The following is a 72,089-nucleotide window of genomic DNA, read 5'->3' on the forward strand; positions in this document are numbered from 1 at the left end:
TAGTCAGGAGTGGTCCTTTCACCACGATATGTCACCCATGTGCACTGTCTTCGAGTAGTGAACCAGTTTTCAATACAATGGTTAAAAAGGCTGTTACGATCCTCAGTCTAGGGTTGAGGACCGCCAGAAAGGTAAAGGGAAAGGAGAGGGGAAAACGAGACAACCAGGGTATGGGAAAAGGGAACATGGGACACAAAGGGATCTATTTTTGTATTTTTTTTATGTTTATTCACAAAGACTTTCACACACAATAGGGCAACAGACTTCGGGAGTGACACCGCCAAAACAATAAACAAAACACCACTAACGAACACGTCCCAAACTAAGCTAACTCTAAACGAAAAGAAAATGACACAGACTAATCCTAACTCCCTATCCAAAACACAGAATAAGCAACACGTACGCAAAACAAAACAGCAGTCACTCCCTACGTACTTAACAGAAACCAACATACAGAACACCAAAGCCGAAACACAGTATCCGAGGGGCGAAGCAAGAGAGGAGTCAGGAGGAAGGCAAGAGATCACAAACCAGAAAGCAGTCAAAACCAAAGGCAAAGGTACAGAGGGATAAGGCAAGAGACGAAAATCAGAAAACCAAAACTGTCATACACGATCAATCAAAAGAACACAAGCAAATCAATAACGCAACAACCAACTGTGAGCAGAGCTGCCGCTACTCTCCCGCCACGGCCTTTTAAATCATAAATGCGGAAGTAGCGTATAGCTCGGGGCGTGGCCAGGTCCGGGAGGCGGAGACGAAGGCAGCCGGACAACGATCAGGACAATCCCCCCCCAAACCTTACGGCACGTAACAAGGCTCAAACCTTCAGTGCCTCGTTGTGCCATCTCTACCAGTGTTTTTTTCAACAGGGAAAATACAACTTGTATGCTGGCCTTAGAAGCACAACTTAAAAGAATAGCTGCCATGCTTCTGCCTAGCATGGCAGAGGGAGTGAAATGGTATGGGACTGCATTGGTGCTGGTAAGGTGGGTGATTTACACAGAGTACAAGGTGCAATGAACCAGCAAGGTTACCGCTCTGTTTTACAACTCATGCCACCCCCTGTGGTCAGCACTTCTATCAAGCAGCAAGGCTGATTCAAAGCACACTGGTGAAAGATGAGGAATCCAGAGAACTGTCCTGCTTGACTGGCCTACAGAATCATCACATCTCCAGGTATCAAGCTCATGTGAGACCAGCTTCACCATGAGGTCAGAGAAAATACCAAGCCAGTCCCACCTCTGGGAATAGCAGGATTGAAATTTCCCCTAATATTGTCATAAACGGACAGCTCTAATGGCAAAGGACTGCAAAGCTGTAATTGCTGCAAATATAGTTTTCATACAGTTTGATTAATTGAAAATGAAGATGAAACTTATTGCAATATTTATTATATCACAAAGCAGAAGGCAGCAGGGAAAAGTAAAAAAAGAATCACCCCAGATGGGACTTAAAACCACGATATCCAGCTCAGAAAGTCAGGGCCGTGGGCGTTTGGCCAGTGGGGCAACCGGCAGACCTGAGCTTACGACCAGGACACTTGACTCACAATGGAAGCTCAGCAAATTATAAGCAAGCCTGCAAAAGTGACATGAATGGATCTGTGTAATCTATGGTAAAATGCATCTTGGGGCTGAGACATTAACACTCACAGTCCATGAGAAGATGACATCCATCACTGGATCTCAGTCAAATGCGCTCATCGAATTTCCGCTATGCCTTTGGCATTTAATGTTTGTACTTAGCTGAAGAGCTAACTGCAAACATTACTTGAATGGGATATAAAAAAAAAAAACATTTGCATTACAGCAATACGTCACACATGACTATGTAAGGGAATAGATGAAACCCTGAAATGCCGAACCTGAACAAGGTTTTCTGGATTACATTCATAATCCTTTGGATCATCGACGACTGTTCAGCAATAAAACCAATAGGTAATGGACACAATCCACTCACCTACAGTAGAGGGGAGCTTCTCCAACTGCAGTCGGCTATCACCTCAAGGCCGGCAGTTGCTCTTCCTCTGGAGTTTCGCCTGAGTAAAAGAGGTAGGTGAGGAGGTGTACGCTCCAAGCTGAGGAGGAGACCCTTCAGACCACCGCTACTGCCCATCATACTGGCCAATGTATGTTCACTCCAGAATAAAATGGACTTATTGCATGCCAATTGTCGGGTGGAGCGGTATCACCTATGTTATTGTCCTGACTGAAACCTGGCTTGATGACACCATCTCTGAGGTTAGTCTCTCTAATTTTATGATCTGGCGGACTGACAGGATGTCTCAGTCAGGTAATAAGTGGGGTGGTAGGGTCGGCATATTTGTCAATGAGCGGTGGTTACACGAATATTAAAGTACACCGCATTGTTTTGGACACCTGACATGGAGATGCTGATTCTATCTGTACGCCCCTTCTACCTTCCGTGGGAATTCCCTACTGTAGTAATTAGCTGTGTCTACATTCCACCAAGCGCTAACACCAAGGCAGCGGCGGAGCTAGTGTGTGAGGACGCCAGCTCCATGACGGCAAGATATCGCGACGCCCCGGAGTTTACTGCGAGTGATTTTAACAACTGTAATGTCAACGCTGTTTTGCCATCTTTTTATCAGTATGTGGATATTCCCACTAGGAAGCTTAATACTCTGGACTTATGTTACAGTAACATCTCTGACGCCTTCATCGCGTGTGTACATCCTCCACTTGGCCACTCTGACCACAATGTTGTCTTCCTGCTACCTCACTGCAAACCAGAACTGAAGCGCATTAAACCGCATGTGCACCTGGCCACCCTCTGGTCGGAGGAGGCAATTGAACGACTATAAGGTTTACTTGCATGTACAGATTGGGACATTTTCCAGGGTGATCAAAACCATAAAGTTTCTGTAATTACAGACTACATCAAGTTTTGTATTTATTCCACTATTCCCACCAGAACTGTCTGGGGATATCCTACCTACAGACCCAGTATCACTTCCCATGTTAAGCACAGCTTGAAGGAAAAACACAAAGCATTTCTATGCAAGGATTGGTCTTCTGTCCAGTCACTCAGTAGACAAGTAAAGAATGAGATAATCAATGCCAAACTCAAATATAAGAATAGACTGGAGCAAGAGTTCAGTACAATGAACACCAAACAGGCCTTTTGGTTACTCACTGGTCAAATACCCTACCATGACCTTCATCCCATAGGCACTGATCTTACAACTTTTGCTGACTCCTTAAACTCCTTCTATACAATGTTCGATAAGCAGGACTACTCTGCTATCTGTGAGGAGCTGCTCAATGGCTTTCCCTCTGACGATCCTACAAACCCTCCCTTTACTGTAGAGGACATGAGGCAGCAGCTAAGCAGATGCAAAGCTGGCCAGGCCGCCGGGCCTGATCGTGTACCAGCTAAAGTTTTGAAGCTATTCGCCACAGAACAAGCTCCCATCCTTCATTCCATCTTCTGAAACTCATATAGATTGGTGACCATTCCTACAATTTGGAAAACTTCTACCATCGTCCCGGGTGCTAAGAAACCTCGTCCCTCTGAGCTAAATCATTACTGGCCAGTAGCACTCACATCGATAATAATGAAATGCCTAAAGAAAATTATACTCCATATCATCCAGCCAGCTGTCAGACCGCAGCTGGACTCATACCAGTTTGCCTCCTGGGTGAAGAGCAGAACAGAGGATACTGTAGTATGTCTCCTCCACTCCCTTCTCCAACACCTTGAATCTCCAGGCACCTTCGCTACTGTCCTCTTCATTAACTCCAGTTAAGCTTTTAATATCATTCAACGGCACCAGATGATCAAGAAGCTTCTTCAATTGAACATATCCCCATCTCTCATCCGTTGGGTCCATAATTTCCTCAGCAATAGACCACATATTGTAAGGATAGGCACAGCCAAATCAGCAACTGTGATCAACAACACTGGACCCCCTCAAGGGTGTGTCCTCAGCCCCTTCCTCTTTACACTCTATACCAATGACTGCATTATTTTTCTAACTTTTTCAGTGTAAGATGAAGTTACTTCAGAAAATGTACATTTTTTCTAACCCTTTTCACAAATATTTACAAGGGCTGCCAATAATTGTGGAGGGCGCTGTAGCTTCTCTAGCTATATTTTTATCAGTGAGCTCCCTTGCCTGCAAGTTTTCTTTTACATATTCTGCAGCACCACCTCCCTTCCTGCTTATCTGCTCCCTACTATGTAAATGATTCTCACTGACTGAACAACATTGAAATAATTGTTGTAATCATGTTACAGTTTACTATGAAATGTTTCTGTGCAACAGGTCAGCAAAAGAAATGGGTGTGCAGAGGCCTAACAGTGAGGATACGTAAAGACCACCATCCTCAGCCTCAGCAAGTGGTCCATCAACGTCAAGCGGATGACAGTGAACAGCAAACCCCAGTTCTGCCAACCATAGTTACCCCATCAGCTTGGAGGGAATCAGTGGCTGAGGGGATGAGGAAATCCACGGGGTGGAAGGACACATTCTCTGTGCCTGAGTACGAGATCCACCACTGGTCCGGAGTGAGATACTGGTCACGAGAGGCAAAGAAGACATCTGTAAATGAAAAATCCATTCTGGACCTTTGTAATGCCCTGCAGTCGTTTACTCTCTCTTGAGGGGGAGCATTATAGATTTCTAAGGCTAACAGGATGTCCAACACCCAGAATTGTATTTAAACCTTTAAAATTATAAAATAAGTTCAGTCTGATATTGTGTCAGCCAAATAGTGTCATCAATGTGCATCATAAATAAAACACATAGCTTACGGTGGACCTAAATTTTCCAAACAAACCAGAAATCATATGAATCATGTCAGTGCACTTTGTACTGAATTGCTCAGGTATAGTGATGTATGCAGGGTTTCATCTATTCCCTTACATAGTCATGTGTGACGTATTGCTGTAATGCAAATGTTTTTTTTTTTTTAAACTCCCCATTCATTTGTGTTCCTGCCACTCTATAGCTAAGTACAAACATTAAATGCCAAAGGCATAGCGGAAACTCGATGAGCGCATTTGAGTGAGATCCAGTGATGGATGTCATCTTCTCATGGACTGTGAGTGTTAATGTCTCGGCCCCAAGATGCATTTTACCATAGATTACACAGATCCATTCATGTCACTTTTGCAGGCTTGCTTATAATTTGCTGAGCTTCCATTGTGAGTCAAGTGTCCCGGTCATAAGCTCAGGTCTGCCGGTTGCCCTACTGGCCAAACGCCCACGGCCCTGACTTTCTGAGCTGGATATCGTGGTTTTAAGTCCCATCTGGGGTGATTCTTTTTTTACTTTTCCCTGCTGCCTTCTGCTTTGTGATATAATAAATATTGCAATAAGTTTCATCTTCATTTTCAATTAATCAAACTGTATGAAAACTATATTTGCAGCAATTACAGCTTTGCGGTCCTTTGCCATTAGAGCTGTCCGTTTATGACAATATTAGGGGAAATTTCAATCCTGCTATTCCCAGAGGTGGGACTGGCTTGGTATTTTCTCTGACCTCACGGTGAAGCTGGTCTCACATGAGCTTGATAGGCTGGAGATGTGATGATTCTGTAGACCAGTCAAGCAGGACAGTTCTCTGGATTCCTCATCTTTCACCAGTGTGCTTTGAATCAGCCTTGCTGCTTGATAGAAGTGCTGACCACAGGGGGTGGCATGAGTTGTAAAACAGAGCGGTAACCTTGCTGGTTCATTGCACCTTGTACTCTGGTTCACTACTTGAAGACACAGTGCACATGGGTGACATATCGTGGTGAAAGTATCACTCCTGACTATATATATATACATTTATGAATGCATTTGACTGTGTGTGTGTGTGTGTGTGTGTGTGCAAAGTGACAGACTGAGAAAATGAATTCAGAAGTTTTGTCTTGCTAATAGTAAATTCATTTTTAGAGAAAATTAGTCACAAACGAAAACAAAAGAAACTGATGGATTTTTCTCTCTTTCCTATCAATAGAAACAATAATAAAAGCAGACTTAGTTATTGAATTTATATAAAGAATAACAAACTATCTGCCATTCTTTACAGTCCCCTTTGCCAAGTTTAATGCCCTATCTTGTCAATGACCATCATGAGCCTGCAAGTATATAAGAGTCTAACAGGTCGAGATGCTGTTCAGCCAAATGGCTGCTTCAATATTAGTTTAAATACTAGAACTCATGGCCATAGGTGGAAATTAATGGGAGAACATTTTAAACTGAACTTGAGAAAACACTTTTACACAGCGTGTAGTTAGAGTATGGAACAGTCTTCCTGTTCATGTAGTGCAAGCTAAACCCCTGGGTTCCTTTAAATCAGAGCTATAGATAAGATTTTAAAAATTCTGAACTATTAGTCAAGTTCTCCCCAAACGTGCTTGATGAGCTGAATGGCCTCCTCTCGTTTGTAAATTTCTTATGCTCTTATTATTTTTCAGTCCAAACTTGGTACCTATTTGGAATAATAGATATATTACCCACCGAAATCAGTCCCCGTACCATGAACGTTGGGTAGAGAAAAACATCTGGTCAGCTTTGCATCTATTGGACATCACAGGAAATGTTCTGTTTTTTGAAAACTTTTGTTTAAAACATAATAGTTTATTAAAAAAGAATTTGATATTGTTCTAAAAGCTATTCCAGCTGCACATTTAATGTTGGTCAGGAACCTTTTAAACAATTCTCCCCTTGACCTATTTCATAGGCTCCCTCCTCTCCAATACAATGGTATTATTTTTAAGGAGGGTAAATTCCTAAATAAAATTATTAGACATAATATTATTAGACATTACTTATGAACTATTTTGTCACCTTTCCAATAAAAGTTCAAATTAACCAGTAAACACATTTGCACTAAATATATTTATTATCCAATACCCCTCAAAGTCAGAGTTACACTTTAAAGTATTCAATGCTATATATCCCTGTAATGAATTTCTTCATGCTAAGTTTAACTTTGATAATAATATTTGCACCTTTTAAAATAATGACATAGAAACTTTGGACCACTTGTTCTTCTCTTGTTGCTTCTCAACAAGTACAAAATTTCATTTCTTGACTTCCTTTACTTGTAATGATATTATCTTTGGTGTTGTCCTAAATGATGATACGCTTTATCTTTTACTCAATAAAATTATATTGTTGGGAAAATCTATATTCATAAAACAAGATTCGTCATCATGGCTTATAAATGCTTATTATAGTTCATCATTGTTTGTTTCAGTAACGATAACATAAACAGGGGTAGGCACCAGGAGAACATCATTGGCTCTTGCATCGATTACTTTTCCTGTAACACCCTTTAGATTGTTTCCCTGAAGGGCAGCAAACCGACAATTTCGGTGTGATTGAGCTGATCACGTGTGCATAGGGAGGGAATGCGGACCACATGACCTTCCCGGCGAGCTCAGCGCATCCAGCATCACTTCGCAAATACAATCAAAATGTTTTATCTTTATTCACACTTTCTATCTTTATTCATTATCTCTACGATCTCACTGCTGGACGAATGCCTGGCATTCAGAGCATTCTTTATTAGCCATTTGCCTTTGGATGCAGTTTATTAGCATGCCCCAAAGCGTCCAGGCATCAGTAATTGCTTCCCACGTTACTCCGGTCCTGGGGTCTTCTGTAACTGCCCTTTGGGATTACATATATTCAGCATATGCTTTTGTCCGAAGTGAGGAGAGTTTGGGGTCAGAGCACTTGGGTCTAAGGGACTTGCTCAAGGGCTTAACAATGTTACGATTACTCTGCCATGGGAGTTGAACCAACAACCAAACTGGCAGAGATGGCCAACCTGCTGAGCTCCACACCCGCTGACGATCTCCTTTTCCTGTCTGCTGCAGTCTCCATGGACCTGAGTCCAGAGAAGCACTCTGAACTTGAGGAAAGGAGCCCTTCTGCTGGAGATCCAGAGGCTGCGGGAGGCGCTGAGAGAGGCCCTCATGGAAGTGGAGGGCCTTGAATCCAGCACCAAACGCAGCCAAATCTTAGAAAAGAATAGGCATGTCGCCATGGGAAGAAAGAAATTCAACATGGACCCTAAGAAGGGTATCCTGTTCATGGTACAAAACAATCTTCTCCGGCACACGTCTGAGGACATCGCCCAGCTCCTATACAAGGGAGAGGGGCTGAACAAAACAGCCATTGGGGATTACCTGGGTGAGAGAGACAACTTCAATATCCAAGTCCTCCAAACATTTCTTGGGCTTCATGAATTCGCAGGGTTCAACCTGGTACAGGCTCTCAGGCAGTTCCTCTGGAGTTTCCGTCTGCCAGGAGAAGCACAAAAGATTGACAGGATGATGGAGGCCTTTGCACAGAGGTACTGTCAATGTAATCCTGGAGTCTTCCAGAACATTGACACCTGCTATGTACTTTCATTTTCCATAATCATGCTAAACACTAGCCTTCATAATCCAAATGTGAGAGACAAGCCCAGTGTGGACAGGTTCATCTCCATGAATCGAGGAATCAATGATGGAGGCAACCTGCCAGATGAACTCCTCCGAAATCTTTATAAGAGCATAAAGAATGAGCCATTCAAGATTCCTGAAGACAATGGGAACAATGCCTTCTTCAACCCTGACAGAGAGGGTTGGTTCTTCAAACTGGGAGGAGGACGGGTGAAAACATGGAAAAGGCGGTGGTTCATCCTGATGGACAACTGACTTTACTACTTTAAACATACTACGGATAAGAAACCCAGGGTGATCATTCCGCTGGAGAATCTGAGCATCCGTGAGGTGAAGGATCTCAGGAAGCCTAACTGCTTTGAACTGTACATCCCTAACAACAGCAGACAGCTGATGAAAGCCTGCAAAACGGAGGCGGACGGCCGCCTGGTAGAGGGCAATCATGTGGTGTACCGCATCTCGGCGCCAACCCCTGAGGAGAAGGACAAGTGGATACAGAGCATCACTGCTGCTGTGAGCACTGACCCTTTTTATGAGATGCTGGCAGTAAGAAAAAAACGGCTGAATAAATAAATAACGATAAAGACTGTGTGAATATGGTTGGATGTGCTATTGCAGAAAGTATTTATTTCAGAACAAGGAACTTTGCACAAAGTAATGTTTAATCTTAAGGTAGCATGACCGAATTCCAGGTTTTGTTTTGATGCGACTTATTGTTCACTACAGATTTTATCATCGAAATGCCCTGTCCTTTTTTTGTATAAATGTGAAATTAAATGTTATTTGCACTGTATTGCTGATCTTTATGTCAGAGTACCTTTTTTTCTGAGAATCCACACTGCTGTAAATTTGCATTAACATGATTAGGATTGGGATGGAAAAATTATTTTCCATCTTAACCCATATTCTAAGCATATTGATTTCTGTTTTTTTTTTTATTTTACTTTTACAGCAGTATGATTTAAGACACTAACAGCAATTCATTTTTCAACCAGTAATTGTTAATGTGATAGGAATTGCATTCAACAGCAAATGCGTTCAGCTTAACCAAATGTATAAATCTTACATATTCTGATGATTCGACATTCCCCCGACGTCTGTGTGATGTATTTCAGCAACAACACGCAGTTAATGAGATCACTATGCGGAATTTAGCCGACTGTTATTTTACTGATTAGGATATATCACCCAAGATTGGGGTATACTATATATCAAGGGTCAGCAACCTTTTTGAAACTGAGAGCTACTTCACGGGTACTGAGCCATACAAAGGCTACCAGAACAGACTTTACCTAAACTTATCTAAACTTCATGTAGAATAAACACGTTTTAAATGCTTTTTTGGATATTGTCATTTTCAAATCTATATAAATACAAATGTGATTAAAGAAGAATAGCAACAAGATAAAATGAAATTTTAGTCGCTGCCCACTGGTGAGTTGTGGTATTTTTAGAACAGGTCCGTGGGTGACTCATGTGGTGCTTGGGGGCATCCTGGTGCCAGTGGGCACCATGTTGGTGACCCCTGTTCTAAATGGTATGTAGGATTTGCAAACTACACCAACGCTTCTGATGTAGCTACATTTAGGCTTATAGTGGAATAATATAGTGGAAGATTCCTTGGTGAGTGTCTGAGAGCGTGAAAGTCATGCCAGATGCATGGTAGTCGGCAGCCCTGCTTTCCGTCTGCATCTGTCTCTTACTTTAGGTGGCTAGAGATCCAGCATTACTCAGGATTCGGAGCCACTTGCACTGATAATAATTAGTTTCTTTTTCCCCTTGCAGTCTGCTGCTGTATAACATTATGAAATCAGCCCAAAAATCCGCAACCCATGACCTCCTAATATTTACCCGAAACTATGTTTTCAAAATAGCACAACTGGGCATGAACACCGCGGACCTGGAAACTCTGCTGAGCACTGACAATCAGCGTGCAAAGGCTCTTAATTTGGATATGTTTGTGAAACGTTCTGCTGCACAGCACAACAAAGAAAAACAACTGGTCAGTGATAATGAAAAGTACAATCAGCATTGTTTTAACCATGAGAGTCCAAATGCTTAGATAAATTGTCAGTTTTTCAGTGTAAGTATGCTCCTGAGCGCCACGATTCTGAATGATAGTCGGTTTCTCATTGAACCTCCATGCCACTCTGTTAAAATCTCTTGCCACCCCATGTAAAATTTTCTAGATCCACCACTGTGCCAGAGCTAAGACTTAAGAATCTTGAGTATTATTTCAACATAAACTTTGCTTGGGTGCTTCATACTTTAAATTAAATATGAATTATGGCAACGTGCAAAACTATTAAGGAAAATGCAACATATTTGTTTTTCATTTACATAATTATATATGTTGATTATGATTCTTTTTAGTTCCACAGTACATGCAGATACTAAAATTCAAGCATGCACTCTTAGGTTAATTGCTATCAGTTTATATAAAGATTTATAGAAATTTCAGTCAGAGACTAGCTTCTGATATAGAAAGAATGTTTACATTTTTTTGGCTGTGGAATAGTTTTTCAGTGCTGCATGTAGTTTCTCTTTATTGTTTGAATAGGGCACACTTACACATCAACAAGTGCAGTGGCAGTTGTGATGTTCTCGCATATGAGAAAATACAAGGACAACTTTTATTAAAGAAAACGAAAGGCTTTACTCTCCATACTCCAGTGAATTGCATGCATAGGCCTACTGCCACATCTCACTTTGCCAACTTCCGCTTCCGTGCGGCTCAGGAGGATCTGGCTGCAGAACACTGGAAAGGGGTCCACAGCTCAAGGGGACCACCAGAGGACAGATGGAGTGGAACCGGGAACCAAGGGATTTGCCAGTGACTGGCACTCACTGTTGTTTTCGACTACAATAAAAACAGCTGTACTGGCTAAATAATGAGCATACAAAAAGAAAAAAAGACATGGATAGGAATAAAAAAGTAATTAAAAATAGAAAAACAACTGAAGAGTCATTCACACTGAACACGCGTCTCTGCTCTCAGGACGATGATCCTGCCAACTGCGCCAGACTGTGACAGACCGAACTACAAAACTGTAGACTCAGTGGACAGCTGACTACGCCACCCTAGGAATTTCATCCAGCTTTCCATTGAGACTACAGTTTTGCAGTCTGTTCTGCCAAACAATGTATTAAAAAGTGCAGTGTTATACATGACACTGTAATTAGTTCAATTCAAGAGATGTACTATCAAGTAATAATAGTGTGATTATCATAATCACACAAATATATGAATTCCTCTGATACTGAATTAAACAACCCTTTATGCTGTCCCTTATGTGAATTAGTAAACATTTCCACACCTCTTTCACCATAGACAACCATTCTCTCCATAGTCATATGCAATTCCAATTCCCACTTTTATTTATTTTATGGCAGACAGACAGCAGTGTATTATTATATTATAATTATATTATATTTATTATAATTATATAATTATATTATATTATAATTATTATATATATCATTATATTAGGGTGCCCCTCGCAGAAGGTAAATTTAATCTTATTTAATTACATTTTCTATATAGCGTCAGATGACAGCAGACGTCATTTACTGTAAGGTTACCTTTACTATATAAGATATAACAGCTCCCAAAGTTCTTCATCTGGTACAGAAAACATACGCCTGACAGATGTTGAAGTTTATTCCGTCTTTATTCTTCTAGACACCGTGAAAAACTATAAAATAAACATATTATTAAATTCCTGCATTACATTTAATCTTACAAGACATTCTAAAAGATCCATGATATTACCGCTAAACAGCGGCTCATACATCACCGCAATTCCACTTTTCAATACAAGACAACAAGTAAATACAATAAATATAAATTACCGTGTGCGCCTTCTGACCAAATGCTTAGGAGTTATTACAGATCCTGCCGTGACAAGCCGACAAACCACAAGTTGACTCCATGAATCTCCCAGCATGCATTTACACCTAACCTATTCCGTCACCTGACCATGTATTCAAGGGTTAACACGGATCAATTAAATAGTCAGCAGAGGGCACTGGCATACATTTCACAGCATACATTCTATATTAAATCAAACCAGCAAAAGGTGATTATAAAATAACCGTCTTAGCGACAGTTACAGAGTGGCGTAGTCACCCTTTCGCTCCATAGCGCCCCCTACCCCTATTACGATTATAATTATATTAATTGCCTCATGTGCAGTTACGCTGGTTAAATTACCTGGAAATGTTATTAACTGCACATTCTCCTAGAAACTAACAACGGTGCTCACTCAGGTATATTTATAATGGTCAGAAAGCTGATGTAAAGTCTGATATAGTGCTGAATGTGTTATTTTGTAGACAGTAATAGGTTTGATTAATTTTATATTCCATTACTGTAGAAAGCTATACTTGCTTACTTAAGGTATTTTGCGTTATTAATGTGTGATTTAAATACAAATAGTTTTATTACAGTCAGCATTTATTCACAGTGAGTAGCTTGTCATCATGAAGAGGAAGTGTGACAATCGTGAGTTTTTGGGCAACCACAGAAAAGCAGGAAAGTAAGTACAGACAGTGAGATAATTAGTGCCAGTCAGATGATAGACGTATACAGTATGTGAGTCAAAGGTTCTTCATATATTAATCATTCCCATTCAGGTAACAAATCCTGAGAGATCCATTCCTGAGCATCATGCCAAGAAGCACCACTTGTTTACTGATAACTGCTTTCATGTAAACTCTGCTGTGCTGAGAGTAAAGATGAAGAGGGAGAGACAGCAAGAGGCTGCTGACGGCAGAGAATGCAGGCGACATGGAGGGGAGTGAGAAAAGGAGCAAATATTGATGTTTAAGAGTGAATAATGACGTCACAGCAGCCTGATCCTGATGTTAGTTTAATATGCTTCTTAGTTTGGCCTGTGGTGTGTATTTCAGATACAGCATTTAATCAGGGAGACTGAGTGTGAGTCAATGACAGAGAGAGAGAGAGAGAGAGAGAGCAGACAGGCAGGTGAAGATGAAGGTGTATTAGGGAGGAGGGGGGAGGAGCTTGGACCTTCACCAAATCAGCCAAATGTAAATGTCACGTCTATCAAACAGGAAACCCTGCTTTCAGGAGAAATGGTTTAAAGATCACACTGGGCTCCCTTTCAGCCCCCCCTCGTCTTAAGGGGGGTTCTTTGTTTCTACTGTGCAAAATAATTTGTAACACAAATGTCTAAACTGGCATGAAAGACACATTCAGCTCTTGTGAAGACTGGCATGTGAAACTGGAAAAGGCACTGGGGAAATTCAGTGCACATAAAGACAGGCAGTGCCACAGATTAGCACTGATGACATGGATTCAGAAGATCAATCCTGTTAATATTCAACCTTCAGATGAGCTGGAAAGAGCAGCAGCAAGTGAGGAAAAATCTTCTGAAGTTAAGTACTTGGCACGGCAAGGCCTGGCTTTTCGAGGTGTTGGTAAGGAGAGTGGGAATTTCAAGCAGCTTCTAATGCAAACAGCAGAGGGCGATGCAGAGCTGACCATGTGGCTGAAAGGTCACTTTGATTTCACCAGTGCTGTTTAACTGTAACACCTGTTCCTGGGTTGCCCTCAGTCCTTGTTATTGGTTATGATTCTCACTGTCCTGCATTGTGTCTTGTTAGCTGTGTATTTAAGTGCCTGTTCTGCTTCTGTTCTTTGATGGTTTATTATAGCTGTATGTTGTATGTATGTATATAGTTCTCTAGTTGTGTTTATTCCATAATTTAGTTCATTCCTGGTCATTTGCTGTTTATTTTGGATCCATCCTGATCCTTTTGGTTTTGATGTGTGTGTTGTAAAAAACCCTATTTTTCCAGCCGTGTCATGCACTGCCGCAACCAGAAGAGGGCAGAAGATATGGCACAAAAACAAAGGAAGAAGCCTAACTTTAAAAAGGACAAAAAACATCAAGACTCATCCAGCATTGGGTGGTGGGTTAACGAATAACACAAACAATCAAAGAATAAGCAAACAAATGAGAGAAAAGATGCAGAGATGACTGAGAAGCAGGGGATGACTGGAGAAGAGATGACAGGAGCAGAAGACAGGAGGGATACAGGAAGAGCGGAGAAGACAGTATAACTGAAGAATGGGAGAAGAGGAGAGACTGCAGAGGAAGGAGAACATAGATGACTGGAGGGGAGGGAATATAGGTGCAACAGAGAGAAGGAGGAAGGGCTGCGGAGGAGAAGACAGGATAAGAGGGGAAAATGTGAGCAGAGAAGGACAAACACCCCCACTGCCCAGCAAAGTGCACTTGTAAGTAAACCACAATTTTAGCCTTGGGCTCAATATCTGGACTTGTCTCTGTGTAGCAATGCATAGAATCCTTGACACTGGTTATGACTGTACTGTATTAGTCCTAAACCTGCCATTATAGTGTAAGAAGAAAAGATTTTTTTTTAAATAAATCATTTAAAAAAAAAAGGTAGAGCGATGTAGCCCCCGGAGAAGTCCCCCCCCCCCCCAAAGCCCTGTTTGTTCCCTTCTAGCTACCAGATGAAACTCACAATGCACCCCAACGCCACCTAACTTCTCTTCCACATGATGCACCTTATTTACCCTTTGAATCCTGTCCATTATTGAGCGTTTTTCTATCCATTTGATTATAAGTTTATTACACTGTATGTACATTAGTCAGCCATTTTCCGGACAGTATGGGCTACTCAGATATGTCATAATTCGATTTGTAAATGCTGACAGTCTTGATATTATCCTTCTTATCAGGAAAAACTACTTCTGCATATAGATATTTCTCAATTTTTAGTCTCATCTAATATAAAAATTGGCAGGTAGTACAAATATAACCTTATAAATGCTGAGATTAGGGTATCTGCGATGCAGGAATGCAGGGGTTTCATTGGGGACCTTTCTATGGCTTAGTACTGTGAAGGAATACATGGTTAGTGCCAGGCGCAAATGAATATCTTTGATTTTGCATCCATGTGGTAACTTGTTGAAGTTGTCTGATAGTCAGTAATACATGGTTTAATTATTATGATTGTTTATTTATTACTTTATAACATCTAAAAGAAACTGAAATAGGAAAGCTTATTTTAATTTATGGTCCACTGGATAAACACAGACATTACAGACGGTTTTAGAGTCTAATGCTGAATGTTTTTTGCGATCATTTTTCTGCCTGCATATGCTGTGATTGGTGCAGTGAAATTTGAGAATGTGTTTGTGGTCAGTATCATAGCCTCAGACAACAAACCAATGCTGTAGTGTGTCACTGTGTTTACATGTGAGAGGGGTTCCAGTTACATAATGAACTCGTTCTAATTGTTTTGACGGAGCTCAACAAACTTAAAAAATAAATGCTGGTTTTATCAAAAACTATGTCATATAGCTATATTCCAGATTTATTACAGCCAATCACATCTCGGAGCTCCGAGGAACCTCCTTCTCCCTACATTTCCCTCCTTCACACTCTTCCCTCAAATACTGTTACATTTGTCTTTTTTCCACACTCACACCCTATCTTGATCATACTCTGACTACATGGCATCCATATGCAGGGCAAACTATTTTACAGTCTTATCTAGTATAATAGGTCATAAACATTGAATTTGATAGTTATCTTTTATTTACACATTAGAACACAACGCATGAACATGAAGGGATCGTTTGCATTTGCAACCAACACCTCCGCAAACCCCCCTGCGGAATACTGGCCGCGGACAGGGGTGGGAATCCCCAAGCTGGAAGACTGTACTGCGTCATGTTAACATTAGCTAGCTAGTTAGCATGGATACAGAGTGCACCGGGCTAAAACTATAAAGGACGTAAGGTGTGTGATATAGTAAAACACTTACCAACTGGTAATGCACGTTAGCATTACGTTAAATGACAACTTTACCTGTTACTTACCAGAATAGCCTCCTACACATTCGCCGAATGACAGCAGGCAGAAGGCGGTGCGTTTTTCAGAAACACACCGGAGTTAAACTTACGCCGCGTTATTTACCAGCACTTGTAACACCAACATTTGCAGCCATTAACTTATATGTGGTAGTAACACTGAAATTACTTTCTCTGCGTCAAAATAAGGTAGCACTGTGATTTTGATACTTTATCATTTATACTTAACTGTACCTTCCTCCCATTCCTCCGTCTCTGCTTATTGACATTTAGGAGAGTGTCAGATATAAATTAACAATTCAAAATTATCAAACAAAGACAGACACAACACTGAAAAGATGACAAAGACACAGTTTGAAAAGTAAATATGTTTTATTGCAAATCTCTTATCTTAACATAGCCTACCTTATCATATGTTAACTTAACCCATCTTATATTTTAACTTAGCCTATCATCATATTTTAACTTAGCCTATCTTATCATATGTTAACTTAGCCTATCATATTTTATCTTAGCCTATCTTGTCATATCTTAACTTAACCTATCTTATTATATTTTAACTTAGCCTATCTTATCATATAACTTAACCTATCTTATCTTATTATATTTCAACTTAGCTTATATTAATATATTTCGTCTTAGCCTATCTTATATTTTAACTCAGCATATCTTATCCTATCGTATCTTATAGCTACATTAACACTTAAACAGTATCTCTTTCCGTTGGGTCCCGCGGGATCCCAGTCCCAATGCAGGGCTCTAACACGGGTATTCTAAGAAAAAGAAAATAAACACTTTACTTAACTTTACTTAAAGCAGTCATATAACTGCATTATACATACCCAATTAATGCCTTATAAATCATTTATAAAAGTATAAAAAACACGGCTGTAAATACTTATACAAAGGCATAACACATTATAGCTATCTTGATAATGCATTATGAATGCTCTGATCTATATATACACAATAAATATCTTCATAATACATTATATCGGCCATTAATCCATAATAAACATGGCTATAATGTGTTATGCTTTTTTTTCTTCAATATTTATACCCATGTCTATAATATATTTATGGATGCATTACAGTGCATTGTGAAGGTGTCAATAATGCAGTTATATTACTGCTTTAAGTCATTTGTAAACCTGAATTCACAGCCTTATAATTACTGCCTCTTGCTAATTCTTCTGAAAGGCAGGGGACAGCAGAAGAAGCACCACTTCATCTTCTTCTTCTTCTTCTTGTGGCTCTTCTCAGTATCATCTTCAGAAAGATCTTCGGCATTCACATGGAATGATACTTCTTCTTCACTGTAGATCTTCTCGGCAGCATCAGCATCTTCTTTTGTTTTATCTGTCTTCATCACTTCAGTCTCGTCCTCTTCCTCAGGTCCTTCTTCTGGTATAGTCAGTAGCTGTGATCTGTCTTCAGATGCCACCATACACTGAAACCTGACCAGTGTGGTAGCATCAGCATCTTCTGCCTGCTGGAATACCACATCAGCTTCTTCATTTTCCTCAGGTCCATCTTCCTGTAAAGTCTGCAGCCATATTCTGGCTACATATGCCGCCATGCACTGCCAACTGTCCACTGTGGCAGCATCAGTGTCTTCTGCTTCCTGAAGCTCCTCATCTGTTTCTTCATCTTCCTCAAGGTCTTCCTCCTGGATGGGTTCTAGCCAAGTTCTGCCTACTTGTGACACCACATATTCCACAGCATTCCCTGTACTTTTCCCTCCTCCTCCCTTAACCTCCTCCACATTCACTCCCACCTCACATACATTCTCCTCACCTCCATTTAGCATATCCATCATACTAATACCAGCCTCTGTCCCCTCCATCACAACCCTGGAGGCCTTCCCCTCAAATGTTCCCCACTCTGGTACCTCCACATATTCCTCACTACTCTGCCCCCTTACCTCACCCTCCCCCCGGCTTGTCCGGTCCTTCCTGACTTTCTTTTTTTTGTTAAGGTAGCAAGTTTTATAAATTTCCCAGTCTTCAGATGAAAGGCCGTAATTACTCTGAAGACTTTGAGATGAAATACTAGTGCTGGCTAGCAGTCCATCCTTTCCCACACTCTCCCCTCCCTTACCCAAATCAGTAGACCCCCCCAATCCCCCCTTAACCCCCCCAGCCTGGACAGTGGGGAGTGTCACTGGTGAGAACTCCTCCACACCTTCTCCCCAGTTGATCACTTCATCCCACAGGTTCCAGGCTTCCCAGTGTTGGGTGTTGGTCCATCGATCAGCTCTCTCAATTGCTAGGTTCCATTCTCTGGAGAATAAATGAGAGATTAACCAGCACTTAAGAGAGATAATAAAATAAATAAAGAGCTGGAAATTCTTCAACCATACAGAAAATAGAATTGTTATAATTATTATAATAAATAATTACAGGGTTCACATATATAAAAAAGAAAGAATAAAAGAAACAGCGAGCAAAATTGCAAAAAAATCTACTGTAAAATGCACGATACTGTAAGTGCAATATCATATTAAATAGTAATGTCACCAAATTATAACTAGAATCAAATACGAAACAACTGTGCTCCACATCAAATGAATACCCAGATGAATACTACCAAGAACTGAGTTAACACTAACCAAGCTAAGAATATTTGAAAGTGTTAATCCTGTGTAACAATGTAAAGAGATGTAATGATAAACTTAGAAGCATCTAGCCTACTCCGAAAGTAATGCCCCAATATTTTTTTAACAATTTACCTACCACCCTGTACAGTAGGGGGTCCCAACTTCCGGTCGGTGTTCCGGTACCGTCCGCGCGGAGTATTGCACCGGGCGGCAGACAACCGGGGGTAGAGGAGCCAGCCGTCCCGTTTATTAGGGGATCGCGCCGTTTTGGAAAGAAAGCTGCCCGTATTGATGTACGGAAATACGCCATTAGCCCCGCATGTCCGTATACACCGTCAATCTCCCGCCGCTCGGCGTGGGAACCCCCAAATTATACCGCCGTCTTACCCATCCGTGACACTTTTCTACGACGGAAACCGATCCGCTGACATCGAAAGGTTGGGAAGCCCTACTAAACTAGCATGTTTGAGATGAATTTACTAACCAAATAGTCTGTCATTATTTAAATATTAGCAACCACAGTAGCAATAAAACCACTGCACTTTAAATGACGTTAAAAAATATGTAATATTAAAAAAAATGTAATGTTTTTTATTGTATTATAGACATTTACTATGTCATTATAGTATAAAAGGCTAAATAATCGAAGTAGCACAACATCAGTTGAAGAATTCAAAGACATTTTGGAGAGCTAACAAGCTACTCACCTCTGCGCCATTTTCACTCAGAGTTTGTTGTGCTTCAAACAGTAAAGTTTGTTTACGTTGTTTCTATGGAAACTGCTCTGACTCTCCGCTTGACCGTAATATAAAGGCATGTATGCAGTAATTTTCTGATTGCAGATTTGATCCCTATGCAGTAATTGACCACTGACCTCTTGGACCCTCTGGGCTGCCTTCACCTGCATTGAGGCAGCTGTTACGTTTGCTGTCATTACATTCAGCCCAAAATATTAAAGTACAGGATTTAAGATTTGAATTAGTAACAGGACCGTGGGAAACAAAACATATATGTTATTGATCCCTCGAAGAAAGTTTTCAATTTTCTCCTTCTTTCAGTTCTTAAATAACGTGTCATTTCTTGCTCTGGTTGGTTGGGATTTACCATTTTAACATTGTAGCAGTTCCTAGGCAATACACAGACAAATTCTTTTTTTTAGGATGGAATTGTTATGCTGTAAACGATTACCTTCACGTTTCAACAAAGGTACTTGCTTTTGATATATAATTTTTTGTACATGTGTACTCTGGTCATACCCCTTGTACATATGGATGGCATGGAAGGACAGTCACTGCTGTCACCTATACTGTCCCTGTCTGCTTTTCTCATTTAAGTGTTGATACGGCAAAAGAGCATGGACCTTTTGTAGAAATTTCCAGCCAGAGACTTGGTTCCTATATGAAGAGAATATTTTATTTTAATTCAGGCTAAGAAACTACAGAAAACCAGCTCTGCATGTGATCTCCCCTTTACTGCACAAGGAGGGCACACACATCAACAATTAGCAATGCAGCAAAATACAGATGAACAATTTCTCACAGTTTCAGAATAAATCAGATTTCTCTGTAATTCAGAGATTGTCTAAGACTTCTGCTAGATCATTTTCTGCACTTGAACCTAATTTCAAGATAAATGACACCTGGGTCTATTAAAAGAAGGTGATGCTGCCTGACCCACCACCCAAGGCTGGGAGGAAAGGGAGGAATACTAGTCAAAGGAAGGAAGAAAAGCAGCCCACCCTATCTCATAGTCATGGATACAAAAGTCAGGGAGTGTTACGAAGAAGACACCACACTTAAGACCATTGGTTTTATGCACTGAATTACACCAGGTAGAGTTTTTGCATTCTAGCTGTGTTACGTAACATTCCTTAGCCTTCATTTGTTTCCACAGAATGCAGGACATAATTTAGGGTGCCAAACAAGACAGCGGAACTGCAGTATAGCCAATTATTTGTTTCAGTAGTTTCATAACAACTCGAACATAAAATGTTTGTTTTTCTTAGATAAAAGTCCAGTTGAAACAGACTTTATTTTTAAATGTTAGATTGGATTTAAGAGATGGAACATGTTGCTTGTGTTAATACTGCTTTGATTTTGAGGATGAAGTCTGAAGTGTAGGTGACGTGTAACAGGTTGTTATTTTACTTTTAATTTATAATTATACAAGATTCTGTTTTCCTTCTTCTGTCTAACCTGATGGGTACAATATCCTTTAAACTTTCCCATGATGCTTTTGTCCTGCATCGCCCCTCCCTCTGTCTTTTCCCCTTCATAAGGGTCCCGACCTCATTTCCTCTTCCCTTTGGTGTATTGCACACGTGGGAAGAGGTGAGGATCTAGTGGCAGGGTCCCCCGAGTTAGTAAATCAATTGTATAATTATGACCCATATATTATATATTATATTTGATTTATTATTCATCATAAGCAGGGGATAGAAAACACGTCTATACATAAGTATATACATTGTTTTACTTTGTGCAGAGAGAGCGAGAGGGCCAGAGCATATGAAGTTTACCCCTTTCCTTATTGTTCCCAACAGTTTCAATAAAATCCAGGAACGACAACGGCGTCTGTAATATCCCTTCCTCCTGCACCCCACACACACCTGATAACACCCCAAAACACAATGCAGAGTATAGGCAGGGAATGACCGGTTACATAGGTACACTAGTGCGGCTTGTAAATATGCCCTTAATTTATGCCTGAATATCCCTCCCATATAGTGGCTGACCACATATCATGTGAAAGACCCGGAGAGAGTGAGTGTATATATATATATATGTATGATGTGCATGTGAGAGACACCATCGGAAGTCCGGTTCAGTTCCTCAGAGGCACTGCTATGGAGGCACTTACAGTAATAAACTTGCTGACCGCAAAAACTGGCACTATGATGGAAGTTATGCAGATGTGCAGAGTAGATGGAATAATTTTTGTACCTCAATAAGATTGTATGCCTTTTGCCTGTGTCTCCAGCCAGTGCCGGGGGTGAAACGCGCCTGCAATTATCAGCGGGATAACATTATCGTTCTTTTTATTCTGTGGAAAATGAAAGACCGATTTGCTGGCCAGATTTATTTATGAATCATAAACATGTTGTGGGCTATATAAGTAAAGTCAGGGCTCTCAAGTCTTATGCATTGACTGTGAGACACTTGCATTTCAACCAGTTCACATGTTCACACACCGCACCTTATGTTTGTCAAGCTGAGAAGTAAGGGTTAGGGTTATAATTATCAATAAATAATGTACTTCCCTGTGAAACAATGATGCTGGATGTTTATTTGCATATCATGATATGGTGCAGCCTTTTAATAGGTTTCTGTTTTTCTGTTAATCCATTCATGGTGTTGAATAAGTCAGCAAGCATAAGTGTAAGGCTAGTGAGTGACTGGTGTTTTCGGGGGAGACTCCCTAGAGCTGGAGAGAAATACCTTAAGGCACGGGATGAAAAATCCCAAATCTTCCAGGAAAAATGTCAGCATTATATGTATTTGCCACACAGAACAGAACAAAAAATTCCTTAGGGAATCACACGCCTACCATAGTCACTATACTACTCAGAACGCCTGGCAGCCACCAAATCAAACATAGGAAAAGGTCCGGATTTATAGCTTTAGAATGTGGTAGAGACTAATATCCATAACGTACCATCCTAGAACACACTGTGTTCTAAAATTTAAGCCCAATTAAAATCTGAATATTAAATGAGGAAAATAATTTGATTTGTTCTTCTTTCCCAAGTTGTGGTCTAAAAGCAATAAGACCACCATCCATTATACCTGCTTTGGGGAAAATGCACTCCTGTAGCCACTAGGGGAGCTCTCACCTCTTCTGGGCCCAGCTAAATAATTATGTTACGCATTCTAACAAGCTTTATTATCTGTGTCAATAAGCCCTGCTTTTACACTAACACTCCTGCTGAGAGGCTAGTTTGATTACCAGTCTTGCCCTTGTCATTAGGAACACATGAGAATTAGCGCAGTGCTGTTTCACAGTGGATTCTCACTGGTTTTCCCCAAGACTGGTACGATACATTTTATTCAGTTTCATACCACAGGTTATAGTATAGTTAAATGCATTGAATTATGGTCAGTGTTAAATTATCAGCATTGAAACTGAATTGATTTTTGGTCATTTTTTCAATATTGAAAAATTAATGGTGGCGAAACCTTGATATAAAGTGACTTTTTCAACATTGAAAATAAGATGCTGAGTTAACATCAATATTATTGAAAATAAAAATGGAAAAATGAATTTATGGGGGGCGGCATGATGGTGCAGTGGTCAGCACTGTTGCCTCACACCTCTGGGACCCGGGTTTGAGTCTCTGCCTGGGTCACGTGTGTGGAGTTTGCATGTTCTCCCCATGTCGTCGTGAGGTTTCCTCCGGGTACTCTGGTTTCCCCCCACAGTCCAAAAACATGCTGAGGCTAATTGGAGTTGCTAAATTGCCCGTAGGTGTGTGTGTGAGAGTGACTGGTGTTTGAGTGTGCCCTGCAATGGGCTGGCCCCCCATCCTGGGTTGTTCCCTGCCTCATGCCCATTGCTTCCGGGATAGGCTCCGGACCCCCCGCGACCCAGTAGGATAAGCGGTTTGGAAAATGGATGGATGGATGATGACATAACTGGTCTGTGAACATTAGTGAGCATATGATGTTGGCTGTCCAGGAATGTAATAATGTGTGCAGTGTTACATGGGCCCAGGGTTGCATGATGGTGAACAGCACCGTTCTAACTTATAGCTGCGCACATAGTTATGTTACCACCACGCTGTCCTGGGACATTGATTATGGCACCGTGTACAATAATGTTCCTGCCATGCTAACACGTTCACTGTTTCTTTCAAAAGGGACTCTGTAAATGTGCTTCATCCTGATTCTGTTGCATGCCAGTACACGAGATAATGCACAGATGCTCACATTGTTCATGTTTTGGGAGATGGTGTCATCCTCTGTTATACGCTGCTGTATTTCTCGTAGCCTAATGGAATTATTTGTGATCACCATATTAACTATATGGGTCTCTCGTTCTTCAGTGAACATTCTTCCTCTGCCCCCAGATTCTGGATGTCTAGCAGGTCTGTAGAGTACCCTTTTCAGTTTTTACCTGTACAGCATTGTTGTGTTTCTCATTAGAGTATAGTACTATTACAAAACGTACTGTGAAGTAACTGTACTAACCGATTCTCATTTGGAACCGTCCTCATGATGCCTGCTACAGCGTAGCGGCTCAGGTCAGACTGAACCCATTGGCCAGCTTCCCTCAGGGTCATTCCATGGTTGATCACATGATCCACTGTTGTAGCTCTGATGACATCAGTTATTCTATTTCTTCTTACCCTTCCTCCTTCCTCTTCACCTCCTCATCCTCTAAATTCACCTCCTAGTCTTCATCCTCTTCCTCGCCCTTCTCTAATTCTCACTCTTCTCAGTCTTCCTTCTCCCTCCATTGTTCTCCACACTGAAAGCTTACTGTACCTGTGGCTTATTTATTGCGCTCATGCTGATTGCAAAGTGAACTAATTATCTAAAACCGTTTTCACATATGACAGTGTGGCCAGACAGCTGGCAAAGTAGTGTAATCAATAGCTATAAATGTGTATAGTTTTACTAGGAGTGTGTTGATCATTTAGAAATTGTGTGTAAAACAGTGAGTTGTGTTTACAGTTCCGCAAAAAGAGTGCTGTGCAGTGGATTGTATTTACACATTTGCAAATTGTGTGTTACAAAAGTGCAAACTGAGTGCAAAACAGTGAGTAATTTTGCTATAACTATTAATAGTTTTATAAGAATCATTGTTAGTGTTTAAGTATTCAGAAAAACTGTAAAAAAATTAAACGGGGGTGACTGTCCATTAAGCTAACCTGCAATCCTATTACACATAGCATGACACAGTACTGTTTTTGACTTTTTCTTTAAATCCACCGCGATTGTGATGAATGGGGCAAGAGAACAAAAACCACAGAAATGGCTCTTTGCATGCTATCCAGTGACTACGCGAGATGGTATAGTCTCTATGGTTTAACTAGAGAAGGCTTGGAGGAAAATGCTATGGAAAACTGATTATTTTGTGTCTCATGCCTGGGCTCTCTAGGAAAAGCATAGAGACCATATGTATCTCTACAATTGTGGAGATTTCTGTGGGGTGCACATATATAGTATATATCAAATTTATATTATATAGATTATATCTAAGCATCATTCATACTCAAGTGAGAAGACAGTTATAAATCCATCTTAAGAAAAGGCTTCTGTGTCGGAAAGGTACAGAAAGAGCCTAACGCAGGTTTACAGGAAACAATCATGTGGTGTAGAACACAAGGACATGGACAGAGAAAGGCAATGGCACAACCCCTCAATATGATCAATTCATCTACTCTGTGTCTTCCTCCCAGCTGTCAAAGTAATTGTCAGCAAATGATGTACTTGACACGTACATTATTTACGTGTCAAGCCGTTCGGACGTTTTAACACGTCATGTCCAGTTACGTGTACTTTACTGTTTACAGTAACTGGCAGTCATTGGACATAGTGCAATTATTATTATCATCATTATTTGTTATTATTATTATCCATCCATTTTCCAAACCGCTTATCCTACTGGGTCGTGGGGGGTCCGGAGCCTATCCCGGAAGCAATGGGCACGAGGCAGGGAACAACCCAGGTTGTGGGACCAGCCCATCGCAGGGCACACTCACACACCATGCATTCACACATGCACACCTACAGGCAATTTAGCAAGTCCAATTAGGCTCAGCATGTATTTGGACTGTGGGGGGAAACCGGAGTACCCGGAGGAAACCCCACAACGACATGGGGAGAACATGCAAACTCTGCACACATGTGACCCAGGTGGAGTCTCGAACCCGGGTCCCAGAGGTGTGAGGCAACACTGCACCACCATGCCGCCCCACTCTCAAGACCACATCATCTAATATAATCTCAATATGTGACTGTGTATATTTCTCACACAAGGATAACTGAGAGGTTATCTGATAATGCTCCAGTCCAGTGTCCATAATATACACTTCTTCATTATGCTAATCGTTATCAATCGCATTTTCAGATGCAGAACTATGGGGACAGAAGCAAAAAAGTTACTCATTGATGCCTTTAGTGTAACTGAGCTACAAAAAATTACATCTGCTCAATTTTTGCTCCACTTCTCTTTTCCTGCATTTCCATGAAACTTTCAAGTTGGCGCTGGGGCTTGTGGTCAACCAATAGGAAAAGTTTATCACTATAAGCCCCACCCAGTAAGTCTTGGTCGAGAAAAAAGTATGTTCTTTTTGGAACTAAAAAATGGTTCAGGAACTACCTCCTAAGACCTTCAATTGGGCCAAGTTCGTGCAGTAGGAAATCGCCTTATGACCCGCAGCCACAATGGCTTGTTTAGAGACACCGGTTCAGCTGCCTGTATGCTTTTTCACCTGCGGCAGAAACAGCAGGCAAACCAGCACAAACAAGGTATGAACATGCAGTAATGGGGGTTCAAATCCCCAGACAGCGCCACCCACTGGGCCACATAGCATTTCATTTATCAGCAAATGTATATTTAAACCTTTGAGGTCCATCTCAGGCTCTTTGCAAGCAGAGATCAGGTCACTGAAATCTGAAGCAGTGTGTTACTAATCTTACTAAAGCATGACAAAAGTGCTCACTTCTTTAATATTTATTCTGTGATCAAAGCATTGACTGCAAAAAACAAGGAGACCATAACATCTCTAATAGGTGAAAACCCTAAATGTCAAGCGCCCCCTACTGGCTGGCTGCAGTACCATTATTAGTGAGCTTGGGCCTTCACCAAATCAGCCAAATGTAAATGTCACGTCTATCAAACAGGAGACCCTGCTTTCAGGAGAAATGGTTTAAAGATCACACTGGGCTCCATTACAGCCCCCCCCCCTCGTCTTAAGGGGGGTTCTTTGTTTCTACTGTGCAAAATAATTTGCAACACAAATGTCTAAACTGGCATGAAAGACACATTCAGCTCTTGTGAAGACTGGCATGTGAAACTGGAAAAGGCACTGGGGAAATTCAGTGCACATAAAGACAGGCAGTGCCACAGATTAGCACTGATGACATGGATTCAGAAGATCAATCCTGTTAATATTCAACCTTCAGATGAGCTGGAAAGAGCAGCAGCAAGTGAGGAAAAATCTTCTGAAGTTAAGTACTTGGCACGGCAAGGCCTGGCTTTTCGAGGTGTTGGTAAGGAGAGTGGGAATTCTGATCCTTCCTGATCCTATTGGTTTTGATGTGTGTGTTGTAAAAAACCCTATTTTCCACCCGTGTCATGCACTGCCGCAACCAGAAGAGGGCAGAAGATATGGCACAAAAACAAAGGAAGAAGCCTAACTTTAAAAAAACTTCAAAAAACATCAAGACTTATCCAGCATGGGGTGGTGGGTTAACGAATAACACAAACAATCAAAGAATAAGCAAACAAATGAGAGAAAAGATGCAGAGATGACTGAGAAGCAGGGGATGACTGGAGAAAAGACGACAGGACCAGAAGACAGGAGGGATACAGGGAGAGCGGAGAAGACAGTATAACTGAAGAATGGGAGAAGAGGAGAGACCGCAGAGGAAGGAGAACATAGATGACTGGAGGGGAGGGAATATAGGAGCAACAGAGAGAAGGAGGAAGGGCTGCGGAGGAGAAGACAGGATAAGAGGGGAAAATGTGCGCAGAGAAGGACAAACACCCCCACTGCCCAGCAAAGTGCACTTGTAAGTAAACCACAATTTTAGCCTTGGGCTCAATATCTGGACTTGTCTCTGTGTAGCAATGCATAGAATCCCTGACACTGGTTATGACTGTACTGTATTAGTCCTAAACCTGCCATTATAGTGTAAGAAGAAAAGATTTTTTTTTTTAAATAAATCATTTTAAAAAAAGGTAGAGCGATGTAGCCCCAGGAGAAGTCCCCCCCCCCCCCCCAAAGCCCTGTTTGTTCCCTTCTAGCTTCCAGATGAAACTCACAATGCACCCCAATGCCACCTAACTTCTCTTCCACATGATCCACCTTATTTACCCTTTGAATCCTGTCTATTATTGAGCGTTTTTCTATCCATTTGATTATAACCTTATTACACTGCATGTACATTAGTCAGCCACATATGCTGTACGGCTTTGTTTTCCGGACAGTCTGGGCTACTCAGATATGTCATGATTCGATTTGTAAATGCTGACAGTCTTGATATTATCCTTCTTATCAGGAAAAACTACTTCTGCATATAGATATTTCTCAATTTTTAGTCTCATCTAATATAAAAATTGGCAGGTAGTACAAATATAATCTTATAAATGCTGAGATTAGAGTATCTTCGATGCAGGAATGCAGGGGTTTCATTGGGGCCCTTTCTATGGCTTAGTACTGTGAAGGAGTACATGGTTAGTGCCAGGCGCAAATGAATATCTTTGATTTTGCATCCATTTGGTAACTTGTTGAAGTTGTCTGATAGTCAGTAATACATGGTTTAATTAATATGATTCTTTATTTACTACTTTATAACATCTGAAAGAAACTGAAATAGGAAAGCTTATTTTAATTTATGGTCCACTGGATAAACACAGACATTACAGACGGTTTTAGAGTCTAATGCTGAATGTTTTTTGCTATCATTTTTCTGCCTGCATATGCTATGATTGGTGCAGTGAAATTTGAGAATGTGTTTGTGGTCAGTATCATAGCCTCAGACAACAAACCAACGCTGTAGCGTGTCACTGTGTTTACATGTGAGAGGGGTTCCAGTTACATAATGGACTCGTTCTAATTGTTTTGACGGAGCTCGACAAACCTAAAAAATAAATGCTGGTTTTATCAAAAACTATGTCATATAGCTATATTCCAGATTTATTACAGCCAAACACATCTCGGAGCTCCGAGGAACCTCCTTCTCCCTACATTTCCCTCCTTCACACTCTTCCCTCAAATACTGTTACAAAATGAGGTAGCACTGTGATTTTGATACTTTATCATTCATACTTAACCGTACCTTCCTCCCATTCCTCCGTCTCTGCTTATTGACATTTAGGAGAGTCTCAGATATAAATTAACGATTCAAAATTATCAAACAAAGACAGACACAACACTGAAAAGATGACAAAGACACAGTTTGAAAAGTAAATATGTTTTATTGCAAATCTCTTATCTTAACATAGCCTACCTTATCATATGTTAACTTAGCCTATCATATTTTATCTTAGCCTATCTTGTCATACCTTAACTAAACCTATCTTATTATATTTTAACTTAGCCTATCTTATCATATAACTTAACCTATCTTATCTTATTATATTTCAACTTAGCTTATATTAATATATTTCGTCTTAGCCTATCTTATATTTTAACTCAGCATATCTTATCCTATCGTATCTTATAGCTACATTAACACTTAAACAGTATCTCTTTCCGTTGGGTCCCGCGGGATCCCAGTCCCAATGCAGGGCTCTAACACGGGTATTCTAAGAAAAAGAAAATAAACACTTTACTTAACTTTACTTAAAGCAGTCATATAACTGCATTATACATACCCAATTAATGCCTTATAAATCATTTATAAAAGTATAAAAAACACGGCTGTAAATACTTATACAAAGGCATAACACATTATAGCTATCTTGATAATGCATTATGAATGCTCTGATCTATATATACACAATAAATATCTTCATAATACATTATATCGGCCATTAATCCATAATAAACATGGCTATAATGTGTTATGCTTTTTTTTCTTCAGTATTTATACCCATGTCTATAATATATTTATGGATGCATTACAGTGCATTGTGAAGGTGTCAATAATGCAGTTATATTACTGCTTTAAGTCATTTGTAAACCTGAATTCACAGCCTTATAATTACTGCCTCTTGCTAATTCTTCTGAAAGGCAGGGGACAGCAGAAGAAGCACCACTTCATCTTCTTCTTCTTCTTCTTGTGGCTCTTCTCAGTATCATCTTCAGAAAGATCTTCGGCATTCACATGGAATGATACTTCTTCTTCACTGTAGATCTTCTCGGCAGCATCAGCATCTTCTTTTGTTTTATCTGTCTTCATCACTTCAGTCTCGTCCTCTTCCTCAGGTCCTTCTTCTGGTATAGTCAGTAGCTGTGATCTGTCTTCAGATGCCACCATACACTGAAACCTGACCAGTGTGGTAGCATCAGCATCTTCTGCCTGCTGGAATACCACATCAGCTTCTTCATTTTCCTCAGGTCCATCTTCCTGTAAAGTCTGCAGCCATATTCTGGCTACATATGCCGCCATGCACTGCCAACTGTCCACTGTGGCAGCATCAGTGTCTTCTGCTTCCTGAAGCTCCTCATCTGTTTCTTCATCTTCCTCAAGGTCTTCCTCCTGGATGGGTTCTAGCCAAGTTCTGCCTACTTGTGACACCACATATTCCACAGCATTCCCTGTACTTTTCCCTCCTCCTCCCTTAACCTCCTCCACATTCACTCCCACCTCACATACATTCTCCTCACCTCCATTTAGCATATCCATCATACTAATACCAGCCTCTGTCCCCTCCATCACAACCCTGGAGGCCTTCCCCTCAAATGTTCCCCACTCTGGTACATCCACATATTCCTCACTACTCTGCCCCCTTACCTCACCCTCCCCCCGGCTTGTCCGGTCCTTCCTGACTTTCTTTTTTTTGTTAAGGTAGCAAGTTTTATAAATTTCCCAGTCTTCAGATGAAAGGCCGTAATTACTCTGAAGACTTTGAGATGAAATACTAGTGCTGGCTAGCAGTCCATCCTTTCCCACACTCTCCCCTCCCTTACCCAAATCAGTAGACCCCCCCAATCCCCCCTTAACCCCCCCAGCCTGGACAGTGGGGAGTGTCACTGGTGAGAACTCCTCCACACCTTCTCCCCAGTTGATCACTTCATCCCACAAGTTCCAGGCTTCCCAGTGTTGGGTGTTGGTCCATCGATCAGCTCTCTCAATTCGCTCTCTGGGGAATAAATGAGAGATTAACCAGCACTTAAGAGAGATAATAAAATAAATAAAGAGCTGGAAATTCTTCAACCATACAGAAAATACAATTGTTATAATTATTATAATAAATAATTACAGGGTTCACATATATAAAAAAGAAAGAATAAAAGAAACAGCGAGCAAGATTGCAAAAAAAATCTACTGTAAAATGCACGATACTGTAAGTGCAATAGCATATTAAACAGTAATGTCACCAAATTATAACTAGAATCAAATACGAAACAACTGTGTTCCACATCAAATGAATACCCAGATGAATACTACCAAGAACTGAGTTAACACTAACCAAGCTAAGAATATTTGAAAGTGTTAATCCTGTGTAACAATGTAAATAGATGTAATGATAAACTTAGAAGCATCTAGCCTACTCCGAAAGTAATGCCCCAATTTTTTTTAACAATTTACCTACCACCCTGTACAGTAGGGGGTCCCAACTTCCGGTCGGTGTTCCGGTACCGTCCGCGCGGAGTATTGCACCGGGCGGCAGACAACCGGGGGTAGAGGAGCCAGCCGTCCCGTTTATTAGGGGATCACGCCGTTTTGGAAAGAAAGCTGCCCGTATTGATGTACGGAAATACGCCATTAGCCCCGCATGTCCGTATACACCGTCAATCTCCCGCCGCTCGGCGTGGGAACCCCCAAATTATACCGCCGTCTTACCGATCCGTGACACTTTTCTACGACGGAAACCGATCCGCGGACATCGAAAGGTTGGGAAGCCCTACTAAACTAGCATGTTTGAGATGAATTTACTAACCAAATAGTCTGTCATTATTTAAATATTAGCAACCACAGTAGCAATAAAAACCACTGCACTTTAAATGACGTTAAAAAATATGTAATATTAAAAAAAATGTAATGTTTTTTTATTGTATTATAGACATTTACTATGTCATTATAGTATAAAAGGCTAAATAATCAAAGTAGCACAACATCAGTTGAAGAATTCAAAGACATTTTGGAGAGCTAACAAGCTACTCACCTCTGCGCCATTTTCACTCAGAGTTTGTTGTGCTTCAAACGGTAAAGTTTGTTTACGTTGTTTCTATGGAAACTGCTCTGACTCTCCGCTTGACCGTAATATAAAGGCATGTATGCAGTAATTTTCTGATTGCAGATTTGATCCCTATGCAGTAATTGACCACTGACCTCTTGGACCCTCTGGGCTGCCTTCACCTGCATTGAGGCAGCTGTTACGTTTGCTGTCATTACATTCAGCCCAAAATATCAAAGTACAGGATTTAAGATTTGAATTAATAACAGGACCATGGGAAACAAAACATATATGTTATTGATCCCTCGAAGAAAGTTTTCAATTTTCTCCTTCTTTCAGTTCTTAAATAACGTGTCAGTTTTTGCTCTGTTTGGTTGGGATTTACCATTTTAACATTGTAGCAGTTCCTAGGCAATACACAGACAAATTCTTTTTTTTAGGATGGAATTATGCTGTAAACGATTACCTTCACGTTTCAACAAAGGTACTTGCTTTTGATATATAATTTTTTGTACATGTGTACTCTGGTCATACCCCTTGTACATATGGATGGCATGGAAGGACAGTCACTGCTGTCACCTATACTGTCCCTGTCTGCTTTTCTCATTTAAGTGTTGATATGGCAAAAGAAGATGGACCTTTTGTAGAAATTTCCAGCCAGAGACTTGGTTCCTATATGAAGAGAATATTTTATTTTAATTCAGGCTAAGAAACTACAGAAAACCAGCTCTGCATGTGATCTCCCCTTTACTGCACAAGGAGGGCACACACATCAACAATTAGCAATGCAGCAAAATACAGATGAACAATTTCTCACAGTTTCAGAATAAATCAGATTTCTCTGTAATTCAGAGATTGTCTAAGACTAGATCATTTTCTGCACTTGAACCTAATTTCAAGATAAATGACACCTGGGTCTATTAAAAGAAGGTGATGCTGCCTGACCCACCAACCAAGGCTGGGAGGAAAGGGAGGAATACTAGTCAAAGGAAGGAAGAAAAGCAGCCCACCCTATCTCATGGTCATGGATACAAAAGTCAGGGAGTGTTACGAAGAAGACACCACACTTAAGACCATTGGTTTTATGCACTGAATTACACCAGATAGAGTTTTTGCATTCTAGCTGTGTTACGTAACATTCCTCAGCCTTCATTTGTTTCCACAGAATGCAGGACATAATTTAGGGTGCCAAACAAGACAGCGGAACTGCAGTATAGCCAATTATTTGTTTCAGTAGTTTTATAACAACTCGAACATAAAATGTTTGTTTTTCTTAGATAAAAGTCCAGTTGAAACAGACTTTATTTTTAAATGTTAGATTGGATTTAAGAGATGGAATATGTTGCTTGTGTTAATACTGCTTTGATTTTGAGGATGAAGTCTGAAGTGTAGGTGACGTGTAACAGGTTGTTATTTTACTTTTAATTTATAATTATACAAGATTCTGTTTTCCTTCTTCTGTCTAACCTGATGGGTACAATATCCTTTAAACTTTCCCATGATGCTTTTGTCCTGCATCGCCCCTCCCTCTGTCTTTTCCCCTTCATAAGGGTCCCGACCTCATTTCCTCTTCCCTTTGGTGTATTGCACACGTGGGAAGAGGTGAGGATCTAGTGGCAGGGTCCCCCGAGTTAGTAAATCAATTGTATAATTATGACCCATATATATTATATTTGATTTATTATTCATCATAAGCAGGGGATAGAAAACACGTCTATACATAAGTATATACATTGTTTTACTTTGTGCAGAGAGAGCGAGAGGGCCAGAGCATATGAAATTTACCCCTTTCCTTATTGTTCCCAACAGTTTCAATAAAATCCAGGAACGACAACGGCGTCTGTAATATCCCTTCCTCCTGCACCCCACACACACCTGATAACACCCCAAAACACAATGCAGAGTATAGGCAGGGAATGACCGGTTACATAGGTACACTAGTGCGGCTTGTAAATATGCCCTTAATTTATGCCTGAATATCCCTCCCATATAGTGGCTGACCACATATCATGTGAAAGACCCGGAGAGAGTGAGTGTATATATATATATATATGTATGATGTACATGTGAGAGACACCATCGGAAGTCCGGTTCAGTTCCTCAGAGGCACTGCTATGGAGGCACTTACAGTAATAAACTTGCTGACCGCAAAAACTGGCACTATGATGGAAGTTATGCAGAAGTGCAGAGTAGATGGAATAATTTTTGTACCTCAATAAGATTGTATGCCTTTTGCCTGTGTCTCCAGCCAGTGCCGGGGGTGAAACGCGCCTGCAATTATCAGCGGGATAACATTATCGTTTTTTTTATTCTGTGGAAAATGAAAGACCGATTTGCTGGCCAGATTTATTTATGAATCATAAACATGTTGTGGGCTATATAAGTAAAGTCAGGGCTCTCAAGTCTTATGCATTGACTGTGAGACACTTGCATTTCAACCAGTACACATGTTCACACAACGCACCTTATGTTTGTCAAGCTGAGAAGTAAGGGTTAGGGTTATAATTATCAATAAATAATGTACTTCCCTGTGAAACAATGATGCTGGATGTTTATTTGCATATCATGATATGGTGCAGCCTTTTAATAGGTTTCTGTTTTTCTGTTAATCCATTCATGGTGTTGAATAAGTCAGCAAGCATAAGTGTAAGGCTAGTGAGTGACTGGTGTTTTCGGGGGAGACTCCCTAGAGCTGGAGAGAAATACCTTAAGGCACGGGATGAAAAATCCCAAATCTTCCAGGAAAAATGTCAGCATTATATATATTTGCCACACAGAACAGAACAAAAAATTCCTTAGGGAATCACACGCCTACCATAGTCACTATACTACTCAGAACGCCTGGTAGCCACCAAATCAAACATAGGAAAAGGTCCGGATTCATAGCGTTAGAATGTGGTAGAGACTAATATCCATAACGTACCATCCTAGAACACACTGTGCTCTAAAATTTAAGCCCAATTAAAATCTGAATATTAAATGAGGAAAATAATTTGATTTGTTCTTCTATCCCAAGTTGTGGTCTAAAAGCAATAAGACCACCATCCATTATACCTGCTTTGGGGAAAATGCACTCCTGTAGCCACTAGGGGAGCTCTCACCTCTTCTGGGCCCAGCTAAATAATTATGTTACGCATTCTAACAAGCTTTATTATCTGTGTCAATAAGCCCTGCTTTTACACTAACACTCCTGCTGAGAGGCTAGTTTGATTACCAGTCTTGCCCTTGTCATTAGGAACACATGAGAATTTGCGCAGTGCTGTTTCACAGTGGATTCTCACTGGTTTTCCCCAAGACTGGTACGATACATTTTATTCAGTTTCATACCACAGGTTATTGCAAGAGGGATCAATTGGTTTACTTTTATACTGGTGCAAGGAAACTATTATTATGATTGTGGGTTATCAAGCACAGTAGCTGGCTACCTCAGACATAAGACGCCCATTACGTTCCTGTGTATCACCTATATGGGCTGGGAATCTGTATATCAATTGAAATAATTATTCATAGCCCAGATAGCATCATATTATTGTTTCAGCGTTGAAGTATAGTTAAATGCATTGAATTATGGTCAGTGTTAAATTATCAGCATTGAAACTGAATAGATTTTTGGTCATTTTTTCAATATTGAAAAATTAATGGTGGCGAAACCTTGATATAAAGTGACTTTTTCAACATTGAAAATAAGATGCTGAGTTAACATCAATATTATTGAAAATAAAAATGGAAAAATGAATTTATGGGGGGCGGCATGATGGTGCAGTGGTTAGCACTGTTGCCTCACACCTCTGGGACCCGGGTTTGAGACTCTGCCTGGGTCACATGTGTGGAGTTTGCATGTTCTCCCCATGTCGTCGTGAGGTTTCCTCCGGGTACTCTGGTTTCCCCCCACAGTCCAAAAACATGCTGAGGCTAATTGGAGTTGCTAAATTGCCCGTAGGTGTGTGTGTGAGAGTGACTGGTGTGTGAGTGTGCCCTGCAATGGGCTGGCCCCCCATCCTGGGTTGTTCCCTGCCTCATGCCCATTGCTTCCGGGATAGGCTCCGGACCCCCCGCGACCCAGTAGGATAAGCGGTTTGGAAAATGGATGGATGGATGATGACATAACTGGTCTGTGAACAGTAGTGAGCATATGATGTAGGCTGTCCAGGAATGTAATAATGTGTGCAGTGTTACATGGGCCCAGGGTTGCATGATGGTGAACAGCACCGTTCTGACTTATAGCTGCGCACATAGTTATGTTACCACCACGCTGTCCTGGGACATTGATTATGGCACCGTGTACAATAATGTTCCTGCCATGCTAACGCGTTCACTGTTTCTTTCAAAAGGGACTCTGTAAATGTGCTTCATCCTGATTCTGTTGCATGCCAGTACACGAGATAATGCAGAGATGCTCACATTGTTCATGGTTTGGGAGATGGTGTCATCCTCTGTTATACGCTGCTGTATTTCTCGTAGCCTAATGGAATTATTTGTGATCACCATATTAACTATATGGGTCTCTCGTTCTTCAGTGAACATTCTTCCTCTGCCCCCAGATTCTGGATGTCTAGCAGGTCTGTAGAGTAACCTTTTCAGTTTTTACCTGTACAGCATTGTTGTGTTTCTCATTAGAGTATAGTACTATTACAAAACGTACTGTGAAGTAACTGTACTAACCGATTCTCATTTGGAACCGTCCTTATGATGCCTGCTACAGCGTAGCGGCTCAGGTCAGACTGAACCCATTGGCCAGCTTCCCTCAGGGTCATTCCATGGTTGATCACATGATCCACTGTTGTAGCTCTGATGACATCAGTTGTTCTATTTCTTCTTACCCTTCCTCCTTCCTCTTCACCTCCTCATCCTCTAAATTCACCTCCTAGTCTTCATTCTCTTCCTCGCCCTTCTCTAATTCTCACTCTTCTCAGTCTTCCTTCTCCCTCCATTGTTCTCCACACTGAAAGCTTACTGTACCTGTGGCTTATTTATAGCGCTCATGCTGATTGCAAAGTGAACTAATTATCTAAAACCGTTTTCACATGTGACAGTGTGGCCAGACAGCTGGCAAAGTAGTGTAATCAATAGCTATAAATGTGTATAGTTTTACTAGGAGTGTGTTGATCATTTAGAAATTGTGTGTAAAACAGTGAGTTGTGTTTACAGTTCCGCAAAAAGAGTGCTGTGCAGTGGATTGTATTTACACATTTGCAAATTGTGTGTTACAAAAGTGCAAACTGAGTGCAAAACAGTGAGTAATTTTGCTATAACTATTAATAGTTTTATAAGAATCATTGTTAGTGTTTAAGTATTCAGAAAAACTGTAAAAAAATTAAACGGGGGTGACTGTCCATTAAGCTAATCTGCAATCCTATTACACATAGCATGACACAGTACTGTTTTTGATTTTTCTTTAAATCCACCGCGATTGTGGTCATCTGGGTCGTGGGGGGTCCGGAGCCTATCCCGGAAGCAATGGGCACGAGGCAGGGAACAACCCAGGATGTGGGACCAGCCCATCGCAGGGCACACTCACACACCATGCATTCACACATGCACACCTACAGGCAATTCAGCAAGTCCAATTAGGCTCAGCATGTATTTGGACTGTGCGGGGAAACCAGAGTACCCGGAGGAAACCCCACAACGACATGGGGAGAACATGCAAACTCTGCACACATGTGACCCAGGCGGAGACTCGAACCCGGGTCCCAGAGGTGTGATGCAACACTGCACCACCATGCCGCCCCACTCTCAAGACCACATCATCTAATATAATCTCAATATGTGACTGTGTATATTTCTCACACAGGGATAACTGAGAGGTTATCTGATAATGCTCCAGTCCAGTGTCCATAATATACACTTCTTCATTACGCTAATCGTTATCAATCGCATTTTCAGATGCAGAACTATGGGGACAGAAGCAAAAAAGTTACTCATTGATGCCTTTAGTGTAACTGAGCTACAAAAAATTCCATCTGCTCAATTTTTGCTCCACTTCTCTTTTCCTGCATTTCCATGAAACTTTCAAGTTGGCGCTGGGGCTTGTGGTCAACCAATAGGAAAAGTTTATCACTATAAGCCCCACCCAGTAAGTCTTGGTCGAGAAAAAAGTATGTTCTTTTTGGAACTAAAAAATGGTTCAGGAACTACCTCCTAAGACCTTCAATTGGGCCAAGTTCGTGCAGTAGGAAATCGCCTTATGACCCGCAGCCACAATGGCTTGTTTAGAGACACCGGTTCAGCTGCCTGTATGCTTTTTCACCTGCGGCAGAAACAGCAGGCAAACCAGCACAAACAAGGTACGAACATGCAGTAATGGGGGTTCAAATCCCCAGACAGCGCCACCCACTGGGCCACATAGCATTTCATTTATCAGCAAATGTATATTTAAACCTTTGAGGTCCATCTCAGGCTCTTTGCAAGCAGAGATCAGGTCACTGAAATCTAAAGCAGTGTGTTACTAATCTTAGTAAAGCATGACAGAAGTGCTCACTTCTTTAATATTTATTCTGTGATCAAAACATTGACTGCAAAAAACAAGGAGACCATAACATCTCTAATAGGTGAAAACCCTAAATGTCAAGCGCCCCCTACTGGCTGGCTGCAGTACCATTATTAGCACCACCCATCCCCATGTCTTTCAGTGGTAAGAGGCGATTTTCCACATCACTTTCACTTTGCCCCCCCCCCCCCCAAAAGGGGGTTCTTTGTTTCTACTGTGCAAAATAAGTAAGTAAGTAATACTTTAAGGTATTTTGTGTCATTAATGTATGATTTAAATGCAGGTAGTTTTATTACAGTCAGCTTTTATTCACAGTGAGTAGCTTGTCATCATGAAGAGGAAATGTGACAATCGTGAGTTTTTGGGCAACCACAGAAAAGCAGGAAAGTACAGACAGTGAGATAATTAGTGCCAGTCAGATGATAGACGTATACAGTATGTGAGTCAAGGGTTATTCATATATTAATCATTCCCATTCAGATAACAAATCCTGAGAGATCCATTCCTGAGCATCATGCCAAGAAACACCACTAGTTTATTGATAACTGCTTTCATGCAAATTCTGCTGTGCTGAGAGTAAAGATGAAGAGGGAGAGACAGCAAGAGGCTGCTGACGGCAGAAAATGCAGGTGACATGGAGGGGAGTGAGAAAAGGAGCAAATATTGATGGTTAAGAGTGAATAATGACGTCACAGCAGCCTGATCCTGATGTTAGTTTAATATGTTTCTTAGTTTGGCCTGTGGTGTGTATTTCAGATACAGCATTTAAGCAGGGAGACTGAGTGTGAGTCAATGACAGAGAGAGAGAGAGAGAGAGAGAGCAGACAGGCAGGTGAAGATGAAGGTGTATTAGGGAGGAGGGGGGAGGAGCTTGGACCTTCACCAAATCAGCCAAATGTAAATGTCACGTCTATCAAACAGGAGACCCTGCTTTCAGGAGAAATGGTTTAAAGATCACACTGGGCTCCATTACAGCCCCCCCTCGTCTTAAGGGGGGGTTCTTTGTTTCTACTGTGCAAAATAATTTGTAACACAAATGTCTAAACTGGCATGAAAGACACATTCAGCTCTTGTGAAGACTGGCATGTGAAACTGGAAAAGGCACTGGGGAAATTCAGTGCACATAAAGACAGGCGGTGCCACAGATTAGCACTGATGACATGGATTCAGAAGATCAATCCTGTTAATATTCAACCTTCAGGTGAGCTGGAAAGAGCAGCAGCAAGTGAGGAAAAATCTTCTGAAGTTAAGCACTTGGCACGGCAAGGCCTGGCTTTTCGAGGTGTTGGTAAGGAGAGTGGGAATTCTGATCCTTCCTGATCCTTTTGGTTTTGATGTGTGTGTTGTAAAAAACCCTATTTTCCACCCGTGTCATGTACTGCCGCAACCAGAAGAGGGCAGAAGATATGGCACAAAAACAAAGGAAGAAGCCTAACTTTAAAAAAACTTCAAAAAACATCAAGACTCATCCAGCATGGGGTGGTGGGTTAACGAATAACACAAACAATCAAAGAATAAGCAAACAAATGAGAGAAAAGATGCAGAGATGACTGAGAAGCAGGGGATGACTGGAGAAAAGACGACAGGACCAGAAGACAGGAGGGATACAGGGAGAGCGGAGAAGACAGTATAACTGAAGAATGGGAGAAGAGGAGACCACAGAGGAAGGAGAACATAGATGACTGGAGGGGAGGGAATATAGGAGCAACAGAGAGAAGGAGGAAGGGCTGCGGAGGAGAAGACAGGATAAGAGGGGAAAATGTGCGCAGAGAAGGACAAACACCCCCACTGCCCAGCAAAGTGCACTTGTAAGTAAACCACAATTTTAGCCTTGGGCTCAATATCTGGACTTGTCTCTGTGTAGCAATGCATAGAATCCTTGACACTGGTTATGACTGTACTGTATTAGTCCTAAACCTGCCATTATAGTGTAAGGAGAAAAGATTTTTTTTTTAAATAGATCATTTTAAAAAAAGGTAGAGCGATGTAGCCGCCGGAGAAGTCCCCCCCCCCCCCCCCCCCCCAAAGCCCTGTTTGTTCCCTTCTAGCTTCCAGATGAAACTCACAATGCACCCCAACGCCACCTAACTTCTCTTCCACATGATGCACCTTATTTACCCTTTGAATCCTGTCTATTATTGAGCGTTTTTCTATCCATTTGATTATCAGCTTATTACACTGTATGTACATTAGTCAGCCATTTTCCGGACAGTCTGGGCTACTCAGATATGTCATAATTCGATTTGTAAATGCTGACAGTCTTGATATTATCCTTCTTATCAGGAAAAACTACTTCTGCATATAGATATTTCTCAATTTTTAGTCTCATCTAATATAAAAATTGGCAGGTAGTACAAATATAATCTTATAAATGCTGAGATTAGAGTATCTGTGATGCAAGAATGCAGGGGTTTCATTGGGGCCCTTTCTATGGCTTAGTACTGTGAAGGAGTACATGGTTAGTGCCAGGCGCACATGAATATCTTTGATTTTGCATCCATTTGGTAACTTGTTGAAGTTGTCTGATAGTCAGTAATACATGGTTTAATTAATATGATTCTTTATTTACTACTTTATAACATCTGAAAGAAACTGAAATAGGAAAGCTTATTTTAATTTATGGTCCACTGGATAAACACAGACATTACAGACGGTTTTAGAGTCTAATGCTGAATGTTTTTTGCTATCATTTTTCTGCCTGCATATGCTGTGATTGGTGCAGTGAAATTTGAGAATGTGTTTGTGGTCAGTATCATAGCCTCAGACAACAAACCAACGCTGTAGCATGTCACTGTGTTTACATGTGAGAGGGGTTCCAGTTACATAATGGACTCGTTCTAATTGTTTTGACGGAGCTCGACAAACCTAAAAAATAAATGCTTGTTTTATCAAAAACTATGTCAAAATATTTCAGATTTATTACAGCCAAACACATCTCGGAGCTCCGAGGAACCTCCTTCTCCCTACATTTCCCTCCTTCACACTCTTCCCTCAAATACTGTTACAAAATGAGGTAGCACTGTGATTTTGATACTTTATCATTCATACTTAACCGTACCTTCCTCCCATTCCTCCGTCTCTGCTTATTGACATTTAGGAGAGTCTCAGATATAAATTAACGATTCAAAATTATCAAACAAAGACAGACACAACACTGAAAAGATGACAAAGACACAGTTTGAAAAGTAAATATGTTTTATTGCAAATCTCTTATCTTAACATAGCCTACCTTATCATATGTTAACTTAGCCTATCATATTTTATCTTAGCCTATCTTGTCATATCTTAACTAAACCTATCTTATTATATTTTAACTTAGCCTATCTTATCATATAACTTAACCAATCTTATCTTATTATATTTCAACTTAGATTATATTAATATATTTCATCTTAACCTATCTTATATTTTAACTCAGCATATCTTATCCTATCGTATCTTATAGCTACATTAACACTTAAACAGTATCACTTTCCGTTGGGTCCCGCGGGATCCCAGTCCCAATGCAGGGCTCTAACACGGGTATTCTAAGAAAAAGAAAATAAACACTTTACTTAAAGCAGTCATATAACTAATAAATAAATAAATAAATACCCAATTAATGCCTTATAAATCATTTACAAAAGTATAAAAAACACGGCTGTAAATACTTATACAAAGGCATAACACATTATAGCTATCTTGATAATGCATTATGAATGCTCTGATGTATATATACACAATAAATATCTTCATAATACATTATATCGGCCATTAATCCATAATAAACATGGCTATAATGTGTTATGCTTTTTTTTCTTCAATATTTATACCCATGTCTATAATATATTTATGGATGCATTACAGTGCATTGTGAAGGTGTCAATAATGCAGTTATATTACTGCTTTAAGTCATTTGTAAACCTGAATTCACAACCTTATAATTACTGCCTCTTGCTACTTCTTCTGAAGGGCAGGGGACAGCAGAAGAAGCACCACTTCATCTTCTTCTTCTTCTTCTTGTGGCTCTTCTCAGTATCATCTTCAGAAAGATCTTCGGCATTCACATGGAATGATACTTCTTCTTCACTGTAGATCTTCTCGGCAGCATCAGCATCTTCTTTTGTTTTATCTGTCTTCATCACTTCAGTCTCGTCCTCTTCCTCAGGTCCTTCTTCTGGTATAGTCAGTAGCTGTGATCTGTCTTCAGATGCCACCATACACTGAAACCTGACCAGTGTGGTAGCATCAGCATCTTCTGCCTGCTGGAATACCACATCAGCTTCTTCATTTTCCTCAGGTCCATCTTCCTGTAAAGTCTGCAGCCATATTCTGGCTACATATGCCGCCATGCACTGCCAACTGTCCACTGTGGCAGCATCAGTGTCTTCTGCTTCCTGAAGCTCCTCATCTGTTTCTTCATCTTCCTCAAGGTCTTCCTCCTGGATGGGTTCTAGCCAAGTTCTGCCTACTTGTGACACCACATATTCCACAGCATTCCCTGTACTTTTCCCTCCTCCTCCCTTAACCTCCTCCACATTCACTCCCACCTCACATACATTCTCCTCACCTCCATTTAGCATATCCATCATACTAATACCAGCCTCTGTCCCCTCCATCACAACCCTGGAGGCCTTCCCCTCAAATGTTCCCCACTCTGGTACATCCACATATTCCTCACTACTCTGCCCCGTTACCTCACCCTCCCCCCGGCTTGTCCGGTCCTTCCTGACTTTCTTTTTTTTGTTAAGGTAGCAAGTTTTATAAATTTCCCAGTCTTCAGATGAAAGGCCGTAATTACTCTGAAGACTTTGAGATGAAATACTAGTGCTGGCTAGCAGTCCATCCTTTCCCACACTCTCCCCTCCCTTACCCAAATCAGTAGACCCCCCCAATCCCCCCTTAACCCCCCCAGCCTGGACAGTGGGGAGTGTCACTGGTGAGAACTCCTCCACACCTTCTCCCCAGTTGATCACTTCATCCCACAGGTTCCAGGCTTCCCAGTGTTGGGTGTTGGTCCATCGATCAGCTCTCTCAATTCGCTCTCTGGGGAATAAATGAGAGATTAACCAGCACTTAAGAGAGATAATAAAATAAATAAAGAGCTGGAAATTCTTCAACCATACAGAAAATACAATTGTTATAATTATTATAATAAATAATTACAGGGTTCACATATATAAAAAAGAAAGAATAAAAGAAACAGCGAGCAAGATTGCAAAAAAAATCTACTGTAAAATGCACGATACTGTAAGTGCAATAGCATATTAAACAGTAATGTCACCAAATTATAACTAGAATCAAATACGAAACAACTGTGCTCCACATCAAATGAATACCCAGATGAATACTACCAAGAACTGCTAAGAATATTTGAAAGTGTTAATCCTGTGTAACAATGTAAATAGATGTAATGATAAACTTAGAAGCATCTAGCCTACTCCGAAAGTATTGGCCCAATTTTTTTTTAACAATTTACCTACCACCCTGTACAGTAGGGGGTCCCAACTTCCGGTCGGTGTTCCGGTACCGTCCGCGCGGAGTATTGCACCGGGCGGCAGACAACCGGGGGTAGAGGAGCCAGCCGTCCCGTTTATTAGGGGATCACGCCGTTTTGGAAAGAAAGCTGCCCGTATTGATGTACGGAAATACGCCATTAGCCCCGCATGTCCGTATACACCGTCAATCTCCCGCCGCTCGGCGTGGGAACCCCCAAATTATACCGCCGTCTTACCGATCCGTGACACTTTTCTACGACGGAAACCGATCCGCGGACATCGAAAGGTTGGGAAGCCCTACTAAACTAGCATGTTTGCGATGAATTTACTAACCAAATAGTCTGTCATTATTTAAATATTAGCAACCACAGTAGCAATAAAAACCACTGCACTTTAAATGACGTTAAAAAATATGTAATATAAAAAAAAAATTAATGTTTTTATTGTATTATAGACATTTACTATGTCATTATAGTATAAAAGGCTAAATAATCAAAGTAGCACAACATCAGTTGAAGAATTCAAAGACATTTTGGAGAGCTAACAAGCTACTCACCTCTGCGCCATTTTCACTCAGAGTTTGTTGTGCTTCAAACGGTAAAGTTTGTTTACGTTGTTTCTATGGAAACTGCTCTGACTCTCCGCTTGACCGTAATATAAAGGCATGTATGCAGTAATTTTCTGATTGCAGATTTGATCCCTATGCAGTAATTGACCACTGACCTCTTGGACCCTCTGGGCTGCCTTCACCTGCATTGAGGCAGCTGTTACGTTTGCTGTCATTACATTCAGCCCAAAATATCAAAGTACAGGATTTAAGATTTGAATTAGTAACAGGACCGTGGGAAACAAAACATATATGTTATTGATCCCTCGAAGAAAGTTTTCAATTTTCTCCTTCTTTCAGTTCTTAAATAACGTGTCAGTTTTTGCTCTGTTTGGTTGGGATTTACCATTTTAACATTGTAGCAGTTCCTAGGCAATACACAGACAAATTCTTTTTTTTAGGATGGAATTATGCTGTAAACGATTACCTTCACGTTTCAACAAAGGTACTTGCTTTTGATATATTATTTTTTGTACATGTGTACTCTGGTCATACCCCTTGTACATATGGATGGCATGGAAGGACAGTCACTGCTGTCACCTATACTGTCCCTGTCTGCTTTTCTCATTTAAGTGTTGATACGGCAAAAGAAGATGGACCTTTTGTAGAAATTTCCAGCCAGAGACTTGGTTCCTATGTGAAGAGAATATTTTATTTTAATTCAGGCTAAGAAACTACAGAAAACCAGCTCTGCATGTGATCTCCCCTTTACTGCACAAGGAGGGCACACACATCAACAATTAGCAATGCAGCAAAATACAGATGAACAATTTCTCACAGTTTCAGAATAAATCAGATTTCTCTGTAATTCAGAGATTGTCTAAGACTAGATCATTTTCTGCACTTGAACCTAATTTCAAGATAAATGACACCTGGGTCTATTAAAAGAAGGTGATGCTGCCTGACCCACCAACCAAGGCTGGGAGGAAAGGGAGGAATACTAGTCAAAGGAAGGAAGAAAAGCAGCCCACCCTATCTCATGGTCATGGATACAAAAGTCAGGGAGTGTTACGAAGAAGACACCACACTTAAGACCATTGGTTTTATGCACTGAATTACACCAGATAGAGTTTTTGCATTCTAGCTGTGTTACGTAACATTCCTCAGCCTTCATTTGTTTCCACAGAATGCAGGACATAATTTAGGGTGCCAAACAAGACAGCGGAACTGCAGTATAGCCAATTATTTGTTTCAGTAGTTTTATAACAACTCGAACATAAAATGTTTGTTTTTCTTAGATAAAAGTCCAGTTGAAACAGACTTTATTTTTAAATGTTAGATTGGATTTAAGAGATGGAATATGTTGCTTGTGTTAATACTGCTTTGATTTTGAGGATGAAGTCTGAAGTGTAGGTGACGTGTAACAGGTTGTTATTTTACTTTTAATTTATAATTATACAAGATTCTGTTTTCCTTCTTCTGTCTAACCTGATGGGTACAATATCCTTTAAACTTTCCCATGATGCTTTTGTCCTGCATCGCCCCTCCCTCTGTCTTTTCCCCTTCATAAGGGTCCCGACCTCATTTCCTCTTCCCTTTGGTGTATTGCACACGTGGGAAGAGGTGAGGATCTAGTGGCAGGGTCCCCCGAGTTAGTAAATCAATTGTATAATTATGACCCATATATATTATATTTGATTTATTATTCATCATAAGCAGGGGATAGAAAACACGTCTATACATAAGTATATACATTGTTTTACTTTGTGCAGAGAGAGCGAGAGGGCCAGAGCATATGAAGTTTACCCCTTTCCTTATTGTTCCCAACAGTTTCAATAAAATCCAGGAACGACAACGGCGTCTGTAATATCCCTTCCTCCTGCACCCCACACACACCTGATAACACCCCAAAACACAATGCAGAGTATAGGCAGGGAATGACCGGTTACATAGGTACACTAGTGCGGCTTGTAAATATGCCCTTAATTTATGCCTGAATATCCCTCCCATATAGTGGCTGACCACATATCATGTGAAAGACCCGGAGAGAGTGAGTGTATATATATATATATATATGTATGATGTACATGTGAGAGACACCATCGGAAGTCCGGTTCAGTTCCTCAGAGGCACTGCTATGGAGGCACTTACAGTAATAAACTTGCTGACCGCAAAAACTGGCACTATGATGGAAGTTATGCAGAAGTGCAGAGTAGATGGAATAATTTTTGTACCTCAATAAGATTGTATGCCTTTTGCCTGTGTCTCCAGCCAGTGCCGGGGGTGAAACGCGCCTGCAATTATCAGCGGGATAACATTATCGTTTTTTTTATTCTGTGGAAAATGAAAGACCGATTTGCTGGCCAGATTTATTTATGAATCATAAACATGTTGTGGGCTATATAAGTAAAGTCAGGGCTCTCAAGTCTTATGCATTGACTGTGAGACACTTGCATTTCAACCAGTACACATGTTCACACAACGCACCTTATGTTTGTCAAGCTGAGAAGTAAGGGTTAGGGTTATAATTATCAATAAATAATGTACTTCCCTGTGAAACAATGATGCTGGATGTTTATTTGCATATCATGATATGGTGCAGCCTTTTAATAGGTTTCTGTTTTTCTGTTAATCCATTCATGGTGTTGAATAAGTCAGCAAGCATAAGTGTAAGGCTAGTGAGTGACTGGTGTTTTCGGGGGAGACTCCCTAGAGCTGGAGAGAAATACCTTAAGGCACGGGATGAAAAATCCCAAATCTTCCAGGAAAAATGTCAGCATTATATGTATTTGCCACACAGAACAGAACAAAAAATTCCTTAGGGAATCACACGCCTACCATAGTCACTATACTACTCAGAACGCCTGGCAGCCACCAAATCAAACATAGGAAAAGGTCCGGATTCATAGCGTTAGAATGTGGTAGAGACTAATATCCATAACGTACCATCCTAGAACACACTGTGCTCTAAAATTTAAGCCCAATTAAAATCTGAATATTAAATGAGGAAAATAATTTGATTTGTTCTTCTATCCCAAGTTGTGGTCTAAAAGCAATAAGACCACCATCCATTATACCTGCTTTGGGGAAAATGCACTCCTGTAGCCACTAGGGGAGCTCTCACCTCTTCTGGGCCCAGCTAAATAATTATGTTACGCATTCTAACAAGCTTTATTATCTGTGTCAATAAGCCCTGCTTTTACACTAACACTCCTGCTGAGAGGCTAGTTTGATTACCAGTCTTGCCCTTGTCATTAGGAACACATGAGAATTTGCGCAGTGCTGTTTCACAGTGGATTCTCACTGGTTTTCCCCAAGACTGGTACGATACATTTTATTCAGTTTCATACCACAGGTTATTGCAAGAGGGATCAATTGGTTTACTTTTATACTGGTGCAAGGAAACTATTATTATGATTGTGGGTTATCAAACACAGTAGCTGGCTACCTCAGACATAAGACGCCCATTACGTACCTGTGTATCACCTATATGGGCTTGGAATCTGTATATCAATTGAAATAATTATTCATAGCCCAGATAGCATCATATTATTGTTTCAGCGTTGAAGTATAGTTAAATGCATTGAATTATGGTCAGTGTTAAATTATCAGCATTGAAACTGAATAGATTTTTGGTCATTTTTTCAATATTGAAAAATTAATGGTGGCGAAACCTTGATATAAAGTGACTTTTTCAACATTGAAAATAAGATGCTGAGTTAACATCAATATTATTGAAAATAAAAATGGAAAAATGAATTTATGGGGGGCGGCATGATGGTGCAGTGGTTAGCACTGTTGCCTCACACCTCTGGGACCCGGGTTTGAGACTCTGCCTGGGTCACGTGTGTGGAGTTTGCATGTTCTCCCCATGTTGTCGTGAGGTTTCCTCCGGGTACTCTGGTTTCCCCCCACAGTCCAAAAACACGGTGAGGCTAATTGGAGTTGCTAAATTGCCCGTAGGTGTGTGTGTGAGAGTGACTGGTGTGTGAGTGTGCCCTGCAATGGGCTGGCCCCCCATCCTGGGTTGTTCCCTGCCTCATGCCCATTGCTTCCGGGATAGGCTCCGGACCCCCCGCGACCCAGTAGGATAAGCGGTTTGGAAAATGGATGGATGGATGGATGTATATGTGTGTTTCCAAGGTACCAACATTCCTACAGAACCATGTTACATAATATATCCAAATATAGGGAATTTCAGCGTGAGCCCTGATGCATTATGCATACTGCTTTCAAATCTGTGATCAAAGCACTGACTGCAAAAACATGGAGACCATAACGTCTCTAAAAGGTGAAAACTCTACATGTCAAGCGCCCCCTACTGGCTAGCTGCAGTACCATTATTAGCACCACCCATCCCCATGTGTTTCAGTGGTAAGAGGCGATTTTCCACATCACTTTCATGTCTTTCCATCCACATAATAACAAACCATTTCTTCTCAATGTATTATTAGCTATGTAATTAATGTAATCTGAAAATGAACGTCACTAATATTATTATTACAATTAATTTGCATATTTTCAAAATCTATACTTTTCTTCAAAACAAAGTGCAGCTTCTATCCAAAGCACAATCCATATTTTTACTTAAAAGCTTATTGACCCCCTGATTCTGGTATCACTTACTTTTCAGTATTTTCAAGTAAACATTATATGTGCTGTATTTGTATGATGAAACCAATCCTTGAGTCCAATATAAAATAACTGAAATAAACACACAGTGATTCAAACTTCTGCATTTTTTAATTTTGTTTTGTCTTTCAATAAAAGCTGAAAAGGCTAAAAAGTAAATGCTGGTGTTATCAAAAACTATGTCATATAACTATATTCCAGATTTATTACAGCCAAACACATCTCGGAGCTCCGAGGAACCTCCTTCTCCTTACATTTGGGGAAGATGGTGGCGCAGGAGGTAATGCTATCGTTTAGCAACCAGAGAGTTGCAGGTTCGAGCCCTGGTTTCTCGTGACCCCATCAAAGTGTCCTTGAGCAAGACACTGAACCCCAAATTGCTCCCGGCGTGCAGGTTGGCGCCTTGCATGGCAGCCTCCGCCCCCGGTGTGTGGATGGGTGAATGTGAGGCATGAATTGTAAAGCGCTTTCAGTTCTCATAAAAGTAGAAAAGCACATTTATCATGTGTGTTTTGGATTTGGATTGTATTAGTGTGTAGTCAATCGCTCATGTACACATGCTCAATCGCAGTAACATTTTCACAGGAATTTGGGAGGTTGAAGTGCTAATTCTATGGGGGTGTATTCAGAGGGAAAGGTGTGTATGTAGGGCATGTCCCCCCCCCCCCCTTCGTGGTATTAGATATTCTGTTTCCCCCCCTGTGTGTTAAGTAGTGGGTTTGCTTTTGCGTGTTTAATAAAAGATTGTACTACCCTGCTTGTCCTGGCATATTGCCTGTGGTTTGAGGGGAGGTTAATCTGTGTGTGTGACCGTGAGTGACGCGACATGTGTGCTACACTATACATCCAGTGTGTAACTGTATAAAGTAAAACTCACTGTGTAATATAAAATGCAAATGGATACTGTAATATGAAGCATTGCAGTAAGAGGACAATATTACAGTACAGGGCACATTGTTAGATTACATACCTGTTGGCTCTATGAAATGTTTGAATGGTTGAGGACATGGTTGTTCTCCCATCATTCGGCCAACCAGCCTCAGCCATTGTAAGGCCATGATTGTGGACCTAAATATATATATATAGTACTGTGCAAAAGTCTTAGGCAGGCAAAGAAGGCAGGCACCTCATACTGTCATGCCCGGCTCGTCCGCTCCTCCTGTGTGCCACGCCCCCTAATTACCCACGTGTGATTTCCTGATCCTGCCCAGTCGTGTCTTGTTTCCTGCTGCCTTGTTCTGTGTATTTAAGTCCTGGTCTCCCCAGTTTGCTTTGTCTGTCATTAATGTCAGTTGAAGTCAGTCTGCGTCCAGTGTTCCCGGCTCCCCGAAGCCAGAATAAACCCCCGTTTTCCCGTATACTGTTGCCTGCCTGCTCCTTTCCCGCACGATCGGCGCTCTGCTCGCGATCGCTCACCTCGTCCCGTGACAGAATGACAGACCCAAAGAAGAAGCGGAGAAGGAGGAAGAAGCTCCCAGAAGAGCCGATCAGTCTGGGCGCCTGCTCGCTCTCCAGCCCCTGGCTCCCTCAGGAGGAGGAGCTCGTCCTGGGTCCCGACCTGGGACCGTACGGTCTGGGACCCTGCTCCCTGGCGAGGCTCTGGGCTCCGAGCGAGGATGAAGAGGACGAGCCCTTCGTCTTCCCGGACCCAGAGCCCCTCCCTGCGGAACAGCTATCGCCCCCCAAGCGGAGCGATAACCGGCCCGAGGGGCTGGCCAATGGGGGGGCCAGAGCAGTGAGGGACGCCATCCCGCGGGTTCCCCGCCCTCTTAAAGGGGCCACGCCCGTTTCGCCCGCGGCCCTCGCTGACAGGTACTTCACCCTCCAGGGACTGTATTGGAGGGTGATGGGAGAACCGGCCCCACAGGGCCCTCCGGAGGGGGAAAAGCTCGCAGTGCAACTGGGGCAGGATTTCGCCTCTTTCACTCCAGAATCCCCGTATTTAGATCTGGAGAGGATGGCTGAAGACCTCCGGAGGCTGATCAAGCTCCGGAGAGCTCCGGAAGCGCCCCCTCCGCCTGCAGCTCCAGGGCAGGCGCCCCCTCTGCAGCCGCCTGCTGCAGCTCCCGGGCAGGCGCCCCCACTGCAGCCACCTGCTGCAGCTCCCGGGCAGGTGCCCCCACTGCAGCCAGCTCCTGTTCCTGACCGCGCTCCTGTTCCTTTCCCGGCGCTCCCTCCGCCTGCTGCAGCTCCCGGGCCGGCGCCCCCTCTGCAGCCACCAGCTGCAGCTCCCGGGCAGGTGCCCCCACTGCAGCCGGCTCCCGTTCCTGACCGCGCTCCAGTTCCTGCAGAGGCGCCCCCTCTGCAGCCGCCTGCTGCAGCTCCCGGGCAGGCGCCCCCTCTGCAGCCGCCTGCTGCAGCTCCCGGGCTGGCGCCCCCACTGCAGCCACCTCCTGTTCCTGACCGCGCTCCTGTTCCTGACCGCGCTCCTGTTCCTGACCGCGCTCCTGTTCCTGAACGCGCTCCAGTTCCTGCAGAGGCGCCCCCACTGCCTCCAGTTCCTGACCGCGCTCCAGTTCCTGCAGAGGCACCCCCTCTGCAGCCGCCTGCTGCAGCTCCCGGGCAGGCGCCCCCTCTGCAGCCGCCTGCTGCAGCTCCCGGGCAGGCGCCCCCTCTGCAGCCACCTGCTGCAGCTCCAGGGCAGGCGCCCCCACTGCAGCCACCTGCAGCTCCAGGGCAGGCGCCCCCTCTGCAGCCGCCTGCTGCAGCTCCCGGGCCGGCGCCCCCACTGCAGCCACCTCCAGTTCCTGACCGCGCTCCAGTTCCTGCAGAGGCACCCCCTCTGCAGCCGCCTGCTGCAGCTCCCGGGCAGGCGCCCCCACTGCAGCCACCTGCTGCAGCTCCAGGGCAGGCGCCCCCACTGCAGCCACCTGCAGCTCCAGGGCAGGCGCCCCCTCTGCAGCCGCCTGCTGCAGCTCCAGGGCAGGCGCCCCCTCTGCAGCCGCCTGCTGCAGCTCCCGGGCCGGCGCCCCCACTGCAGCCACCTCCAGTCCCTGACCGCGTTCCAGTCCCTGACCGCGTTCCAGTCCCTGACCGCGTTCCAGTCCCTGACCGCGCTCCAGTCCCTGACCGCGCTCCAGAGGCGCCCCCTCCGCCTGCAGCAGCTCCAGCTCCTGTCCCTTCTCCTCCAGTGACTTTGTCTCTCTCACCCCGGCGAACTCGACCCCAACCTGGGGTCATGTCTGTGTCCCGTAAAGGGAGGGGACACAGACGCAGGGCTGGGGTCCCGCCCGCCCTGCCCCCTGGCTCGCCCTGCCTCGCCTGCGCTGGGGCTCGGTTGCCGCCTGCGGGTCCTGGCCCTCCGGGTCGGCTGTCGCCTGCGGGTCCCTCTCCGGTGCCTCGTCGCCCTGCCTCGCTCCCCTCTCCGGGTCCTGGTCGGTCGCCTGGGGGTTCTCCGACGGCGGCTCCTCGGTCGCCTGCGGGGCCCTTACCTCCGGCCCTCCCCCGGACATCGCCGCCTGCTGCGGCTCCCCCCTCCTCCGGGCCTTCGCCCTGGCCCCTTCCTGCTCCCTCGTCCCCTTCCCCGGTGCTCCCTCCTGCTCCCTCCCTGGCCCCTCCGCGGGTCCCTCGCCCTGTCTCCTCTGCCCCTTCTCGGTCCCCTCCGGCTCCGGCCTCCCGGCCGCCTGCGGCCCCTCCGGCTGCCTCCCGTCGCCCGCTGGGGCTCCCTCGGGCTCCCCTTCCTTCCTCCTCCTTGTCTCCCTACGCCCCTGCCTTTGTCCCGCCTGTCTCTGCCCCTTCGTTTTTTGCTCCCCCTCGCTTCGTTCCTCCCGTCTCTGCTCCTCGTCCTCCTGTGTTCCCTCCGTTCACTCCTGGCCCTTGTGTCCCGCCTGTGCCCTCTGCTTCGCCCTTTCTTGTCTGTCTGTCTGCTTTCCCGGCCCTCTGTCGGGTTTTGTCCTTTGTCTTGTCCCTGGCTGTGTTTTGTGCCTCTGTCTTGTTCCCGGTCCTGCGTTAATTCTGTTCTTGTTTTCCAGGTCCTGTTCTGCCTCGTCCCGTCCGTCGCCCCCTTCCTTGGCGCGCCCGGAGTAGCGCGCCTTTGGGGGGGGGTTCTGTCATGCCCGGCTCGTCCGCTCCTCCTGTGTGCCACGCCCCCTAATTACCCACGTGTGATTTCCTGATCCTGCCCAGTCGTGTCTTGTTTCCTGCTGCCTTGTTCTGTGTATTTAAGTCCTGGTCTCCCCAGTTTGCTTTGTCTGTCATTAATGTCAGTTGAAGTCAGTCTGCGTCCAGTGTTCCCGGCTCCCCGAAGCCAGAATAAACCCCCGTTTTCCCGTATACTGTTGCCTGCCTGCTCCTTTCCCGCACGATCGCCGCTCTGCTCGCGATCGCTCACCTCGTCCCGTGACACATACAGCTAGTCAATCTCTCACTGACTTTTTGAACCAATATATTTAATTATTTAATTGAGCTGTTGGTGAAATTTAACAAAATCGTGGAACGGCTGATGTGCCCCTGAAGACAAGTTTGGGAACTGAAGCGGTGTTCATCTAGCTATCCAACTAGATATCAGTAACTTTTTAGAAAACAGAAGAAATTATTACTAGTTTTTATTGTGTTACTCTTAATTTGCACACATTCTAATATTAAATTGTATTTTTTGTTCTAAGCCAAAGTGCACTTGCTACCCAGATAAACAGCTTTAAACATTTCTTTGGACTGCCTAAGACTTTTGCACAGTACTGTACTGTATATGGTAATGCTAAATTGATAACTCCTATCAGTGTTGTGTTTATGGGAAATATGCTAAATTTGCTGATGCAGACTTCTCAGTTGCCCCTTTATCCACCTTACTTACTGTTGCTATGCCTGCTATGTGCTCACTCTGCGTGCCTTAATTATATTATGGGGTTTTATTATTAATTTATTCATAATCATTGTTATTTTTTCAACCTCTGTGTGGCCATAATATTTTGGGTTTTATAGTTACAGTCATGTGGATTAATCTATTTTCTCTGTGTTTAACCATGAAGAACAAGGTGTGACAGGGGATGATTTTGTGGACATTGGGGAGCAAGATGTTTACCTTTTGTTCCCCAAAAACTTCAGACTGAGGAAATCCCTAATTTCCATTTTAAAACTAAAGGCAAGTAAACTGTCTGTTTGATAGCAAGCTCTGTGTTTTTTGTGGTTTCACAGACATACTGCTGTCAGGTCATGGTTACAGAATATATCATATTTAGTTTCATGGTCTTTCCTTCAAGCAGTCTGGAGTGGAAGCAGAAGACTTCCTAAAAAATAAGCAGGGAAATCAGCGGCAACACCTGAACAAAAGAGATTCAGTGTAAGTATCACACAGTCCTGGAAATAGAAACTAAAGTGGACAGAGCTGTTAGAACACAGACAGTGCAGGTGGAAGTAGAATCAGCAGAATAAGTGGTTCTCACATCAGAAATACTGCTACCATTCATTCTGCTCATTCTATGTCCACCTGCACTCCTCTCTATTCTAACGTTTTTGGTGCAAAACTGATATCTTTCTTTTTTCTACACGTCTCCACCAGGCTGTTGTAAGATCATCCCTGGGTGCATCAAAAATGTGGACCACTGCCTGCAAGGGAGCGGAAATTGACTGGAACCCTGTCATAAGCAAAGTCTGTACCTCATAAAACTGTTTAAAATCAATATTTCTAATCAAATAGTTTAATTTCTCTATTTTACTTTTTTACCACATAAAGCCCAATGAGGGCTTAAATTTTCAATCACCAAATAAAGTGTTTTAACAGAATATTTCATGTAATTTCAAGGTCACAGCAGAGTTGCCCTGCAGCCTCGTCGGCAAAGAGCAGGAAATTCGGGAAAAAGCCTTAAAAATGCTCTGAAACAGGAGGGAGGACCTCCGAAGGTCAGGAAAGGTAATACATACTGTACATAGGGAACCCGCAAGCAAGTTAAAATTATTCAAGGGCCTTGCAATCAAATTAAATCATGAATGTAATGTCCGGAATACAGACCTAGTCAGCCAAGGCTGAATAATGTTCCTGTTCTTGTTCTGCTTCACTTTCCTGGCTTCTCATGTCGTGGCAAAACTTCATTTCTACTGATTCCATTGTCTAGAAGAGAGAAGGACTTCAGCTTCACTCCAACGGTATGTAGCTTATCTGTATTTATACCTTATCATTGTGTAATATATATAGTAATACGTTTCATAATTTAGCTTCTAAAATATTGTGCAATCACCAGCCCAATTGATATTTTTGCCATCTTAATCCTCCCAGGATCAGTACAGTATATGTGCAAACATATTTTATGTCTTTACAGACATGTAAGACTGCTGAAAAAAGGTTGGAGAACAGTGGCCCTTGGAGGTAAAATGTGTTTTTACATTTTCCCAGTGCTGCTGCATGATTCACTGTACTGCAGTGTCAGGTTTCCCATTGCTCAGCACACATAATTTGGCTAAAGAACTTGATGATGTTACGATTATCAGTGTGTTGGCCAGTGAAACTGACAATGTGCTGAATTTTGGGAAATTTTGAAATGTATTATAAACACAGTATATTAATCTGCACAATGTAGCAAAACAGTCTGAAACGTAACTGAGATACAGAGGTTATACACTGATCAGCCATAACATGTGAAGCGAATAACATTGATTATTTGGTTACAGTGGCTTCTGACTGTGGGGGGGTTATATTAGGCAGCAGGTGGATGCTTTGTCCTTGAAGCTGATGTGTTGGAAGCAGAAACAATGTGCAAGTGTAAGGATGGGAGTGACTTTGATATGGGCCATTTGGTGATGGCTAGAGAGCTGGATCATAACCCCCAGCTCTTGTGAGATGGTCCTGCAGTGGTCAGCAGGTTCATGGTGGGGCCCAGGCTCACCTTTGCCGCCAAAATAGCCATGACTCATCAGGGCGTGGATTCCTCTAGACCTCTGAAGGTTTGCTGTACTATCTGGCATGTAATGAGCCTCCGTCACCCGTTCACATATTTCCCTACAGTTTTGGAGATGCTGTGACCGAATCATCAAGCCATCACAACTTGGCCCTTGTCACTCAAATCTTTAGGCTTGTCCACTTTTCTGCATCCCAGTATATCCTACACATTGTTTATTTGCTGCCTAATAGGTCCCACCTACTAGCAGGTGCCACTATTACCAGGTAATCAATGTTATTCACCTGTTAGTGGGCGCAGTGTTTGACAAATATAGTTTAAAATATCAGTCATTTAACCTAATTCCGAAATATTAAATGTGGAATGGAAATAATGGAAGCTATTGCTTGTGTGGAGTGAACTGAACTTAATTTTGAACAATGTTTCAGATTGCTACATACCTGAAATGTTTGTGGTTTCTTGTAGAAAGAACAGAAGCACTTGAGGTTTGCCTCCAGGACATCACACCTCCTATTAAGCGCCTTTACAAAGTAAGTAATTTCCTTGAAATATCATCAAAATATTTTTTTTCTGGACAGCTCTAAGACTGGGTTTCCGTGGGACATTATTAGGATTAGAAGTAATTAAACCAATTTGGTCTTACATAGCATTAAAAATGGTTTAATTGACAAACAACGCCTTAAATGGCTTTAAAAAGCATGACGCTTTATTGTCATGTACATTAAACATTTAATATACACACAGGACCAGTTGGCTAAATTCTCCAACCTGTGATTGACTGGTTTGTGATGCTTGTGGATATCACTGTGCTCTCAGAATGGAGTCACAAATATACCAGTGTAAAATATACGGTGTTAAGGGGGAATTTGCTTCTGGGTTAATTAGTGACAATTGCAAATGTTTTGTGTTGATTCTTCAGCTTCATATACAGATTCGCAGATTCATAATTACCACAGAAGGGGAAGTAAAGTCTGTTCTATTTAAAAGCCAGACATGTTAAATTACTGCAGGGCACATTAACCTGTCCACAGTGCCTGTTGTATGAGAGCATCATGATTATTAATAATATACACTGTATTTCAAAAGGACCTGTGGGATTAAAACTGAGGGTTATTAAGACACACCTTGCTTATACCTCTATACCACTGTGAGTCCAAGTCCTCACCCAGAATTTACTGACACAGGTTAATGTAAAGAAACATCAGCACATTTTAACATGGCCACGATTCCATCTTTAGCAAATACCTTATATATATAACATAATATGGATTTGCACACACCCTCAAAAACCCTGTAATAACAAGAATAAGGCTATATAAACTCTTTCACTGGCTGGTTTGTTTTTTATCTCATACATCTTACTGACTGATCCGAATGTCAATACATTTTGATGTACAAGTTGTAGTAATTGCATGTTTGAAGAAGCTCCATCCTCCTAATATTTTTTTCTTCTTTACCACCATAGGCAGGAGAAAGAGTGAAATGGAGGAAAAAATACATAGATGGGTCAAGTAAGCAGCAGGAGCAAAGAGCAGAAGAGGAAATAGGAAAGAAGAAGGGAGAGGAAAAGAGAGAGAGAGGAGAGAAGACAGATGAGGAGGGAAAAGCAGTGGAAGAAGGAAGCAACAAATGTAAAGGAGGAAGAGGCTATGAAGACGGAGCTTATAGCCCAGCGAAGGCTTTCCAAGCGCAAGGGGACAAGCGGCCGGTAAAAGGAAGGAAGCAACAAACGTAAAGGAGGAAGAGGCTATGAAGACGGAGCTTATAGCCCAGCGAAGGCTTTCCAAGCGCAAGGGGACAAGCGGCCGGTAAAAGGAAGGAAGCAACAAACGTAAAGGAGGAAGAGGCTATGAAGACGGAGCTTATAGCCCAGCGAAGGCTTTCCAAGCCCAAGGGGACAAGCGGCCGGTAAAAGGAAGGAAGCTTTTCTCATTGTAATTCATTCATGCATGATAATAAAACAATACGTTTGTCATACTGGTTTGTGATTTATTATGCTTTATTTTTACATAAACATTTGAGCACACAATTAAAATTAAGTGGCGATATAAGGATATTTTAAGTGCTTAAGAACTTAAAACAGTCTTAAATAATCACTTAATTAATAAAAATTAATAGGTGAAATAAAGAATTTTAATGGTTTGTGGACCCCTATAATAATATTAAACTCCCTTTATTAGAATTGAGGACAGATGTAAGTAATTTTAAGTAGTAATGGAACCTTGCAATACTCTTAAACTGCCCCTTAATTAATCAGAATTAAAGGGCAATGTTATGTAATTACAGACCTTGAAACAATCTTAAATTGCCCCTTAATTTATAAAAAAGGGGTGAAATAAGGATTTTTTGAGAGTAAATTTAAGAGGCAAATTTGAAAAAGTAAGGAGGAAATTCAGTAGTTTTACCCCTTAATTGGCCTTAATCATTGCACCTTTTCCCTTAATTTCACATATAGCAATAATTAAGGACAAAATTAACGTAATTTTAATTTTAAAAATTAAGGGGTTTGATTTCGTAGTGTAAGTACGTAGTGTAAGATATAGTAAAACACTTACTAACTGGTAATGCACGTTAGCATTACGTTAAATGACCACTTTACCTACTACTTACCAGTTTTGTCGCTTACCGTTTTTCAGAAACACACCGGAGTTAAACTTACGCCGCGTTATTTACCGGCACTTCTAACACCATTTGCGGCCACTAACTCACAGGTGGCAGTAACACTGAAATGACTCTTTCTGCGTCAAAATAAGGTAATACTGTGATTTTGATACTTTATCATTTCCTTTAACTTAACCGTATCTTTTCCTCCGTCTCTGCTTATTGATATTTAGGAGAGTATCAGATATAAATTAACGATGCAAAATTATCAAACCACAGACACGACACTGAAGAGATGACAAAGACACAGTTTGAAAAGTAAGTATATGTTTTATTGTAAAGCTCTTATCTTATTTTAACTTAGCCTATCATATGATATTTTAACATATTGTCTATCTTATTGTATTTTAACTTATCATATGTTAACTTAGCCTATCTTTTCCTATCCTATCTGACATCTATAATAATACTTAAACAGTATCTCTATTATCCTTCCTACCCCGGCCATAACCCACAAGTCCGTCAGGAACAATGTCTCTGTCCTTCCTCCGTCCCTGGCCATAACCCATAAGTCCATGTATTCTTGTCTGGAGTTGCTGCTCCACCGATGGCTGACGCTGCCCCTGGCCTCTCTCTGCTCGCAGGGCGCAGGAGCCGTTGCTGTCTGTCCGATGGAGGAACTTCAGCTGGGGCCTCTTCCTGGTCGCTCCTGCTTCCTCCAGGGGGGGTGGCCTGTCCCTCGCGCTCCATGGACGACTCCTCTGGCCACGGAAACTTTCTTCGGTTCCAGTCTGGGACAGCCGGTTGTTAAAACAAGGAAAGATGATTGATATAACACATTTTAAGCTCGAATTAAAGTGTTCTAATAAGGTCTCTTAAGCCAGTGCTTTACCTTCGGTATGTAAGACACCCTCCATGTCGATCCGGGCTTGTCCGTGTCATCCTTCTTAATGATCTTCACCATGTCCACCCTCTCGCCGATGTTCTTCTCCAGTGCCTCATTTTTTGGGGAAAAAGTTCCCCCTTCCTTAGGTGTTATTTTAACTTTGATTTTAATTTTAATTTTAATCTTAACAACTTTAATTTCTTGCTTGTCCATTTTTTTAAATGCTGTGAGTTTTCCAAATGCAAACTGTCTCTCAGATGATCGTAAGAAGTTTGGGAAGATAAGTACATGTGATTCAAAAGTAACCAAGCTGTTGTCACGGACGCCTATTCGTACCATAACAGACGATGCGATCCTCTGCAGCTCGTCGGTGACTTTCGGCCGCGTTCGGCTCCGACTGACCGGTCGTAGGTCCGATTCGGCTGTAAGCAGGTTGCCAACTCTGACGCATCTGGCGCGAGACTCGGGCTTTCAGACTCAAACGCACACAGCAATAAATCTTATGGAGAATCTCTATTAATCCATTTAAAACCTAAAACTGGCTACATCAAAAGTGTTTGGGCAGTTTGCAAATCCTGAAGACTATTTACAAGGTAATAAAACCGTTTTATAAATGTGAATACGTGTGTAGACTTGTCTCGAATTGCACGGTAATTTCTTGTCATAGCGTGAATGCACATAAAATAAATACGCATTTGCGCTGCTACAACAAGGAATTGCCACGCGTGTACGGGGAATGCGTACTTGCGTACCATGCAGTTATGTGATCCTGATCATATGTATAGTATATTGTACAATAAATGCTATAACATTTAAGTCGTATTGTTAGGTCTTTTTTAATCATAAATTTCTTAGTTCATTCCTGCCGACAGTTGGGGCAGAGACTGTCATATGCTCTGGGTCATACTCACAGCCAAACGCGGCGCAACAGTGAAAGATTTACAAATGTGACAAAAGGTCTTCTGTGTGTCAATTAATTCCTACATAGAGCTTTTATCCCGTTTACATGAAAAGCTGTAGTTATGTTGACCCTGACAATTCCAAATTTCTATTTGCAGCAAACTGACAAACCGAATAAGCCCAGGACACTGGAAAATACTTGAAAAACATGGTAAAGTGGATTTCAGCATTTTCTGTCGTTACATTTGTATTAGAATTGTAACAAATGTCTTCGTTAATACTATATTGTATTTCGCAGGATGTTCCTCATCAGATTGGTTCTGTGGACTGTGGTGTGTTCATGTTGATTGTTGTCACGTCACGAATCGGGGAAACAAAGGATTTATTGGGGAAACCAGCTAGGAACACGGGACAATAGAAGTAGCGACTTAAATAACATGATTGGGGAAACATATTTTGAAGCGGAGTTAAATACATAGGACTAATGAAAACAACTGGAAACAGCGAATGACATCGGGATTCCACACGAGGTTAACGAGGGGGCGTGGCACTCGGGAGGAGCGGACAAGCGGCGCATGACAATTGTAAGACAGACCACCTTGAATTGTTCGACTTCAGATACAGAGAATGTATTGAAGTTTTCCCCCTTCCCCTCCCTTTTATCAGTATGCACTCTGCATGGCCTTGGTGTGTCTTGAGTATTACAAAATGCACCATGAACTGTCTATATTACATGTCTGTATTATATTTTTATTTATGTCATAATATGTGAATTTGATCTGTTGTTTTGCAGTGAGTTGGAGGGATTTGACAAAAACATCCTTTTAGAAATGCGTGAGGAAGTAAGTTCTTTTCTTTTTGACAAGTAGTGTATCTGTCAGGTTTGTGACACAACAGAGAAATTAAATATTTTATTTCACTCCTCAGGGTCAAGACTCTGGTCTCCAGCTCACCACTCTCTGTTACATTTCCATGGCCATGTTGTCCGATAGTATTATTGGATTTTTCTATACTATAGTTTTTTATGTTTAATTATTGCATGCTATATAAATTATTATAAATAATAGTTTATTTTCTTTGTGACGTGTCTGTGCTTAATAGTATTAAATAAGAGTTAAAACAACGGCAGTTTCCTCAGTATTGTATTTCATGAACTGATACTTCCCCAACAAAACCCATGTTTGCGTTCAAGCCTCTGTCATGGTTTGTGCATAATATTTGCAACAACCATTATGAAATTTTTGCAGAATATGTACTACAAGCCTCTCCAGTTGCAGCCACACCCATATCCAAATTCACATATAAGGTATATTTGTATATTTGTGTTTCCAAGGTACCGACATTCCTACAGAACCATGTTACATAATATATCCAAATATAGGGAATTTCAGTATGAGCCCTGATGCATTATGCATACTGCTTTCAAATCTGTGATCAAAGCACTGACTTCAAAAAACACGTAGACCATTACGTCTCTAAAAGGTGAAAACACTGCATGTCAAGCGCCCCCTACTGGCTAGCTGCAGTACCATTATTAGCACCACCCATCCCCATGTGTTTCAGTGGTAAGAGGCGATTTTCCACATCACTTTCATGTCTTTCCAACAACATAATGACAAACCATTTCTTCTCAATGTATTATTAGTTATGTAATTAATGTAATCTAAAAATGAACGTCACTAATACTTTTATTACAATTAATTTGCATATTAATTGGCTCCGCTGGTGGGGGAGGAAGCCGGCCAGGCCTGGCAGGCCCAAGCGTATAGTGAGGGTCTGCTGGGAACGTCTGGCGGAATCCCCTGTCAGGGAGAGTTTCAACTCCTACCTCCAGCAGAACTTCTCCCATATCCCGGGGGAGGCGGGGGACATTGAGTCCGAATGGGCCATGTTCCGTGCCTCCATTGTGGAGGCGGCTGACCGGAGCTGCGGCCGCAAGGTGGTCGGTGCCTGTCGCGGCGGTAATCCCCGAACCCGCTGGTGGACACCGGTGGTAAGGGATGCCGTCAAGCTGAAGAAGGAGTCTTATCGGGCCTTTCTGGCCTGTGGGACTCCAGACGCAGCTGACGGCTACCGGCAGGCCAAGCGGAATGCGGCTTTGGCGGTCGCTGAGGCAAAAACTCAGGCGTGGGAGGAGTTTGGTGAGGCCATGGAGAACGACTTCCGGACGGCTTCGAGGAGATTCTGGTCCACCATCCGGCGGCTCCGGGCGGGAAAGCGGTGCAGCATCAACACTATTTATGGTGGGGATGGTGCGCTGCTGACCTCAGCTCGGGACGTTTTGGGTCGGTGGAGGGAGTACTTCGAAGACCTCCTCAATCCCACCGACACGCCTTCCAATATGGAAGCAGAGTGTGGGGACTTGGGGGTGGACTCGCCTATCTCGGGGGTGGAGGTCGCTGAGGTGGTCAAAAAGCTCCTCGGTGGCCGGGCCCCGGGGGTGGACGAGATTCGCCCAGAGTTCCTCAAGGCTCTGGATGCTGCGGGGCTGTCCTGGTTGACACGCATCTGCAGCATCGCGTGGACATCGGGGGCAGTACCTCTGGACTGGCAGACCGGGGTGGTGGTCCCCCTCTTTAAGAAGGGGGACCGGAGGGTGTGCTCCAACTACAGGGGGATCACACTCCTCAGCCTCCCTGGTAAGGTCTATTCGGGGGTCCTGGAAAGGAGGGTCCGCCGGATTGTCGAACCTCGGATTCAGGAGGAGCAGTGTGGTTTTCGCCCTGGCCGTGGAACAGTGGACCAGCTCTATACTCTCAGCAGGGTTCTGGAGGGTTCATGGGAGTTTGCCCGACCAGTCTACATGTGTTTTGTGGACTTGGAAAAGGCATTCGACCGTGTCCCTCGTGGGGTCCTGTGGGGAGTGCTCCGGGAGTATGGGGTACCGGGCTCCCTTTTAAGGGCGGTTCGGTCCCTGTATGACCGGTGCCAGAGTTTGGTCCGCATGGGCGGCAATAAGTCGGACTCGTTCCCGGTGAGGGTTGGACTCCGTCAGGGCTGCCCTTTGTCACCGATTCTGTTCATAGTTTTTATGGACAGAATTTCTAGGCGCAGCCAGGGCGTTGAGGGCGTCCGGTTCGGTGACCTCAGGATTAGGTCTCTGCTTTTTGCAGATGATGTGGTTCTGTTGGCCTCATCGAGCCATGACCTTCAGCTCTCGCTGGAGCAGTTCGCAGCCGAGTGCGAAGCGGCTGGGATGAGAATCAGCACCTCCAAATCCGAGACCATGGTTCTCAGCCGGAAAAGGGTAGAGTGCTCTCTCCGGGTTGGGGATGGGGTCCTCCCCCAAGTGGAGGAGTTTAAGTATCTCGGGATCTTGTTCACGAGTGGGGGAACGATGGAGCGGGAGATCGACAGGCGGATCGGTGCGGCGTCGGCAGTCATGCAGGCGCTGCATCGGTCTGTCATGGTGAAGAGAGAGCTGAGCCAAAAGGCGAAGCTCTCGATTTACCAGTCGATCTACGTTCCTACCCTCACCTATGGTCATGAGCTTTGGGTAGTGACCGAAAGAACGAGATCGCGGGTACAAGCGGCCGAAATGAGTTTCCTCCGCAGGGTGGCTGGGCTCTCCCTTAGAGATAGGGTGAGGAGCTCAGTCATTCGGGAGGGACTCAGAGTAGAGCCGCTGCTCCTCCGCATCGAGAGGAGCCAGATGAGGTGGCTCGGGCATCTGATCAGGATGCCTCCGGGACGCCTCCCTGGGGAGGTATTCCGGGCATGTCCCACTGGGAGGAGGCCCCGGGGAAGACCCAGGACACGCTGGAGAGACTATGTCTCTCGGCTGGCCTGGGAACGCCTCGGGGTCCCCCCAGAGGAGCTAGACGAAGTGGCCGGGGAGAGGGAAGTCTGGGTCTCCCTGCTGAGGCTGCTGCCCCCGCGACCCGACCCCGGATCAAGCGGGAGATGATGGATGGATGGATGGATAATTTGCATATTTTGAAAATCTATACTTTTCTTCAAGACAATAGTGCAGCTTCTATCCCAAGCACAATCCACATTATTACTTAAATGCTTATTGACCCCCTGATTCTGGTATCGGTTACTTTTCAGTATTTTCAAGTAAACATTATATGTGCTGTATTTGTATGATGAAACCAATCCTTGAGTCCAATATAAAATAACTGAAATAAACACACAGTGATTCAAACTTCTGCATTTTTTAATTTTGTTTTGTCTTTCAATAAAAGCTGAAAAGGCTAAAAAGTAAATGCTGGTGTTATCAAAAACTATGTCATATAACTATATTCCAGATTTATTACAGCCAAACACATCTCGGAGCTCCGAGGAACCTCCTTCTCCTTACATTTGGGGAAGATGGTGGCGCAGGAGGTAGTGCTATCGTTTAGCAACCAGAGAGTTGCAGGTTTGAGCCCTGGTTTCTCGTGACCCCATCAAAGTGTGCTTGAGCAAGACGCTGAACCCCAAATTGCTCCCGGCATGCAGGTTGGCGCCTTGCATGGCAGCCTCCGCCACCGGTGTGTGGATGGGTGAATGTGAGGCATGAATTGTAAAGCGCTTTCAGTTCTCATAAAAGTAGAAAAGCACATTTACCATGTGTGTTTTGGATTTGGATTGTATTGGTGTGTAGTTAATCGCTCATGTACACATGCTCAATCGCAGTAACATTTTCACAGGAATTTGGGAGGTTGAAGTGCTAATTCCATGGGGGTGTATTCAGTGGGAAAGGTGTGTATGTAGGGCATGTCCCCCCCCCCCCCCCCCTTCGTGGTATTAGATATTCTGTTTCCCCCCCCGTGTGTTAAGTACTGGGTTTGCTCTTGCGTGTTTAATAAAAGATTGTACTACACTGCTTGTCCTGGCATATTGCCTGTGGTTTGAGGGGAGGTTAATCTGTGTGTGTGACCGTGAGTGACGCGACATGTGTGCTACACTATACATCCAGTATGTAACTGTATAAAGTAAAACTCACTGTGTAATATAAAATGTAAATGGATACTGTAATATGAAGCATTGCAGTAAGAGGACAATATTACAGTACAGGGCACATTGTTGGATTACATACCTGTTGGCTCTATGAAATGTTTGAATGTTTGAGGACATGGTTGTTCTCCCATCATTCGGCCAACCAGCCTCAGCCATTGTAAGGCCATGATTGAGGACCTAAATATATATATACAGTACTGTGCAAAAGTCTTAGGCAGGCAAAGAAAGCAGGCACCTCATACAGCTAGTCAGTCTCTCACTGACTTTTTAAACCAATATATTTAATTATTTAATTGAGCTGTTGGTCAAATTTAACAAAATCGTGGAATGGCTGAGGTGCCCCTGAGGAGAAGTTTGGGAACTGAAGTTGTGTTCATCTAGCCATCCAACTAGATATCAGTAACTTTTTAGAAAACAGAAGAAATTATTACTAGTTTTTATTGTGTTACTCTTAATTTGCACACATTCTAATGTTAAATTGTATTTTTTTTGTTCTAAGCCAAAGTACACTTGCTACCCAGATAAACAGCTTTAAACATTTCCTTGGACTGCCTAAGACTTTTGCACAGTACTGTACTGTATATGGTAATGCTAAATTGATAACTCCTATCAGTGTTGTGTTTATGGAAAATATGCAAAATTTGCTGATGCAGTCTTCTCAGTTGCCCCTTTATCCGCCTTACTTACTGTTGCTATGCCTGCTATGTGATCACTCTGCGTGCCTTAATTATATTATGGGGTTTTATTATTAATTTATTCATAATCATTGTTATTTTTTCAACCTCTGTGTGGCCATAATATTTTGGGTTTTATAGTTACAGTCATGTGGATTAATCTATTTTCTCTGTGTTTTACCATGAAGAACAAGGTGTGACAGGGGATGATTTTGTGGACATTGGGGAGCAAGATGTTTACCTTTTGTTCCCCAAAAACTTCAGACTGGGGAAATCCCTAATTTCCATTTTAAAACTAAAGGCAAGTAAACTGTCTGTTTGTTAGCAAGCTCTGTGTTTTTTGTGGTTTCACAGACATACTGCTGTCAAGTCATGGTTACTGAATATATCATATTTAGTTTCATGATCTTTCCCTCAATCAGTCTGGAGTGGAAGCAGAAGACTTCCTAAAAAATAAGCAGGGAAGTCAGCGGCAACACCTGAACAAAAGAGATTCAGTGTAAGTATCACACAGTCCTGGAAATAGAAACTAAAGTGGACAGAGCTGTTAGAACACAGACAGTGCAGGTGGAAGTAGAATCAGCAGAATAAGTGGTTCTCACATCAGAAATACTGCTACCATTCATTCTGTTCATTCTATGTCCACCTGCACTCCTCTCTATTCTAACGTTTTTGGTGCAAAACTGATATCTTTCTTTTCTCTACACGTCTCCACCAGGCTGCTGTAAGATCATCCCTGGGTGCATCAAAAATGTGGACCACTGCCTGCAAGGGAGCGGAAATTGACTGGAACCCTGTCATAAGCAAAAGCTGTACCTCATAAAATTGTTTAAAATCAATATTTCTAATCAAATAGTTTAATTTCTCTATTTTACCTTTTTACCACATAAAGAACAATTAGGGCTTAAAATTTCAATTCACAAGGTAAAACACCAAATAAAGTGTTTTAAAAGAATATTTCATGTAATTTCAAGGTCACAGCAGAGTTGCCCTGCAGCCTCGTCGGCAAAGAGCAGGAAATTCGGGAAAAAGCCTTAAAAATGCTCCGAAACAGGAGGGAGGACCTCCGAAGGTCAGGAAAGGTAATACATACAGTACATAGGGAACCTGCAAGCAAGTTAAAATTATTCAAGCCCCCTGCAGTCAAATTAAATCATGAATGTAATGTCCGGAATACAGACCTAGTCAGCCAAGGCTGAATAATGTTCCTGTTCATGTTCTGCTTCACTTTCCTGGCTTCTCATGTCGTGGCAAAACTTCATTTCTACTGATTCCATTGTCTAGAAGAGAGAAGGACTTCAGCTTCACTCCAACGGTATGTAGCTTATCTGTATTTATACCTTATCATTGTGTAATATATATAGTCATACATTTCATAATTTAGCTTCTAAAATATTGTGCAATCACCAGCCCAATTGATATTTTTGCCATCTTAATCCTCTCAGGATCAGTACAGTATATGTGCAAACATATTTTATGTCTTTACAGACATGTAAGACTAATGAAAAAAGGTGGGAGAACAGTGGCCCTTGGAGGTAAAATGTGTTTTTACATTTTCCCAGTGCTGCTGCATGATTCACTGTACTGCAGTGTCAGGTTTCCCATTGCTCAGCACACCTAATTTGGCTAAAGAACTTGATGATGTTACGATGATCAGTGTGTTGGCCAGTGAAACTGACAATGTGCTGAATTTTGGGAAATTTTTAAATGTATTATAAACACAGTATATTAATCTGCACAATGTAGCAAAACAGTCTGAAACGTAACTGAGATACAGAGGTTATACACTGATCAGCCATAACATGTGAAGCGAATAACATTGATTATTTGGTTACAGTGGCATCTGGCTGTGGGGGGGTTATATTAGGCAGCAGGTGGATGCTTTGTCCTTGAAGCTGATGTGTTGGAAGCAGAAACAATGTGCAAGTGTAAGGATGGGAGTGACTTTGATATGGGCCATTTGGTGATGGCTAGAGAGCTGGATCATAACCCCCAGCTCTTGTGAGATGGTCCTGCAGTGGTCAGCAGGTTCATGGTGGGGCCCAGGCTCCCCTTTGCCGCCAAAATAGCCTTGACTCATCAGGGCGTGGATTCCTCTAGACCTCTGAAGGTTTGCTGTACTATCTGACATGTAATGAGCCTCCGTCACCCGTTCACATATTTCCCTACAGTTTTGGAGATGCTGTGACCGAATCATCAAGCCATCACAACTTGGCCCTTGTCACTCAAATCTTTAGGCTTGTCCACTTTTCTGCATCCCAGTATATCCTACACATTGTTTATTTGCTGCCTAATAGGTCCCACCTACTAGCAGGTGCCACTATTACCAGGTAATCAATATTATTCACCTGTTAGTGGGCGCAGTGTTTGACAAATACAGTTTAAAATATCCATCCATCCATCCATTTTCCAAACCGCTTATCCTATTGGGTCGCGGGGGGTCCGGAGCCTATCCCGGAAGCAATGGGCACGAGGCAGGGAACAACCCAGGATGGGGGGCCAGCCCATCGCAGGGCACACTCACACACCATTCACTCACACATGCACACCTATGGGCAATTTAGCAACTCTAATTAGCCTCAGCATGTCTTTGGACTGTGGGGGCAAACTGGAGTACCCGGAGGAAACCCCACGACGACATGGGGAGAACATGCAATCTTTGTCATCGTCTACTGGATATAAAATATCTTCAAACGGGATATTAAACAGTTCAATCTTGAGAAATAAAGTAGCTATTTTAAATATAGAATAATTAACTGACTTACACTGGAACAGACCCAATACAGAAAAAAGTATTGCAATAATAACATGATGTAGCAAAATTTGTCAGAAGGTTTAGTAGTGACTTGGCTCGAATCGGAAGAGATGAAGAAAAGAAAATTATAAATGAGATTTACTGCTTTAACCTGCAAACCAGTCAATCGTCTTACTGATACAGAAAATAATGTAGGAGGTGACTTACAGAATAAATTGTATGATTATATATAAACATAAGGCAGAAGGAGCCTTTGTTAGATTGTGGCAAAAATGGCTTGAACAAGGTGAGCAGAACTCAGCCTATTTCTTTAGGCTGGAAAGTCAGCAAGTCAGGAACAACTGCATTATGCGGGTGAGGATTTATGGAAATGCTGCAGATGACATCAAGAAAATAGCCAAATTCTGCACTGAGTTCTTTAATAATTTGTATGTCAGGAGTCTTGATCCAAAATTTTTGATTTCTTCTCAAACATCACGGGAATAACTGATGTGGATCGTGAACTTTGTGACGTCCCAGTTGGTTTAACTGAGATGTGTGCAGCAATAAATTGCTTAAAAAAAAAAAAAAAAAAAAAAATTAAAATTAAAAAAATTGCTTTTTTCATCATTGCTGGAGACTTCAATCAGGCAAATCTGAAGCCAGTTTTCCCCAAATTCTTCCAATATATGAACATCCCAGCTAGAGGGAGAATCTGTCTGGACAATGTTTACACAAACGTTTGTGAGGCCTACAAGGCCTACCCTTCCTACCCTCACTTATGGTTATGAGCTCTGGGTGATGACCGAATAAATGAGATTGTGAATACTGTATAAGCAGCAGAAATGAGTTTCCTCAGCAGGGTGTCTGGGCTCAGCCTTAGAGAGGGTGAGGAGCTCAGACATCCGGGCTCAAAGTAGAGTCGCTGCTTCTCCGCATTGAAAGGAGTCAGTTGATGGTTCTAGGATACCTCTTGGACGGCGCCCTGGGGAGGTGTTTCAAGGCATGTCCAACCAGGAGGAGGCCTGGGGGCAGACCCAGAGATTATATATTATATATAACCTGAGAGATTATATATAATATATACTACATTATATACCAGCCTAGATGCATCTACGTTGGGAGCGTCGCATTGGCGCGCTGCTGGAGAGAGGCGTGTGTCCAAAGTGGATTAAAAGACGTTCATATAGTGATCTAAAGACAAACTCACTTTTATTAATAGCTGTTGTAGAATCAATATTAAACTCACTATTTTATTTGTGTCCATTGCTTGGTCAAAATATCAGGCAGATCATTGTGAGCAGCAATAAGTAATAAACATAACAATCTCAAATAATGATAGACATTAATTAGCTTTGCACATTAGTTAATTTTGCACATTGCTTACTGAGCAAAATTAGCACAATACGATCATTAATAGCATAATCAGTTTACTGAATGTGTCTGGCAGGCTGTGGGGTGGACTCTCTATAAAACAAAACAGGTGTTTAGTACCAAATTAGGACCCAATATACTCATTTTTAATTCTTAATTAAAAATTAAGGATGGCATGGTGGTGCAGTGGTTAGCACTGTTGCCTCACACCGCTGGGACCTGGGTTCGAGTCTCCGCCTGGGTCACATGTGTGTGGAGTTTGCATGTTCTCCCCATGTCGTCGTGGGGTTTCCTCTGGGTACTCCGGTTTCCCCCCCAGTCCAAAGACATGCTGAGGCTAATTGGAGTTACTAAATTGCCCATTCAGTAGGTGTGCGTGTGTGAGTGACTGGTGTGTGAGTGTGCCCTGCGATGGGCTGGCCCCCCATCCTGGGTTGTTCCCTGCCTCGTGCCCATTGCTTCTGGGATAGGCTCCGGACCCACCGTGACCCAGTAGGATAAGTGGTTTGGAAAATGGATGGATGGATATTAGATAAGTGGCAGAAAAATCGATGGATGGATGGAACTGTATGAAAAATAATGCTGCTTATGAAAGTAGGTAAGTAAGAATTTCAGGTTAGAATTTCATTGTACCTTGTACGCATGACACTGCTTTCTTAGAAACTTATACTGCCATTAAATTTTGAAGACACTGTACAAAGAAGGACACAATAGTGTTCGGAATATTTTTTTCTTGTCTGTGAAAATATACAGCTCTTCTGGACACTCATTCTTAAAAAAATCAGATGCTACTTTAATACGATCTGTACCGTTAGTAAAGACAATATTCCGTGACAAAACGTGACCATACTGCCACGCCAATTTCTGGTGGCACTGCACGTCGCGCATGCGTCTTGTTATCCTCACGTAAGTGCGCAGACGAAGCCGGAATCAACACAGAAAACGTGGCGGCCAGACTGGTACCTCTCCGCGCACGTATAAGCGGACGTGTTTGTATAGACTTTTATGATGCATTTTACTCCTCCGCGGACGACCGCCTGCCGCACTACAAATTTGTCTTTAAACGCCAACATAGATGATTTTGATGAGGATTGGGGTAGTTTGCAAACCCTACAGCCAATTTTCAAGGTAATAGAACTGTTGCATACATTTAAATGCGTATGCATATGTGTGCAGACTTGTCCCAAATTGAAAACCTCACGCCAGCCAGTTGATCAAAGTTGGCAGCCCCGTGAACTGCCGCTCTGAATTTGTAAAACGTAGTGAAACATACACAGACCTCGCGGCTGCGGTACGTGTGCAGGGAATATCAGAATTACTACTAATACTTAAATAGGACACGTGCGCATGTGCAAAGTACACAGCTTGACCAGAGAAATATGAACGTTTCCATGTACGCATACGCGGTGTAATACGCGAGTGCTGCGCTTTGCGGAGAACCAGTGTTGGAGTTAGACTCCACCGAGTCCGTTGATGAGGGAAGGATGCAGTCTGAGGCGAAGGTTTGTTGCATGTCAGCTCTCTTTAATGACGTCACAGATTGCAATCAGGGAGCACACTTAGATGCACAAAACAGTACATACCAAGAGTAGCTCAATATCTCTTGTCAGGGTCTGGTTTTTATAACCCAAACAGGGCGTTTGCCGTTCTTGTTGTTGACTCTCCAGTTAGCGTAACATGCAACTATTGTTTTGTAACTGCTAGTGTTAGTCCCCACACCCGTTCCCTTTTATCTTATCTTATTATGTTGCAATTAAGCAGCGTCAGCGACCCCCTCCCTTGTTATGTCCCCGCATGTCAAGCGTAAGCTTAATGTCACCGCGACCCTGTCAATGTACCTTCTGCTTTTCTAAATTTACTTGCACTTCGAGGAGGGCCGGAGCCCCCCTTTTTGTCCTGCCTATGTTCCAGTTCCAGTTAGTTCCCCATTCTCAGTGTGACAAAGGTTAGCACACGGCCTAGCCCCCCTTCACCACTAACACACCTCATACAGCTAGTCAATCTCTCACTGACTTTTTAAACCGATATATTTAATTATTTAATTGAGCTGTTGGTGAAATTGAACTAAATCACGGAACGGCTGAGGTGCCCCTGAGGAGAAGTTT

General features: G+C 42.4%; 1 protein-coding gene, 1 long non-coding RNA gene and 1 pseudogene across 2 annotated transcripts; 2 read left to right on the forward strand and 1 right to left on the reverse strand.

Moving 5' to 3' along the window:
• The first annotated feature begins 7,936 nt into the window (after positions 1–7,936).
• LOC125723843 (cytohesin-1-like) lies at positions 7,937–9,212 on the forward strand (annotated as a pseudogene).
• A 32,350-nt stretch (positions 9,213–41,562) lies between these two features.
• On the reverse strand, positions 41,563–43,049 carry LOC125723864 (uncharacterized). The gene is made up of 2 exons (XM_049000708.1): positions 42,302–43,049; positions 41,563–41,912 (listed from the first exon to the last, which is right to left on the reverse strand). Exon 1 carries the CDS (start codon positions 42,981–42,983, stop codon positions 42,309–42,311), a length of 675 nt encoding a protein of 224 aa, XP_048856665.1. The 5' UTR covers positions 42,984–43,049; the 3' UTR covers positions 41,563–41,912; positions 42,302–42,308.
• A 12,248-nt stretch (positions 43,050–55,297) lies between these two features.
• Positions 55,298–57,513, forward strand: LOC125723887 (uncharacterized). The gene is made up of 3 exons (XR_007387017.1): positions 55,298–55,342; positions 56,337–56,401; positions 57,337–57,513. It is a non-coding gene; the product is annotated as an uncharacterized LOC125723887 (long non-coding RNA).
• Positions 57,514–72,089: the final 14,576 nt, after the last annotated feature.

The sequence above is a fragment of the Brienomyrus brachyistius genome, unplaced genomic scaffold (genome assembly GCF_023856365.1).
Source record: "Brienomyrus brachyistius isolate T26 unplaced genomic scaffold, BBRACH_0.4 scaffold52, whole genome shotgun sequence".
Lineage (NCBI taxonomy): Eukaryota > Metazoa > Chordata > Actinopteri > Osteoglossiformes > Mormyridae > Brienomyrus > Brienomyrus brachyistius.

What these genes read in the sequence shown, in the direction of transcription:
- LOC125723864 (XM_049000708.1), bottom strand. Translation starts at nt 42,983, where the DNA reads ATGGAGGGGACAGAGGCTGGTATTAGTATGATGGATATGCTAAATGGA.